This window comes from Rhineura floridana, chromosome 2 (genome assembly GCF_030035675.1).
Source record: "Rhineura floridana isolate rRhiFlo1 chromosome 2, rRhiFlo1.hap2, whole genome shotgun sequence".
NCBI lineage: Eukaryota > Metazoa > Chordata > Lepidosauria > Squamata > Rhineuridae > Rhineura > Rhineura floridana.
The window spans coordinates 89,354,739-89,426,827 of NC_084481.1; the positions used below are offsets into that span (position 1 = coordinate 89,354,739).

The 72,089-nt window shown below is 43.3% G+C and overlaps 1 protein-coding gene across 8 annotated transcripts; it reads left to right on the forward strand.

Moving 5' to 3' along the window:
- The first annotated feature begins 10,730 nt into the window (after positions 1–10,730).
- Positions 10,731–54,028, forward strand: LOC133376667 (uncharacterized). Of its 8 annotated transcripts, none has more exons than XM_061609236.1 (4): positions 10,731–10,786; positions 33,079–33,293; positions 37,618–37,795; positions 50,876–54,028. In XM_061609236.1, exons 2-4 carry the CDS (start codon positions 33,193–33,195, stop codon positions 51,305–51,307), a joined length of 711 nt encoding a protein of 236 aa, XP_061465220.1. In that variant the 5' UTR covers positions 10,731–10,786; positions 33,079–33,192; the 3' UTR covers positions 51,308–54,028. The 8 variants fall into 8 exon arrangements, 5 of the variants coding, with proteins under 5 accessions (XP_061465220.1, XP_061465222.1, XP_061465219.1 ...); XR_009760548.1 differs by lacking the exons at positions 10,731–10,786; positions 33,079–33,293 and adding exons at positions 10,853–10,988; positions 19,194–19,391 and having other exon boundaries at positions 37,618–37,883; XM_061609238.1 differs by lacking the exons at positions 10,731–10,786; positions 33,079–33,293 and adding exons at positions 10,853–10,988; positions 19,194–19,391.
- The last annotated feature ends 18,061 nt before the right edge of the window (positions 54,029–72,089 follow it).

The window sequence follows — 72,089 nt, forward strand, 5'->3', positions numbered from 1 at the left end:
TTGTTTACATTGAATTTCATTTGCCACTCTTCCACCAGTTCACTCAGTTTGGAGAGGTCCTTTTGGAGCTCTTCGCAATCCCTTTTTGTTTTAACAACCCTGAACAATTTAGTATCATCAGCAAACTTGGCCACTTCACTGCTCACCCCTAACTCTAGATCATTTATGAACAAGTTAAAAGGCACAGGTCCCAATACCAATCTTTGGGGCACTCCACTTTCTACAGCCCTCCATTAGGAGAACTGTCCATTTACTCCTACTCTCTACTTCACGCTACTTAACCTATTCCCTGATCCACAAGAGGACCTCTCCTCATATTCCATGACTGCTAAGCTTACTCAGTAGTCTTTGGTGAGGTATTTTGTTGAAAGCTTTTTGAAAGTCTAAGTACACTATATCCACTGGATCACTTCTATCTATATGCTTGTTGACACTCTCAGAGAATTCTAATAAGTTAGTGAGACAGGACTTATCCTTGCAGAACCCATGCTGGCTCTGCTTCGGCAGGGCTTGTTCTTCTATATACTTGGTTAATTTGTCTTTAATAACATTTTCTACCATTTTTCCCAGGACAGACATTAAGCTAACCGGCCTGTGACTTCTAGAATTCCCCCTGGATCCCTTTTTAAAGATTGGCATTACACTGGCTGCTTTCCAGTCCTCAGGTATGGAGGTACATCTGAGGGACAAGTTACATATTTCTGTTAGAAGATCAGCAATTTCACATTTCTTTCAGAACCTCGGGTGGATGTCATCTGGACCCGGTGATTTGTCAGTTTTTATTTTGTCTATTAAGCCTAGAACTTCATCTCACATCACAACTATTTGCCTCACTTCCTCAAACTCCCTTCCTGCAAAAGTTAGTTTAGGTAAAGGAATCTGCCCTTTATCCTCTACTGTGAAGACAGATGCAAAAAATTCATTTAGCTTCTCTGCAATCTCCTTATCTTGCTTTAGCACACTTTTGACTCTGTTATCCAAGGGTCCAATTGCCTCTCTAGACAGTCTCCTGCTTTGAATGTATTTAAATTTTTGTTGTTGTTGGTTTTTATGTTCTTAGCAGTGTGCTTCTCAAATTCTTTTTTAGCTTTCCTTATTGTCTTCTGGTGATCAGCTTCACGTACTTAGTTGTTGAAGTCACATACATATTGAAGCTGTGTAGGATCACACCTTGAGGAAATGCCTTCCACTGAGCAGTGAGTATGATTGAAGGGGCTTTTGGTTTCTTTAAAATGGGAGTCAAGAAATCAGTGGAGGACAGCTCCACCTGCACAACTAGGAACTATGATAGCCAAAAAAGGATCCCCCACCATGTATAGGAAACAGCATACTTCTGAGTACCAGATGATTTGAACAAACAAGATGGACTGGTTCATCACCACCTTCATGCCCTGATCGAGAGCTTCCAGAGGCATCTGGCTTGCTACTGTGGAAAGCTAATTGCTGAACTAGATGAGCTTTTGCAATAAGCCAACATTTCTTAGGACAGGGGTGGGGAAACCTGTGAACCTCTGGACATTACGGGATTACAACTCCCATTATCCCTTCCCATTGGCCATACTGGCTGAGTCTGATGGGAGCTGGAAGGTCACTGGCTTTCCCGTCCCTGTCTTATGTTGGTGTGCTAGTCCCTCTCTAGAGACCCTAACACCCCAATTTGAAACACATTGTATTGTAGGAAAAACCCCTCTTCTCAGTGGAACTAAAATGATAATGCGTTTTCCAAACCTACTGTTAGGTGACCCAGGTACGTGACTGTTTTGCAGCCAAGCCAGAAAGAAACAAGGGTGTGGAGGAAAAAGAAAGAGTAATGTTTGTTCAATAGAAAACAATGCAAAAAACCCAGAGGAGGTGGAATATAAATATAGCTGACTGGATATCATAGCACTGACATCATGGCATTCCTTTGTTCAGATGCTTTGCTCCCAAACGGATAAATTAATTAAAATGACTTTAATTTTTCTCCCTCAGCCTTATTATTTAATTAAAATGGGGTTGTTGCTGTTTTTCGGAAAGGCTTCAGCTGAATGTTAGGAAAGGGCTCTAAATGTCTGTGCACAATGGAAAGAGTATGTGAGTGCTGTAGCAGTCACGTTTTTGCAGGCAGGGAAAGTAGAGAGAGAGGACGGGATGAAGTGTCAGTTTCTTTTTGCAGGGAGTTTGCGGGTCATTTCTGGCTAATACTGAAAAGCCAGCCAGCCAGAATGTTGTCAACACATGGGTCATCTGAGTGTGTGAGTAGCTGATGCATAACTCAGCCAAATTGAATATTCTGGTTTGTTTGGGGCTAGATGCTTCTCCACCTTTTTTTCCTTTTTCCCTTCCTGATTGTGGTATAGAGGTTTTGATTTTCTCCTTTTCTTTGCTGTCTGTGGCATCTGTCTTTGTAATAAATTAGGTGCCCAGCCTCCTTTGATGAACCCCAGGGGAAGGAACTGGAAGGTTATTGTATGATGACATGCCCTTTTGACAACAGCTATGTGCATAACAGGCACTCATTAAAATCTATTAGTTTTTATGGTGGAAACTGATCCATGACTCTCAGCCAGGACTTTTTTTTGTGTGCTTTGTTTTGTTTTAAACAAGCATTTGCCTTTTCCACACAGACACACACAAAATAAAATTTAAAAGGGTGGGGAAAATCACCAATCCTGACTCTACAGGAGCATTTAAAAAAAATCAATATTTTTATATCACCTTTCAAGACCAAAACAGCCATCTCGGAAGGCAGCTTCCAGTATAAAATAGGGATGTGCACAGACCCTGTGATCCACCTCGTGGCTCCAATCAGGGGTGTGTGTGAATCAAGTCCCTCACCCCGGGTCAACCCAGGACCACCTGCCCTGGCTCAGAGCTGGTCTCAAATAAATTTGGGGGTGGGGCTAATGTTTAATTAGGGTTTAACAAATCCTAATGAAGGGGAAAGGAGATGTTGCATCCCCCCCCAACTGAGAGTGTTGCCAGTTCTGTGTGGGATTGTTGCCTCTGCTCATCAGCTGTTGAGCCAGGGAAGCAATCTTGTGCAATATTGGTTTGCAAGGGGCTTTCCTGCAATAAAGCTCTTTGTAAAACACCCCCCACAGCCCCCAGGATTCTTCCCTTGGCTCAACAGCTGATGAGCAGAGGAAGCAATCCTGTGGGCAGCAGTCAGGCAGGAAGGAGAGCCATGGCTGCCTCTTCTTCCTGCCTGATGACCTGCCCCTTGACAGTCCTGGGTCACTCTGATAATCTGATCTGACCTGTAGTGATCCGCAGCTGTCTGAACCAGCCAAGGCCCAAAAAGGTCTGAATGGACTCAATTTGGCTCAGACCTCAGCCAAAAATGATGCACACTCCTGATTTAAAATCATAAACCAGGTTAAAAGTCAAATACAAAATCTACAATAATAACTATGTAAAAACAATTCTTTCCAAAATCATCAGTAAAATAGCAGCAACAGTTAAAATTGAAATTTAGGAGCATCAAACTGCATCATTATCAGTTAAAAGTGGATATAAAGAACCAGGTCTTTGGAACCTGTTTAGAGCCAGTCACCAAGGGAGCTAAAGATATTTCCCATGGGAAGGAGTTTCATAATGATGGGGCTGCCACTGAGAAGGCCCTTTCTTTTGTGCCCCTTAGCCTGATGGGCCTTACTGGTGGGCTCATGACAGGATCTCCACGCCCAATCTGAATATATTTACTTAGTGGTAGGAATGCTTATGAAATTCAAAACATTTCTCAAATGCCTTACCATAGTCATCTCTGTTTTGGACAGTCAGTTATAAATGATAGCACAGAGATCTATGTTGGTTAGGTTTGATCTCAGTCATGCTAGAGATGGAATAGAAATTCAGTTCATTTCATCATATCTATCAAATTTGCACAATATGAGAACTGAAACACAGCCATCCTTCAAAATTAGCACATCTCCGAATTTTGCGATGGAGTTCTCCAACCAAACAATGTTTACAAAAATGCATATATTAAAGGAAAGTATGCATAAAATGAACAAATTTGTGAAAACAACATACAAAATCACAGACTCATAGAATCATAGAATAGTAGAGTTGGAAGGGGCCTGGTAAAACATACCCAGCAGTTGGCTGTCCAGTTGCCTCATGAATGCTTCCAGTGTTGGAGAACCCACCACCTCCCTAGGTAATTGGCTCCATTGTTTTACTGCTCTAACATTGAGGACTTCTTTCCTGAAGTTCAGCCAAAATCAGGCTTCCTGTAACTTGATCCCATTATTCCGTGTCCTGTAGTCTGGGATGATTGAGAAGATACTGGCCTTCCTCTGTGTGACAACCATTCAGGTGAAAGAGGCGGTAGTGAGACCACTCCTGAAGAGACCCTCCTTGGACTCAAAAAAGCTTAATAACTATAGGCCGGTAGCAAATATTCCATTCCTGGGCAAGGTCCTTAAACGAGTGGTTGCGGGCCAGCTCCAGACACTCTTGGATGAGACGGATTATCTGGATCCATTTCAGTCGGGTTTCAGGCCTGGTTTTGGCATGGAAACAGCCTTGGTCGCCCTGTATGATGACCTTTGTCGGGAGAGAGACAGGGGAAGTGTGACTCTGTTGATTCTTCTTGATCTCTCAGCGGCTTTTGATACCATCGACCATGGTATCCTTCTGGGGAGACTGGCTGAGTTGGGAGTGGGAGGGACTGCATGGCGGTGGTTCCGCTCCAGAAGGTGGTGCTTGGGGAACATTGCTTGGCTCCCTGGATTCTCCAGGATGGGGTTCCACAGGGGTCAGTTCTATCCCCCATGCTGTTCAACATCTACATGAAACCGTTGGGTTCGGTCATCCGGAGCTTTGGAGTGCATTGCCATCAGTACACTGATGACACGCAGCTCTATTTCTCCTTTTCATCTTCTTCAGGTGAGGCTGTCAATGTGCTGAACCGGTGCCTGGCTGTGACAATGGACTGGATGAGAGCTAATAAACTGAGGCTCAATCCAGACAAGACTGAGATGCTGCTAGTGGGTGGTTCTTCTGACCAGATGGTGGATGTCCAACCTGTCCTGGATGGGGTTGCACTCCCCCTGAAGGAGCAGGTTCGTAGCTTGGGGGTTCTACTAGAACCGTCTCTGTCACTTGAGGCTCAGGTAACTTCAGTGGCTCGGAGTGCCTTCTACCAACTACGGTTGGTGGACAGGGATAACCTGGCTTCAGTTGTCCATGCTCTGGTAACCTCCAAGTTAGATTACTGCAATGCATTCTATGTGGGGCTGCCTTTGAAGATAGTTTGGAAGCTGCAGCTTGTGCAAAATGCAGCGGCCAGATTGGTAACAGGGACCAGATGGTCTCAACATATAAAACCAATTCTGGCCCGCTTGCATTGGCTGCATGTATGTTTCCGAGCTCAATTCAAGATGCTGGTTTAACCTATAAAGCCTTACACGGCTTGGGACCACAAGACCTGATGGAACGCCTCTCCCGATATGAACCCACCCGTACACTATGCTGAACATCTAAGACCCTCCTCCGGGTGCCTACTCGGAGGGAAGCTCAGAGGGTGGCAACAAGGGAGAGGGCCTTCTCACTGGTGGCCCCCAAATTATGGAATGATGTTTTTGACAAGGTGCACCTGGCGCCATCACTGTTATCTTTTCGGCACCAGGTCAAGACTATCCTCTTCTCCCAGGCATTTTAGCATGTGTTTTTAAATTGTTTTAAATTTTTTAAATTGTGTTTTAATTTGTTTTTAAAAGATGTGTTTTAAATTTGTATATTTGTTTTTAATGTTTTTAGTTGCTGTAAACCACCCAGAGAGCTTTGGCTATGGGGCGGTATACAAATACAATAAATGAATGAATGAATGAATGAATGAATGAATGAAGTACTTGTTGCTAAGCCAAGTATCCCTCATCTTCTAACTGTGCATTTGGTACCTTTTTTCTAGGTGTAGAACTTTGCACTTATCCCTGTTAAATTTGATTTTGTTGTTTTCAGCCCAATGCTCCAGCCTATCAAGATCACTTTGAATTTTGTTTCTGTCCTCCAGGGTATTAGCTATCCCTCCCAATTTTGTATCAACTGCCAATTTGATAAGCATTCCCTGTAACTCCTCATCCAAGTCATTAATAAAAATGTTGAAGAGCACTGGGCCCAGGACCAAGCCCTGTGGTACCCCACTTGTTACTTCCCCCCAGTTTGAGAAAGAACCACTGATAAGCACTCTTTGAGAACGATTCTGCAGCCAATCCATCCATCAGCCCACATTTAGCTGGCTTGCTAATCAAAATTTAATGGGGCAGTTTGTCAAAAGCTTTGCTGAAGTCAAGATATATTATGTCCACAGCATTCCTATAGTCTACAAGGGAGGTTACCCAATCAAACAATGATTTACAATTAGTCTGGCAGGATTTGTTGTTGATAAATCCATGTTGGCTTCTAGTAATCACTGCATTGTTTTCAAAGTTGTACAGGTTGACCACTTTATAATCTGCTCCAGAATTTTCCCAGGGATTGATGTCAGACTGACTGGTCTGTTGTTCCCAGATTCTTCCTTTTTGCCCTTTTTGTAGGTAGGGACAACATTACCCCTCCTCTAGTCATCCAGCACTTGACCCAAATCCCATGATTTCACAAAGATAATAGCCAGTGCTTCTAAGAGTTCTTCAGCCAATTTCTTCATTACTCTAGGATGCAGATTTGAACTTGTTCAAAGTAATTAAGTATTCCTTGACCATTTCTCTATGAATCTCAAGCTGCAATCCTGCTTCTTCAACTTATACTTCATAGGAGGGTCATAGACCCTCTTTGGGGAAAAGACCAAGCCAAAGTAAGAAATGAGGACTTCTGCCTTTGCTTTGTCATCTGTTACCATTTTGCTATCTTATTTATTTTCTCTGTCTTTTACTTTGCATATGCCTAAAAAAAGCTTTTTTGTTGTTTTCACCATCTCTCACTAACCTCAGCTCATTCTCAGCTTTAGCCTTCCTGACGCCATCCCTGCAATTCCGTGATACCTGTCTGTACTCTTCCTTTGTGGCCTAGCCTTCCTTCTACTTCCTCTATGTATCCTTTTTTGTTTTCAGGTAATGTCTAAGCTTTTTGTGAAGCCACATTGGCTTCTGTTGCCTTTCCCCCTTTTTCCTTGTTGGAATTATTTGCAATTGTTCCTTTGGAATTTCCTTTTTTAGAAACGCCCACCCATCTTGGACTCCTTTTCTCATCAGGGTTGTTTGCCATGGGACCTTACTTACCATTGTTCTGAGTTTAATAAAATTGGGCTTCCTGAAGTCCACGGTATGCATATGGCTACTCATAGCTTTCGCTTCCTTTAAAATCAATTATATTAGGAGAAAGTGTTTGCAAAAATCTGTACATTAGTCAAAACTGCATGCAAAAATGTGTTTAATAGGAGAAAATCACACTAAAATGCTGAAGAATTTTCATGAAGATTCTTTAAAAAATCACAAATGCTGCAGAAATGTGGAAAACTGAATTTAAGATTGGAAAAATTAGCACCAAAACTGACAGATCCTTCCATCCCTGGTCACCATATAGGTGTGAGATGAGGATGTTTCTGTAATGAAAACTGGAAGTTGTCTTATACTGAGTCATGCCATTGGTCCATCTAGCTTAGTACTGTCTACAGCAGCCTTTCCTAACCAGTGTGCCTCCAGATGTTGTTGGACCACAACTCCCATCAGCCTCAGCCAGCATTGCCAATAGTCAGGAAAGATGGGAATTGTGGTCCAACAACATCTGGAGGCACACTGGTTGGGAAAGGCTGGTCTACAGTAACTGACAACAGCTTTCCAGGTTTTCAAACATGGGTCTCTTCCAGCCCTACCTGGAGAGGGAACCTGAGACCTTCTAGGTTCAAAGTAGATACTCTTCCACTGAGCTACAGCCTTCTTCATTTTGAGGTATCATCACTTCCACCCTGCTTATTACATTTCTGCAACCGAAAGTCACAATTCAGCTCCTATTTCTGAAAAAGGTGAAATTTTCAAGAGTTTTGTGCTGGGAAGTAGCAAAGAAGGATTTGGAACTCATGAACAAAGTGACAGAAGAAATGTCTTGGATCAGTCTCAACAGCTTTGCAATGGAAATAAGAGCTGCAAGTACAAAACTTTTTATTCTGAAAAAGCCACATGTCATCTGCTTCCATTAATTGTGTAATTGTGAGGACTGTGTGGCTCATGAAAATACTGCTTGAAAAGACAAAAATGGTTGGAAATAAAGGAATTTTTCTTTGTAATCTTTCTCTTTTTACTTTTAAGTCATCATCAGGGTGGTTTAAACTTTGCACTTGCTTCCCCGTTGTTCTCCAGTGTTTGCTTGAACTCTGTGAACCTCATCACGTGTGCTGGTGTTTATATTTACACAGGCTGCTCTGCAAGTTCTCTGTTTGCCTTGCCACCACATCTATATGGCTTGGCAGGAGCCCTGCAGCTTGGTTTCGACTGCATATAAATCAGCTGCCCCCCCCGCACCCATCAGTGTTTCCATTAGCTGATCTTTCCTGATTTTAATTTTTCTTTTCTATGGTACACCAATGCCAATCTGCTATTGAATGTTTGCTTCCTACGGTGCCATAGGCTCCATGCCAATCTCACAAATTAGTCATGTTTTACAATGCAGTCCTAACCATGCTTGTGCAAAAGTAAGTCTCACAGAGATCCGTGAAGCTTACTCCCAAGTAAGTACACATAGGACTCTATCCTAACCGAACAATCAGATGTATGTCCAGAGAAGTATGTATAGGGAAGGGATGGGTAAGATATTTGATTCAGTTCTCATTTCAAGCCAAATCTATCCAATTTGCATTTTCCAAAACAATATGAGAACCAACACACAGCCATCCTTCAAAAATGACATATTTGAATTTTGTGATGCAGTTTTGCAAACCAAACAATGTTTATAAAAAAGTATACAATGTCATCAATATGCTGATGACACTCAGCTCTATCTCTCCCTACCACCTGATTGCAGGGAGGGAGTGCTCATCCTAAACCGGTGCCTGGAGGCTGTGAAGGGCTGGATGTGGGCTAACAAACTGAAACTTAATCCAGACAAGACAGAAGTACTGCTGGTCAAGGAAAAACTGCACCAGGGACGGGGTTGCAACGTATTCTGTATGGGGTTGCACTCCCCTTGAAGGAGCAGGTCCGCAGTTTGGGCTGCGGTAGCCAGGAGTGCTTTTGGCCAACTCAAACTGGTCTACCAGCTGCGTCCATTCCTGGAGGCAGTTGACTTGGCCACAGTGACACATGCATTGGTGACATCGAGGCTTGATTACTGTAATGCACTCTATGTGGGGCTGCTTTGGAAAACGGTTTGGAAATTACAGTTGGTTCAAAATGCAGCAGCCAGAATGTTAACTGGAGCACGGCGCAGGGAGCATATCACCCCTGTGCTTTATCGACTCCACTGGCTCCCAATTTGCTTCCGGGCCCAATTCAAAGTGCTGGTTCTGACCTTTAAAGCTCTAAACGGCCTTGGACCAATGTACCTGAGGGACCTCTTATGCCCATATGTACTTGCCCAGGATTTAAGATCATCTGCCTCTGGTCTCCTCTGTGTACCTGGAGTGAAAGATGTTAGACTGACAGGCATGTGGGAGAGAGCTTTTCAGCTGTGGCCCCCAAGCTTTGGAACATCCTACCCCAAGAAGTCCGCTCTGCTCCCTCCCTGATGGCTTTCTGGAGACTTCTGAAAATGATGTTGTTCCAGAGAGCCTTTGAGAAGGACTGAAGGTAGAGCCTGACACTGATTTTATGGTTTTATGCTTTCTATGTTAAATTTTACCCTTGTAGTCCCCTTTAGTACCACTCCCTATATATATATATAGTGTTTTATGTATTTTAATTGTATTTATGTATTTTAATTTATTTTAATGTTTTTGTGATTTTACTGTTTACAATTTTATTATGTACGTGTTTGATTTTATTTTTGTAAGCCGCCCTGAGTGCCCTATTATAGGGTAGAAGGGCGGGATAGAAATATTTTAAATAATAAATAAATAAATAAAATACTTTAGGGAAAAGTGTGCATAACAATGAATATATGAATGAAAATAACATACAAAAATCCATTATATGACAAGAAATTGCTTGCAAAAATGTGTAATTAGTGAAAACTGCCTACAAATGTGTTCATTAGGAGAAATTTGCACTAAAATGCTGAAGAATTTTCATTAGGATTTTTTTAAAAAAAATCCCACAAATTACTGCAGAAATGTACAGAATTGAATTTAAGACTGGAAAACTGAGAAACGGAGAACCAAAACGGACAGATTTTTAATCCCTATTTATTATGCCTTTCAACATGCATACGATCTAGTTCCATCCATAGAATAGGGTTGCAGCCTAAAGGTGCTTCCAGACTGAGGGTTTTTGTCACAAATGGGTCATTCAGGTAAGGATGTTCAAGGGACCTCTTGAAAGCAGACAATCAAGTGAATTTCCTTCTGTCTGCCTGTTTGACCCCCATCAAAGCACAGACTCCTACTATTTTGCGATTTGCCTTAGTTCTCTATAACGAAAGCTTTTTGAAAAAACAAACACGCATAATACATGAATAGATACGTAAACTGATTTGCAAGTTACTTTATTTACATATTTACTGATGTATAATTTCTGCTGTCCTAAGAGGGGTCTCATTGTTTTTCTTTTTTCTGAAGTGTGGTTTGTTGATTTTGTGGACGATGGGTTGTATTCAACATAGCACTAAAGAGATAATTCCGTTAGCGCAAGCATTTCTGTTTGCCCATCAGAACAATCTCCTCTTTCCTTCCCCAGCGCAGTGTTCTGGGGGCTGTCCTAACCCTCCAAAGCAGGTATTTTGGGGGGGGGGTAAGCAGGGGGAAGAGAGGGAGGGAAATTTGCGTTGTGCTAGTGGGAATCCTTGTACTGGCTTCTGCTAGCACACTGAGTTAGTTGAATAAGACCCGATAAATTGTTTGTTGCCAGAGGCAGCGTAATCCCAACCATTTCTTCTCAGTAGTAAGTCTCACTGAATTCAATGGCGCTTACTCCCAGGTAAGTGGGATTATGATTGCAGCCTTAATCTGTTTCCTATTGTGAATTTTAAAAACTAATGGAATGCATCATTCATTCTTGTTCTTTTCACATGGAAAGTGATCCTTTTTGTTGCCTGCTTACTTTATCTGTGCTCCTCAGTTAAAATCTGAGGATTTCAAGCTATCAAAAACAAAATAGCGTTTACTACAAACATTTAAAGCATAAATTAACATGCTATGTTTTAGCAGTTGCATGCACATGACATTTTCTGTATAAGATACGCATTTATGAAATATGTTGCATAGCAAAAAATGCAGGTGGAAGTGGCATTACTCTGAATGAAAGAGAGTGTCTATAAAATGTTTCATATACCCATAGGAATTCATACCGTTCAGGACAAAAAGATCAAAATGTCAACAGGGTGCTAAACTGTCCTTCTGTGACACCTAAATGAGGGATATGAGACAGGATTAACTTTATACTAAACCATAAAATTAAGATAACAAGTCTGCAGTCCGAAACCCTTCTTAACCTGGGAGTAATCCCAATTTAATTCAGTGCAGTTTACTTCTGAGTAGACATGGTTAGGTTTGCAGCTACAGAGGGCCATTAGCCACTTCATTAACCTCTTCTTTAAGGTGCCACAAAATCTTTTGTTGTTTTTGCTGCAAAAACTAACAGGGTTACTCCTCTGGAAAGTCATTAATTTTGAAAAGGAACACAGGGAAGGTAATTGATTTGTAAATATCTGTTGATAGCTGAGATATGCATGCCTATCATGCAGTATGAAATACATTAAAAATCACACATATTTTCACATCAGTGGACAACAAAATAGAAGTAGGACTTGTGCAAAACAAACTAATTGCAACAGAATGGAAAATTCTAGATGAATGTGCAAATGAATGTTGAAACTAATTGAGACAAAAGAACATAAGAACATAAGAAGAGCCTGCTGGATCAGGCCAGTGGCCCATCTAGTCTAGTATCCCAATCTCACAGTGGCCAACCAGGTCCCTGGGGGAAGCCTGCAAGCAAGCAGGACCTGAGTGCAAGAACACTCTCCCCTCCTGAGGCTTCCGGCAACTGGTTTTCAGAAGCATGCTGCCTCTGACTAGGGTGGCAGAGCACAGCCATCATGGCTAGTAGCCATTGATAGCCCCATCCTCCATGAATTTGTCTAATCTTCTTTTAAAGCCATCCAAGCTGGTGGCCATTACTGCATCTTGTGGGAGCAAATTCCATAGTTTAACTATGCGCTGAGTAAAGAAGTACTTCCTTTTGTCTGTCCTGAATCTTCCAACATTCAGCTTCTTTGAATGTCCACCAGTTCTAGTATTATGAGAGAGGGAGAAGAACTTTTCTCTATCCACTTTCTCAATGCCATGCATAATTTTATACACTTCTATCATGTTTCCTCTGACCCGCCTTTTCTCTAAACTAAAAAGCCCCCAATACTGCAGCCTTTCCTCATAAGGGAGTCACTCCATCCCCTTGATCATTCTGGTTGCCTTCTTCTGAACCTTTTCCAACTCTATAATATCCTTTCTGAGATGAGGCGACCAGAACTGTTCACAGTATTCCAAATGCGGCCGCGCCATAGATTTATACAACGTTATTATGATATTGGCTGTTTTATTTTCAATACCTTTCCTAATTATCCCTAGCATAGAATTTGCCTTTTTCACAGCTGCCGCACACTGGGTCGACATTTTCATCATGCTGTCAACTACAACCCTGGGGTCTCTCTCCTGGTCGGTCACCGCCAGTTCAGACCCCATGAGCGTATATGTGAAATTAAGATTTTTTGCTCCAATATGCATAATTTTACACTTGTTTATATTGAATTTCATTTGCCATTTTCCCGCCCATTCACTCAGTTTGGAGAGGTCTTTTTGGAGCTCTTCGCAATCCCTTTTTGTTTTAACAACCCCGAACAATTTAGTATCGTCAGCAAACTTGGCCACTTCACTGCTCACTCCTAACTCTAGGTCATTAATGAACAAGTTAAAAAGTACAGGTCCCAATACCGATCCTTGAGGGACTCCACTTTCTACAGCCCTCCATTGGGAGAACTGTCCGTTTATTCCTACTCTCTGCTTTCTGCTTCTTAAACAATTCCTTATCCACAAGAGGACCTCTCCTCTTATTCCATGACTGCTAAGCTTCCTCAGAAGTCTTTGGTGAGACATATTTATACATCTCTGCATTCAGATCTGATTTTATAGTGTGCATGATTGCACGCAATGTCCACACACACTGTTTTTTTGTCTTGGATTTTTCATAGATATCCCACTGTTTTCCATCCACAATAGACAGAATGTGAATAGAATACATCTGTGCTTTGTTTTCTGTCCCCTCCCCTCAGTCATTCCTTCCCTGACTTACATTACTTTTTTTTCCTCTGGGCATGCATGCAAATATTTCTGTGCCTGTGCATGCACACCTTTAAACTTTCCCTGCCCCCTAGGACATGTGCAGTCTTGCAAACTTACCAGCGCTTAGTTATGTTTTACAAAAGGAAAAATTGAGGCATCTGCTTTTGGGGATGGGGAGGACACATCCATTTCTATTAGGTGCAGATACCTCGTGCAAGATTGATATTTAGCTATACTAAAATTCTGATAAAGAGGCCTTGTGCAAGATCTTTTCTTTATTATTATTGCTACTAGGAGCTGCTGCCATCCCCACCTACTATCACCAAAGCCACCCCCAATGGGTTGCCAAAACTTCCCCTTCCCCCCACATGAGTTGCCAAAAGTCCCCCTCCCCCTCCACTCATTGCCAAATCTTACCCTGCTCCCCATAGGTCACCAAAGCTCCCCTGCCCCACCCATGGGTCACCAAAGCCCTCTCCCTTCCCTCCCCCATGAGTTGCCAAAGCCCTCCTCCCATAAGTCACCAGAGTGTCCCTCCTCCCATGGGTTACCAGAGCTCCCCTCAACCCACAGGGAGGCCAGGCCTGGCAACCAAGAGGTCTTCTGTATCTTTAAAAGTTGTGCAGGGGGAAGGTAGAATTCCATCTTGTGGTTTTTCCCATTACAGAGTTGCAGGAACACCTGCACTTGGCTGATTTTCTCTTCTAAAGATACAGGATCAGTCTCATGCCCTGAGCCTGGCAACCCTAAACCTGTCAGCTGATATGCAGGCTTTCTTCCCTTCCCTCCCCATTACACACAATGGGAAGAATTCTTTCTCCACTTTGCCTCCTGCCCCTTGTCAACCTTGTGATGTCACAATGATGTCATGTGATTGACAGGTGAACAGCCCCACCCACCTGTCAAATTTGGCCCACGAGGCTGATCCTGATAAAAGGTTCCCTACCCCTTCTCAGTGGTGGCCCCCAAAATTATGGAATGATCTTCCTGATGAGGTGTGCCTGGCGCCAACCCTGTTATCTTTCAGCATCAGATCAAGACTTTCCTCTTCTCCCAGGCATTTTATTTTAGCATGTGTTTTTAAATGGTCTTTAAAAAAGTTAAATTGTGTTTTTAAATTGTTTTTTGTATTTTAAAATTTGTATATTTGTTTTTATTGATTTAATTGCTGTAAACCGCCCAGAGAGCTTCAGTTATGGGGCCGTATATAAATGTAATAAATAAATACATAATACCCCTGAGCTGCTCAACACATTTGAGTGAAGCAAATTACTGATTGATAGATAGTGGCATTGATGTGCTTAGCACTTGATAGAATGACATGAGGGGGAGAATACTGGTCTCTGTGTTTTGTTTTTGTCCCCCCCCCCCCGAAAGTTTATAATCTGAAATTCGGCAGCCGGAAAGACAATAGAAGGAAAGATGGAAAAGGAAACAGGGAATGAAATATGAGCAAATGCAATTACTGTACTTAAGATTTCATTTCAGTTGGGGATGTGGTGACAGAGTCTCCTCCCCTGCCTTTACCCTACTAACTACTATTTGAGCTGTCACCTGCATCTGGATTCTGATTGACATTTGTCCCTATGTTACCTTCCCCTTCCTCTTGTCTTCCCAAATGCATCTTTTTACAGGTTGGTGTATGAGGAAGTAGGGCGGTCAAAAGGCCTACTTTACAGAGGACAGTCCTAGGTGGAGGCCCATTAGAAGGGGGTCCTACTCCTTGAAGGAGTCCTCTGTTTGAAGGGTTGTTCAGTCCAAGTTCAGCTTAAAGATGAATGAACACTAAGTAGGAACAGCAGAGAGGAACCTTCAAGTTGCCCATCAACAGTGAGCACCTGAACAGCAGACTGAGAAGGTACAGAGGTCACGTGGTCACACTCTTCTCCACTACGGTGATATGGATTTCTATTCAAATTATAGTTATTATTTTTAAAACTACATACAAATTAGTATGTGCAAATTCTACGCAAATCTACTACCTCTGTTGTCCTCTCTGCATTTCCTATTTTTTTGTCAATCTTTAAGTGAACATTCTAGAAAGGAATGATAAAGAAACATGCATGAATCTTTCAGTACTGACTAGCACAATGGAGAAGAGATACGGAATGTGAAGTCAGGAAGAACTCTGTGTGCGACATCAAAGAGAAACAGGCTGAATGTCTTGGAGCATGGCAGAGCACTCTTTAGATTACAGCTTTTTTATCTGCCTGTTTTATTCTAAATAAAGAATGTATTTCCAGGGTGGCTTACATCATTTCAATAAAACAATAAAAATACAAAATAAAAGGCATCAAACTAAAAACAATGGAAGATTCAGCAGCATAAAACATGTCAACAGTTTTCAGCAGCATAAAATAACTTAAATTCTAAAAACAAAACTAAAAAGCTTGGGAATATAAAGAAATCTTTGCCTTAAATCAAAAGGGCATCAGAGTAGGTGCCAGTCATGCCTCCCTGGGGACAGAATTCCAGAGATGGGGTGCCATAATGAAGAAGGCCCTCTCTCTCCCCATGACAGCAAGAGCACTCAGAGGAGAGCCTCCATAAATGACTTAAGTGTAAGCACATACATCACATACACACCAGGGAAAACATACACACCTCACATACATGCCATGGAACAAACGTGAGCACCAAGCATACAGATTCCCCCCCCCCGGAGTGTGGCAAGGCAATTTTCAGTGGATGGACAGAGATAAAAATGGGGGGCAGAAGGGTTGGGGCATTGGTCACTATAAAAGAGGTTTCTGGGGGGGGGAAGTTTTCATAATGACAAAAATAAACCCCAATTTATGCATTTTAGTTAGAAACTATGACTTGTGAAGTTTACAAAAAAGCAAATCAATTAAAATACAATATTTTCCACATGCAAAACATCTCTGTGAACTAAATAACAGTGACTAGGAAATAAATGTATACTGTATTGTGCAAGTCATCCTACCATAGTGATCTGAACTGTTAAGAAAGTTGTGATTTTTCTGCAAACTTGCAGAGGACCTGTTCACTTGAAATTCCTGCAAATATGTTACTTTCAAAAGCCAAGATTACTAAGTTTGCTTTTCTCTGATGAATCTTTGGACACTTGTATGGTTTCAACACATATATCAAAGTTGAGAACGAATTTTCACACACAACTACAGATGCACCAAAGGTGAGTCCTGCAGCATGCAAAGTGTACATGTGTGGAAAGGCTTCCTTGTACAGGTACAACATTTTAGTAAGCTCGTAAACTGTGAGTTCAGTTCTGCTGAGGCAGCTGCTTCCTGGAACTAACTACCCTGGTCTCTTATGCCATGCCAGGAAAGCAATGAAGAGAAGTTCCACTTTAAAAATTAAATTAATATCTATAAACATAACTTTTCATAAGGAAATTATTGACTGTCAAAGTGCCTTGCAAAAGTAATCAGACCCCTGACCAGCGCTCTCATATTACTGAATTACAAATGGTACATTGTAATTTCGTTCTGTATATTTGATTTTGAAACACTGAAACTCAAAATCAATTATTGTAAGGTGACATTGGTTTTATGTTGCAAAATCTTTGTAACAAACATAAAAAACTGAAACATATTGCTCACATAAGTATTCAACCCCCATACATTGATTTTTCGTATTGCCACCTTTCACTGCAATAATAGCTTTAAGTCTTTTGGGGTAGGTATGTACCAGCTTTGCACATAGTGCCGGAGGGATTTTGTCCCATTCTTCTTGGCAGATTTGCTCCAGGTTGTTTAGGTTAGTTGGATGTTGCTTGCGGACTACAATTTTCAAAGAGTGCCACAGATTCTTAATGGGATTGAGATCAGGACTCTGACTGGGCCACTGTAGGACATTCACCTTTCTGTTCTTGATCCACTCCAATGCTGATTTGGCCTTGTGCTTGGGATCATTGTCCTGCTGAAAAGTGAATTTCCTCCTAAGCTTCAGGTTTTTAGTGGACTGAAGCAGGTTCTCTTGTAGTATTTCCCTGTATTTTGCTCCATCCATTCATTCTTCAGTTTGAACAAGGTGCCCAGTCCCTGATGATGAGAAGCATCCCCACAGCGTGCTGCTGCCACCACCATACTTCACTGTAGGGATGGTTTGTCTTGAAGCATGGGCAGTGTTAGGTTTGCGTCACACATAGCGCTTTGAGTTTTGGCCAAAAAGCTCTATCTTGGTCCCATCTGACCACAAAATCTTTTTCCACATTGCAGCTGGGGCACTCTCATGCTTTCTGGTAAACTCCAGATGTGCTTTCAGATGGTACTTTTTGAGATACGGCTTCTTTCTGGCCACCCTCCCATACAGGCCAGTGCTATGCAGAGCTCTTGATATGGTTGACTGGTGCACCATTACTCCACTCTCAGTCACTGAACTCTGTAGCTCCTTCAAAGTGTTGGCCCCACTGTGGCTTCTCTCATAAGTCTCCTTCTTGTTTGACTGCTGAGTTTTGAGGGATAGCCTTTTCTTGGCAGTTCCTGGGTGAAGTGATGCAGCTTCCACTTCCTGATTATTGATCCAACTGTGCTCACTGGGATATCCAACACTTGGATATTAATTTGTACCCTTTTCCTAATCTATGCCTTTGTATTACGTTATCTCTCACTTCTGTAGAATGCTCTGTGGTCTTCATTTTCCTTCAGATCCACAGCCTCATCAATGATGCTTCAACAGTGGGTTTTTTATCCTGACAATGTGATAACAACTTTAATGGTTCACAGGTGGTGGCCAACGGTAAGGTAATTGTGTCCTTGGGCAATTTGTTTCATCTGTGTAAAACTGGGAGCTTCCATAGCACAGGGGTTGAATACTTATGCAAGCAACATGTTTCAGTTTTTTATGTTTCTTACAAACATTTCCCAACGTAAAACCAATGTCACCTTACAATACTTGATTTTGAGTTTCAGTGTTTCAAAATAAAATATCATACAGAACAAAATTACAATGTACCATTTGTAATTCAGTAATATGATAGCATTGATCAGAGGTCTGATTATTTTTGCAAGGCACTGTATATGTCTCTCTGAACTGTAGGTGCTACAATCAACTGTACAAGCACACAGTCTCTTTTCTACGGCCCTTGGCCAGCCAGCTAACATTGCTTCTCATGGCCCCACCAGCAAATCTACACACCCTATTTTGGTGGTAAAAAAGTTTGCATGAGAAAAGTTAAATAAGGTGAATTATTTATGATGATTTGCACAGTTGGGTGAAGGTTTAAAACTGTTGCAACTAAGGCTCTAGCCACGGTATACTCTTCAAAACCATTCTGAAATGGAACCAGCTTGAAAGGATTAAAAGAATATCTTTTTCAACTTTTTAAACAAAGTAGGGAAGAAATCCCCCCCAATATTCTAGCTCCCCATTGCCTGGGCTAAGTTAGTAAGGTCATTAGAAGCCAATGAAGCTCTTTAAGTTTAAGTAATGGTGAAAGGTGCTCAAAAATACCGTCCCAGCTCATCGGTAGTCCTGCAACTGTATTCTGCACCAAGTGTAATTCCCAGGACAGCAGAATCCCTGCACTACCCCACTCCTTCAGGTTCTTGAGCAGTTAATATATATGCTTCCCAGTCTAGAGCCATATGGGTACTCTGAGGAATAAGATAGATGATGCTTCTCCAAATGCAGATGATGATGATGATGATCATTCTCTTCCTTAGCAGGAATCAATAGGCATGTGTAAGGGAGTGTGTATGGTTCCACTTTTATGAAAATAAAATGGGGCAATACCTGCTAGAGCTTCATGTACTACATTTAAGCTCCCAAGTGCCGCCCTGGGCTCCTCCTGGAAGGAAGGGCGGGGTACAGGAGGAGAGCCTTCTATCTCTATTTATGTAACCATTTTACTCTGTTCCCCAAGAGACAACTGGATTTTATGCTGATTGCATCCATGCAGAATTCAAGGTGTCGGCTTTGGGCAGCAGCATCAAGGAGTGTGCAGCCTTGCCTCCTGCAATCTTGGGACATTTGGATCCAGTATTCGGATCAGAGGTGTTTCCATAACAGGAATCAGAATGCTCTCTTCTGATCCTTCCAAGCTTGGACCAGGTGTTTTTATGTGTGTCATCATTCATGTTCTTAAATTGAAAGAAAGAAAGAAAGAAAGAAAGAAAGAAAGAAAGAAAGAAAGAAAGAAAGAAAGAAAGAAAGAAAGAAAGAATTCACTAATAGGCAAAAAAACCCCTTGCAGTTTAAGAACGTACCTCTAGCCAACAGATATTTCTATCAAACTTTAAAAAGCAGGGAAATTGGGCTGCTATAGTGAATGCACCAGGGAGCAGGAGACCTGACCTCCTCTCTAAGATATTGTACTGCCCTACAAATTTATCAAAATGCAAACACAATTTGGGTTGGTCTTTCATAGTCCAACCACTTCCTGTGTAGCGTGGGTAGGGGAGGAGGAAAAAGGGAGAGGAGAGGGGAAGAAGGGAAGCGGGAAGGACAGGAGGGAAGGGGGAGGGAAAAGGCAGGTCTGATCATTTGCATGCTCTTTGAGTTCAGTGAGATTTACTCCTGTACAATCATGCTTAGGATAGGTGAAACTGACTTGGGGGAGGGGCAGGGAAGGGGATAAGGGGGAAGGGGAAGAGAAGAGAAGAGGAGGAAGGGTAGGAGTAGGAAGGAGGAGAGGGAAAGGGAGGAGATTGGGTGGGTAGGCACTGGGCAGAGAGAAAGCCCCCTTCCTTTCTAGAAGGAAACCATTGTGAACAGTATCATTGCATTCAGGGTTTCCCCCACCTTTTTATTCTACAGCAGGCACATGTAGTCTCCAACCTAATTTAAATGAAAGCTTTCCCTGGCCATATCCACACCAGACCTTTATTTCACTTTAGACAGTCATGGCTTCCCCCAAAGAACCCTGGGAAGTGTAGTTTGTGAAGGGTACTGAGAGTTGCTAGGAAAGGCCATATTCAACTCACAGGGCTACAATTCTCAGAAGAGGGGCTGACTGTTAAATCACTCTGGCTCCTGGAGCTCTGTCAGGGGAATAGGAGTCTCCTAACAACTCTCAGTACCATTCACAAATTACACTTCCCAGGATTCTTTGGGGGAAGCCATGACTATCTAAAGTGAAACAAAGGTCTGGGGTGGGTGTGGCCACATGATCAGCCATGTCAAATAGATGTGAGTCTGGCTTTTAGAACACTGACAATTGATTATTACTGAGCATGCCCAACATTATAATAGACTTCAATGTTAAATTTCTTCATAGAATCAGAATCATAGAATAGTAGAGTTGGAAGGGGCCTACAAGGCCATCGAGTCCAACCTCCTGCTCAATGCAGGAATCCAAATCAAAGCATTCCCGACAGATGGCTGTCCAGCTGCCTCTTGAATGCCTCCAGTGTCGGAGAGCCCACTACCTCTCTAGGTAATTGGTTCCATTGTTGTATGGCTTTAACAGTTAGGAAGTTTTTCCTGATGCCCAGTCGAAATCTGGCTTCCTGCAACTTGAGCCCATTATTCCGTGTCCTGCACTCTGGAACGATCCAGAAGAGATCCCAGCCCTCCTCTATGTGACAACCTTTCATGTACTTGAAGAGTGCCATGATATCTCCCCTCAGTCTTCTCTTCTCCAGGCTAAACATGCCCAGTTCTTTCAGTCTCTCCTCATAGGGCTTTATTTCCAGTCCCCTGATCATCTTTGTTGCCCTCCTCTGAACCCGTTCCAGTTTGTCTGCATCCTTCTTGAAGTGCAGAGACCAGAACTAGATGCAGTACTCAAGATGAGGCCTAACCAGTGCTGAATAGAGGGGAATTAGTACTTCACGCTATTTGGAAACTGTACTTCTGTTAATGCACACTAAGATAGCATTTGCGTTTTTTGCAGCCACATCACACTGTTCGCTCATATTCAGCTTGTGGTCAACGACAATTCCAAGATCCTTCTCACATGTCGTGCTGCCGAGCCAAGTATCCCCCATCTTATAACCGTGCATTTGGTTTCTTTTTCCTAAGTGTAGAACTTTGCATTTATCCCTGTTGAATTTCATTCTGTTGTTTTCAGCCCAATGCTCCAGCCTATCAAGGTCCCTTTGAATTTTGTTTCTGTCATCCACGGTATTAGCTATGCCCCCCAATTTTGTATCATCTGCAAATTTGATAAGCATGCTTTGTACCTCCTTATCCAAGTCATTAATAAAAATGTTAAAGAGCACTGGGCCCAGGACCAAGCCCTGTGGTACCTGCTCGTTACTTCCACCCAGTTTGAGAAGGGACCTTTTATATTAATTAAAAATCAGCCATGCATTTTTTTTAACTTTTAAGCTGCAGAAGATGAAGGTCAGAATTCGGGGCAAGGTCAGTAATAGGATTACAGATACTCTGTCAACATGGCTGATTTTTAATTCATTTCAACAAATTATGAGACCACTGACAGAAAAAAGTCCAACAGGGGTTTGAATTTTTTTCTCTTGTTTTACACTTTGAACTCTCGATTCTTTCTGACAATTTTGTGTATCACCATGAACACTTAGAAGGTTGTTAGCAATCATTTCTGAGTTCAAGACTATAAGTTTTGTAAGGTTTTGTTTTGAAATGAGCTTATGGGAAGCATCAGAATGGCATGGCGGGTATTTTCAATTTAAACTTGTGGAATGCGAAAAATCCATGCTGGCCATAGTATAATCTCCTGGCTATATAATTACTGGATGTAGTGAGAATTTTAGCTGACCACAGAATGGAGAGGGTGAAATTGAGCATCTAGACAAACCTTTCCCTGAGGCAGAACATCCTAATGTCCGAGGGTTTATCCACACAGGAGCATTGCTTTGTACTAAATACACTGTTTTTACCTCCATTTTCTATTTGCATCATCTGCAGTGAGTGATCAATACGGTAGCTGCCAATACGGTCTTTTCAATTTACACCAGCAATCCTTCGTCTATGAAGGATCAATCATGCAGTTTCCTAATGACCAGGCCCTCTAATTTTACATTTCCACCGCCTCTGGTTGCTAAGGAACTGAACATGCTCAGTTTATTTTACTGGCCTCAGTAGATTCCTTTATTTAAAAAAAAGGGGGGAAAAACAACAACCCAAAAAATGTTGGGCAAAAGGAGGTTAGAGAAAGAACACACGTCCCTCCATTTATACCCCATGGGCACAGCACCCAAAATTAGTGTAAACTTTCTAGATCAGGTGTTCTGAAAGTTTGCTTCCTACTGTACCTCATTTGAATTGTCAGTGGTCTTTGTGGGCAAATGAATTTATTTTATTTTTATTTTAGCAATTGTAATATGCTGTGCTAGATGATCTATGACTTTTACATTTATTTGTATTGCTGCTATTATTTGTGCTTTGAGTCCTTATATATTGATACTTTTTCAACTTTCATCTACATAAAAGCTTCTTAAGTGCCCCAGCAAGCTGAGATTGAAGGGCTAGTCTCCTAACGCATCACCAGATAGCTACCTGCCTTTAGATATGTTAAATCGGGTATCCAGCATTGCAATTACAAAGAAAGTAGCTGGACACGTTTATTTTGAGTTGATACAGCTGAAAGTACAAACCTTTGTTTGAGCTGTATTATACCTTTGCATACAAGTTAGGGGGAAAAAGAAAAAGAAAACCTTCCTCACTCTTTTCAGGTATCTGCAAATAAGGGAGAAATAGATGATGCCACCTATGTGAGTAGCAGCAAACACACTAAACCACCATGCTACTAACATGATGTTAGTACTAACCCAATCTGCTGATTATTTTTTATTTTGAGTTGATACAGCTGAAAGTATAAACTTTGAGCAGTATTACATTTTGCGCACAACTGTGTGTGTGGGAAATAAAGGCACATTCATATGCCAAGAAGTGGGGCTGCTTATTGAAGTAAATAGCTGTAGAACACTGTCAGTAATCTGCCTCCTGTAGCTGTTTGCAGCAACATAAAAAAGGCCAGCACAACTGAAGAGAGCAACCAGAAGTTTCTTGTCAACCCACAGGAAACAAAATAAAAGAAGGGAGGATATAGTGGGTGTAGAAAGAGTGTATGAAAAAGTAACAATTGACACACCCACCTAAAACATTGAAGCAAAGCATCTGCAAACGCGAGTGGAGTGGAGCGGAGACGTATTTTTCTCCACTTTTAGTATTATCAGCAGATTGGGTTAGTACGTATTTACAGGAGGGAAACTGTGTGATAGCTTCTGTTTTCCAGTAATGTATGTGGACAATGTGAATTAAGAGGAGATGTGAGTAGCAGCAAACACACAGTAAACCACGGTGTAGATAAGCCCTGACTGTAAAAGCCTCTTTCTGTTGAATTCCTAGGAAGTACCAGAGACCTCTTTTTGACTTATTTTAAACCTGCTGTCTTGCTGCTGCCTTCCACCTTCATCCATATAGGCTTCTGGGGTTTTCAACCATCATTCAGCTTTTCTCATAATGGAGCCAGAGCTGCCAGTGAAACCACTGGCTAACTTCACAGAAGCCACCCCTTAAAGGTCAAACAAATCATGAAGATGCTGGATAAGATTTGGCTTACTTTTTTGAAGCTATATCTGGAGGGAAATATGATATACTTACATGAAGGCACATCTATTAAATGTCTGGGAACTGACTGCAGTGCATTGGCACTTAAATAAAAACTAGGGGAGGAGACAAATACCAGTATCGGAAAGGCCAGGCAAGCTCACAATTCAGCATTTTAGGAAAAGGAATTTTACAGAGCTGATACAGGAAATTTCTGTTTAACAATTTTCTACGTTGAGCCTGTTCATTCTTTATTTATTACATTTTTATCCCATCTTTCCTCTAACAAGCTCAGTGTAGTGCACACCTCTCCCCTCACAACAACCTTGTGAAGTAGGCTGGGCTTTGACCCAACTAGTGAGCTTCATGGCTGAGTCAGGATTTGAACCATACATTACACAGGCTTGCTGTGTTGTAATCCTGGGCTTGCAATGTGTAGAACAGAAGCCATGACCGTGTGAAGGAAGTTATTGTTTGAACCATGATATCTTTATGGATTGCCATGTATTCCATAATATTTATTATTTTTCCTAATAGGAATATCAGATTCACGAGATGAAATTAAGATGTAACAAGACTGGGATTTTTACACACACACACACACACACAAATCAGTCAGTCAGTGCTGGATTTAAGAACAAGCCAAGTAAGCCATATATTCCTTATAGCACACATATCCCCTTTGAGTGCATATCCACTGATATAAAGAGAACAAAAGCCAAAAGAGATTTACAATCCTGTGTGTGAAATGTGAAAATGACTTCATCATTATGTGCCAGGCTTTGGAGGCCACAGAACCAAAAAATGAGGCCTTCCCTGCCCTCTACCACCCCTGCCAGTGTCAAGTTTAGGAACAAGCCAAGTAAACCGTGGTTTAGGGCTTCCTCACATTATGAGGGGCCTCTAAATATGTTGGAGATAACTAAGAAGTTTTATTAAACTGGAAATTGCTTTGGCTTAAATAAACTTTCATATGAAATCCACCACCAAAATGTGGAATCCTGACCTCCCTTTCCCAATCCACACCTAATCCCATCAATTTCCCTTCCAAGGCTGCTGGGCTACTTGCATCATCCACAGGTTGCCCAAACTCACCTCAGACCTCAAGGGGAAACAATGGGAGCTAGCCTACCAACACGTTCTAAAGTCCCATTCCACACCAAGCACCATTTCCGTTAATCCCCTCCTTGCCACTTTCCCAAAACCTTTTTCTCTTTCTTTTTTATGGTATGAGGCCTCTGAATCTTGTCTTCACTTAGGGCCTCAGCATGTCTTAATCCAGCCCTGCACAATGCACAATGCAATGGGCCATAGCTCAGCAGTAAAGCATCTGCTCTGCATGCAGAAGGTTCCTGGTTCAATTCCTGGCATCTCCAGGTAGGGCCGGGAGACACTGCTGTCTGAAACCTTGCAGAACTGCTGCCAGCCAGTGCAGACAATGCTGAGCTAGATGGACTAATGGTATGACTTGGTATAAGGCAGCTTCCCATGTTCTTAAGTCCATTGAACTCAGTGGATTTCCAAGTAGCCATGCAAAGAATAGGCTAGGAGAGGCGTATTCAGGAGAGAGACACCATCCCCAAATATTAAACTGTTGGAAGATGGGACTTTGTAATCAACAGAGCTTGGAGTTCTCTGTTAGCTCTTTCCTCCCCACACCCTCCAGTTCTTGGATGCGCTGCTCACTCTCACTGATGTCTCCATAGTTCACAGGCCCAAATGGCAGAAATAAAAGCAGAGTAAGGGACACCATCCTGTAAGCGGGGTATCTATTCCTGGTATTGCTTCCTGTCTTTCCTGTTGTGTGCTCAGGTAGTGAACTGGGCTTATATGGACATGCCCTTGTATTTTTTTAACTTTGACCCGCTAGAACAAGAAGCTAGTAGGGACAGAGCGGTGAATTAGATGGACTTAGTTAGATGGACCCATTAGAATTAGATGGACCCATTAAAGCTATGTATCCCAGGTCCCTGTTCAAACTGGAGGGTGCTATCTTTCCCAAAGCGAGCCTCCTGTTTTAGGGTTACTGTGTCAAGAAGGAATGTAATGCTTTGCAAAATGGCAGAATGGTTTGTCACCCACTTGCTCACATCCCAGGGCTTCTACCCACATGTGGAAACCTCTTCAAGCATTCACTGGGGTGCAGGGCTATTCATCTCAACCCTAACAGCTGGAAACATGTTTATGGCTTTCTGGTGTTCCTGTTTGTGCATTTTATACAGCTCTACCATATTTTATTAGAGCAATTTAACAAGGCCTGTGGGGTTTAGACAAAAATAAAAATAAAATCCAGCTGAATGCGTGAGAGAGAAAGAGGCGATGCCTGTCTTGTCTACCTGTTCCTCCTATTTGTAATGTGTTTTTAGTTTCGAGACTCTCTGGGATAAGAATTCTCTCCTTTTTTATTTTACATTTGTTTAGCAGCTGGAGCATCTATGTTTCCAAAGAGATAATGTGTTGTGTTGTATATAGATTGGAGAGAGCTCATCCATAATGGGAATGAGTATAACCTTGAACAGCTGTCTGTGCAGATCTTATTAAGCTAATTAAATGCAGTAGGTGACATAGAACCTGTTGCAGTCTTATAGTGATGGTTCTCTATCGAGGAACTGGGACAATAGTGAGCTATGTTAGGAGTACCCATATACATCATAATTCATATACCAAGGGTGTGCATCAGCCATAAGATTTGAAATATATTTGTATCTGTAGCTTTGGGAAGTAGCCTGATCTGTTTCAGAGCCACTCTGTGTCTTCCCGATTTGACTCACTATTGAGGATCAAATTAGATCTGTTCAAAACAAAGTCTGTTTTATCCTGATTTGCTGTAATGGGGAATCTAAAAACGTGTATATATAAGCATATATTAAAATCTGATTTTTTTAAACAAAGTAACTTTTTCCATTTTTTTCTTGCCAGAAGCCTGCCAAATTTCAGAATGATAGCTACATTGGTTCTCCCATAAGAGTAGAGTTGACTATTGTGGGATAGGTACAACAGGAATCATGGGTGATGGTGGTGGAAAAAAGGGCATGGGCCCCCAGGAAAGACTGGTGTGGGGAAAATGTCTTCCCCCAGCAAGGTTCCAAGGGGCACTGGTGGAGGGTTCCTCTCCCACAGATTTTTGGCGATACAGTATCTTCTCCCTGGGAAAGAGATCTCTCTTCTATACCGACCATGGATTTTTGGTGATACAGCCTCTTTTCCCTGAGAGAGAGAGATCTGTCCATTCACTTGCATAGGGAAAGGCACAGATGTACAACCAAGCACAGGCTGCATACGCTACACACCATGCATTTAAAGCACATTGAAAACATGCCCCCCCAAATGTTAAAGATGCTGGGAATTTAAGCTCTGTAAACTACAGTTCCCAGGATTCTTGGGGGGGAAATGTGCTTTAATTGGTTGGTGTGTACCACCCCAAAATCATTGTGATAGGAAGAGCACCCTGGGGAAATAATTCACTGTGGTTAAAAATGAGACCTATCCATCAAAATAAAAGATCTCCCACCTCTCCACCCCTTCCCTCTTGAGCTCTGGAAGTTTCCCCAGTCAGCTTGGTTTTGTTTCCCGGGATGGGGGTGGGAGAGTCATGCATTTTTTTGGACAGCCAAAGCTACAGAGTGGCCGGTCCACTTCAAGACACCTATTTAATGGTGTGATCCCACTCATGAATGTGAGGACCTTCCCCCAAACACCCTGATTTACCTTGTAAGTCAGGGTACAGCAGATGCACTTCCCTAGTATATACCACTTCAGAGTGTTCAAAGTGTTTAGCATGCATTGTGCTCAAAGGTAGGTCACTTTGATTATTCATATACTGCAGATGTTGGAGGTGGGGCTGGAAGATAGTGGCTACTCACTTAGCTCATAGCAAAGACAAGATCTGAACTGTGAATTTCCTACATCACCTAGGATTGCAGATCACCAATCTGGAGAACCACATCCTTTTTAAAGCTGCTAATGTAACCAGAGAGGCAATCTGCAGGAACTCACTACATAGAACATGAAGTTGGGAAGCAGGGGATGCGAGTTTCACAAGAAGGAATGGGGGACAATGGTTCCATTTATTATTATTGGAAGGGCTGTAGATCAGGGGCATAGTACGTGTTTTGCATGAGAATGGTCCCATGTTTAATCCCAGTTGAAAGATTGTGCTAAGAGAAATGAGGATACAATAGCCCTTCAATGTCGTCCACATTTAATACTGCAGGCCAGAGGTCGGATGGAGGGTGGTTTGGATTTCCATTCCCAAATCCCCCATGCAAACTACTCCTCAGGTGACTGCAAGATCAATCTGCTCAAATAGACCCCTCAGACTACCTCCCAAGCCAAATCCAGAATTCAAATACAAGCAGAAGCCTTGTGCTCCATTGGCATTTGGTCCTGGCTGTGGAAGAGGTACTGTAAATGTTTGCAGCTTGCCTAAGAAAGGAGAGGCTTGAGAAAAATCTCTTTGAGGGAGAGATGCAAAAATTAAGATAAGTATGACAAACAAGAGACAGTGGGAGCAACAAGGGAGAGAGTTTCCAAATTGCATGAAATACTATTTGACACTGGTTAGGCCTCATCTTGAGTACTGTGTCCAGTTCTGGACACCACACTTTAAGAAGGATGCAGACAAACTGGAACGGGTTCAGAGGAGGGCAACACGGATGATCAGAAGACTGGAACCAAAGCCATATGAGGAGAGACTGAAAGAAATGGGCATGTTTAGTCTTGAGAAGAAAAGACTGAGGGGAGATAGCACTCTTCAAGTACTTGAAAGGTTGCCACACAGAGGAGGGCCAAGATCTCTTCTCAATTGTCCCAGAGTGCAGGACATGGAATAATGGGCTCAAGTTGCAGAAAGCCAGATTTTGGCTAAACATCAGGAAAAACTTCCTAACTGAGAGCGATATGACAATGGAACCAATTACCTAGAGAGGTAGTGGGCTCTCTGACACTGGAGACCTTCAAGAAGCAGCTGGACAGCCACCTGTCGGGTATGCTTTAAGATTGATTCCTTCATTGAGCAAGGGTTGGACTCGATGGCCTTATGGATCCCTTCCAACTCTACGATTCTATGATTCTGTGAGTCAGTGTGGGGGAAAAATGGGGTCTGGAGCTGGGGGGCGGCGGAGCCAGGACTTATCAAGAGAGAGACAGAAAGTTCACCTAGCCAGCCGCTGACAGCTAGAAAGAGACAAAACTTGATAAAATGCAGCAATGTGATATTCTCTCTTGGACAATTTGAAGTGATTGTTGAGAGCAAGGAGGGAACAAAAACATAGAATGAATGGGGAAAGAAAGGGCAGTCTGAAAATCCTGCTGGTCAGCTCATATTTAGAAATAGCTGTCTGAGAGCAAACTTAACCACTGATCTGTGCTGCTGAAGAGAGGTTAGGATTTGGCAGAGGTATCCCTCTACCAGGCTTCACCAGGCTTTACTTCTGGGGTGGCCTCTTCTGCCATGCAAGCCCCTGCAACATCCCCTAAAGGCACCGGCTGTTTTGGAGTTACAGCCGGTGGTGTTCCTGCTTGTGGTAGCCAATGCAAGACCCCAGAACAGAGCATCTGAGGGGCAGGGATGGGCCAACCAAGTATCTGCTGGATCCTGAGCCAGCCCATTTCCTGGGCAGGGGACCAATCTGGGTCCCTCTGCTGTGCCAGTCTGGTATGGCCAAAAAGAAAAGAACGCCTTCCACACTGACCAATAGGAGCCAGCAGGAGCACCAGCAGGGTGGAACTAGAATTGCATTGCAAAGGGTTTAACTGTGTGAGATTGCTGTTGAAAACGTCCATCTACTGCTGGGTGGCCAAGACTGTGCAGAGCCAGATACAGTCCAAACAGTAGAAGAGCTGCACCATGAACTTCTAATTTGCTCCTTCGGAGGCATTGCCTTTGTAGCACAGTGCTTCTTTTGTTTGACAGTGTGATCAGGCCATCTGTGATCATAGATCAGAGCAGTAATAAAAGAGAAACTTAAAAACCTAGTGGTAAATGGAGACACCAGGGAGGGGATACAACAAAGTGTTTGTCGAATCCCCCACCCCCTCCTCCTTATTTTCTTGTACTTCGACTTAAATGGGAAGATGCACAGGAGCCTTGTAGGGCTTTGCAAGCCCATATCCTATCCAGAGCTTGGAAGTAATTAGTTACGAAAAATGAATTACTTGTAATTCATTACTTTTTTGAGGAATGAGTGGGTAATTCCTTTACATTTTGATTGTAATAGGAGTATTTTTATTACTTTTGAGAAGTAATTGTAATATTTCCAGCATTACTTTTGGGCGTTACTTGGGGGCGGGATCAGGGGAAGTCTTCTGCTCCTCTGATTTGTGGATGAAAATCATGTGACTCAAACTGGACTTCTGAGCAGCGTTCCTCTTCCCTTATGCTCTGTGGGTGCGTAGGAGGTGACGAGGAAGGAGATGGAGAGCGAGACGGGGTGGAGAAAACAATTGTTTAAAAAAATATATGGTGGTGGTGAAGAATCAAGAGGAGGGAGAGAGGAGCCAGAGGGCAAGAACATGAATAAAGGAGGAGAAGGAGGCAGCAGCAGAATGGAGATAAAGAACTGTGGAGGTGAAAGATGACAATGTGTGTGTGTTTGTGTGTGTGTGTGTGTGTGAATACTGTGTTTGCATCTGGCAAACAAAGTGGCCTCTGCCACCCTCCTTGGCTCCTTTGCTGCATTTGCAGTGTTTTAACTTTTTTGCATCTCAAGGGAAAATGTTTGCTTAGGTGGGTGCCCCTTAGTTTTTGGCAGGGCAGGGTCTGGGAGGTGGTTAAATGAGAGAGATTATGCTTGCTGGCTAAGATTGTGTGTGTGTGTGGGGGGTTGCACTTGGTTTGATGTGCAAAGATCTGAGTAGTGGCCTCTGCCTCCCTCCCCACCTCCCTTACCGGCTGAGAGACCACCACTGCTATCTTATGGATAAAAAGAAATATTTTACTACTCCCTGTGTGTGTGTTTATTTCTAATGTTGTCTTAGATGACTGCCAGCACCTTGTAGGCACTCTAGTTTTTTTTAAGTAACAAGTGTAATTGTGTGATTACTTTTGAGCAGAGCTTGGAAGTAATTAGTTTCAAGTAATGAATTACTTGTAATTCATTACTTTTTTGAGGAACAAGTGGGTAATTCCTTTACATTTTGATTGTAATAGAACTAGAAGTAATTTTATTACTTTTGTGGACTAATTGTAATGTTACCAGCATTACTTTGGGGCGTTACTTGGGGGGGGAAGCAGGGGAAATCTTCTGCTCCTCTGATTTGTGGATGAAAATCATGTGCCTCAAACTGGGCTTCTGTGCAGCGTCGCTCTTCCCTCATGCTCTGCGGGTGGGTAGGAGGCGACGAGGGAGGAGGTAGAGAGTGAGACGGGTGGAGTGGAGAAAACAGTTGTTTAAAAAAATGGATGGTGGTGGTGAAGAATGGAGTGAAGGGAAAAAGCAACAGGAGGGCAAGAACATGGATAAAGGAGGAGGAAGAGGCAGCAACAGAAAGGAGATGAACTGTGGAGGTGAAAGACGATAATTGTTATTATTATTATTTGTTTATACCCCACCTTTCGGCCCAAGGCCCTCAAGGCAGCTTACGGAAATACAATATACAATATAAGAATACATCAATAAAACAATAAAGCAATACAATTTACAAAACACAATATACAAGAGTTAAACAATAACCATCACAATCTACATTTCCAACTTAACACTTGCAGCACTAAAATTGGCCCCAAGGTAAGCACATAAGTCCATGAGTCCACTACCTAGCTGGAACTAAGCAGGTCTGGGTATGTCAGGCCTGGATAGATATCTGCAGAGAAACCTCACATACGCTGCCTTGAGTTCCATGATGGAAGGAGGCTTGGTGCCTACGGTAGGCCCTTCCCGGTAGCTAACTCGCTCCTTGAAGCGGTTCAGGAAGGCAAAAGTTAGATTAGTCCTAAAGGAACATGCAGGCAAGGCTCCTGAAGAAACAGACCTGCTGCTGTTGCTGTCGCCTCCTGCTCCTTCACCGAGTTGGTGTGGCTGCCTCTGCTGCCACTGGCCTGCCTGCATGCTTGAGGCCAAGCCAAGGCCGCTGCGGGACCGGCATGAGGAAGGGGTGTGCTGTGTGGGGAAGAGTCTCGGCGGGCCTGCTGGTGTTGGTGGTGCTACTGGTGGCACTGGCGGTGGGGCTCTTGCTGCTGCTAAAAACGTTACTGCTGGGCCCCGGCTCCCGCTCCCGCTGCGCTCTCTCCCTCACTCTCCAACGGCTGCTGCACCTCAGCTCCAGCTTCACAAGCTCGGGTGGAGACAGGAAAGAGAGGGAGGCGGGGCCAGTGGTCCAAAGAGCACAGCCGCGGCGGGGCTCCCCGGCTGTAAATTTCCTCAGGAACTCTGGGGTCTTGTTGGTCTGCCCAAAGCAAAACTGTGGTGGAGTGGAGAAGATCTTAATCTCTGCACTGGTGTACTGGGCGGCAATGAGGGCTTTGAATCGGGGTAGGTATAAGGAGCCCTGGCCACCGTCATCCTCCTCCCACTGGCATGTGGCCCTCAAAAATGTCTGCCAAGGAGGGAATGCAGACTTCCAGCTCTAAAAAGTGATACAGCAATACCTCAGTTTGTGTGTGTGTGAATACTGTGTTTGCACTTGGCACACAAAGTGGCTTCCACCACCCTCTCTGGCTACTGTGCTGCATTTGCAATATTTTAACTTTTTTGTATCTCAGGGGAAAATGTTTGCTGCAGTGAGTGTCCCTTAGTTGGTGGCAGGGCAGGGTTTGGGAGGTGGTTAAGTGAGAGAGATTATGCTTGCTGGCTAAGATTGTGTGTGTGTGTGTGGGGGGGGTTGCACTTGGTTTGATGTGCAAAGATCTGAGTCGTGGCCTCTGCCTCCCTCCCCGCCTCCCTTACCAGCGGAGAGACCACCATTGCTATCTTATGGATAAAAAGAATTATTCTACTACCTCTGTATGTGTATGCTTATTTTTAATGTTGTTTTAGGCTACTTAGATGTGCAGCAGCCATCTAAAACACTTGTGTTTGTTTTGTCTAAAATGTAATTGTAGTGATTACTATTGAGAAAAAGCAATCAGTTACTTTCAGAGCAATTGCAATTGTAATGGTAATTACTACTTTTGTGGGCTATGTAATTGTAACTGTAATTTATTACTTTTAAAAAGTAATCTTCCAAGCTCTGCTTTTGAGTAATGCTAACGTAATCAATTCCTTTCAGAACAATTGTAATGGTAATTTATTCCTTTTTGGGGCCATGTAACAGTAATTGCAATTTATTCCTTTTTAAAGGTAATCTTCCAAGCTCTGGTCCTATCTGATCCTATCTATTAGACCAGAGAAAGCCAGCATTGTGCCCTGCAGATGTTACTGGACTACAGTCCCCATAATCCTTGACTAGTGACCATGCTAGCAGGGGCTGATGGGAACCCGTTAGACCAGCCTTCCTCAGCATGGTGCCCTACTACATTTGGACTACAATCCCATCAACCCAAATCACTGGGAAGGCAAGAAGCATATTTATTTATTTGTTTATTTATTTATTTGTTTATTTATTAGATTTGTTAGACGCCCATCTGGCAGAGGTTAATCTGCCACTCTGGGCGACGTACAACAAAATACAATACAATCCATGTAAAAACAATTCAAAAAGCAAACAATATAACATTTAAAACTGAATAAACCCCCATGGAACTACCCTCTGGCACCCTAACCCCCTTCCCAAGCCTGGTTGAAGAGCCAGGTTTTCAAGGCCTGACGAAAGCATAACAAGGAAGGGGCCTGACGGAGGTCAGTTGGCAAAGAATTCCAAAGTGAGGGAGCCACTACTGAAAAAGCTCTGGACCGTGACCTCCCCAATCTCGCTGCTTTTGTTGGGGGAATAAGAAGCGAACCGTTCAAGGACGATCTTGTAAGCTGGCGCCCCTGGTGCAAGTGGAGGTGACTCTTTAGGTAAAGTGGGTCAGCCTCGTGGAGTGCCTTGACAGTTAAAGCCAGGATCTTAAATTTGGCCCTAGCAGCCACCGGTAGCCAGTGCAGTTCCTTAAGTACTGGGGTAATATGATCACAGCGGCGGCACCCCTTAATCAGGTGAGCCGCCGCATTCTGCACTAGCTGCAGCTTACGGACCATTCTCCAGGGAAGACCCACATATAACACATTACAATAGTCCAGCCGGGACAGAACCAGAGCATGTACCTCATTAGAGAGCAGGTGGCTCAGGAGGTAAGGGCGCATCCTACGAATGAGGTGAAGTTGGTAAAGCGCCGCCCAACTAACAGCTGCTACCTGTGCCTCCATGAATAGCTGGGAGTCAAGAATGACCCCCAAACTCTGGACGTGGTCTCTTAGGGGCAGTTGTATCCCATTAAGCACCAAATCCATAATCCCCAGCTGCTCTTTCTCACCCACCAACATAACCTCAGTTTTATTGGGATTCAGTCTAAAATTACTCCTGCTCATCCAATCCCTCACAGCCTCCAGACAATTTGATAGCCTTTCTATCGCCACTGGTTTGTCATTCCCTTTACCTAGGAACCAGGCCCTGCAAACTGACATTCTGAGGGGAACAGGCAGCTTGGGTATCTCACAGAATATGCATTAACAGGCAAAAAAACCTTGCGGTTTAAGAATGTATCTATAGCCAACAGATATTTCTATCAAATTTTAAAAAGTGGGGAAATTGGGCAGCTATAGTGAATGTACCAGGGAAGCAGGAGACCTGACCTCCTCTCTGAGATATTGTACTGCCCTGCAAATGTGTAAAAATGCAAATACAGTTTGGGCTGGTCTTTCAAAGTCCAATCCACTTCCTGTGTAGCTTGGAAGAATTTAGTAACATGTGCCTCTGAGCATATGGTGAGTAATGGCAACATCTGCAATCAGCCCAAATAACAGAAACAAGACATGACTGTTAAACCACTCTGGCTACTGGAGCTCTGTCAGGAGAAAAGGAGTCTCCTAACAGCTCTCAGCACCCCTCACAAACTACACTTCCCAGAATTCTTTGGGGAAGCCATGACTGTCTAAAGTGAAATAAATGTCTGGCGTAGGTGTGGCCACCTGATTAGACAAGTCAAACAGCTGTGAGTCTGGCTTTTAGAGCACTGACAGTTGGTTCTTACTGAGCATGCCCAACATTATAATAGATTTCAATGATAAATTTCTTAAATTAACTAAAAATCAGCCAGACATTTTTTTTAACTTTTAAACTGCAGCAGATGAAGGTCAGAGTATGGGGCAAGGTCAGTAATAGGATTACAGGTACTCTGTGAACATGGCTGATTTTTAATTAATTTCAACAGATTATGAGACTACTGACAAAGACCAACAGGGGTCTGGATTTTTTTTCTTTTGTTTTAGACTTTGAATTCTCAATTCTCTCTGTTTTGTGTATCGCCATGAAGATTTAGAGGGTTGTTAAACAAGCGTTTCTGAGTTCAGGACTATAAGATTCGTAAGGTTTTGTTTTGTAATGAGCTTATGGGAAGCAGCAGAATGGCATGGGGGGTATTTTCAATTTAACATTGTGGAATGCAAAAAATCCATGCTGCCTATAATATATAGCCACCCTTGTGGCTGGATAATTCTCAGCATCAGTAGGTTCCAGGATTTGGGTGTGTGTACTTATTGAGTGGGAAGCCATGACCGTTAAGCTAATATAACTGTAAAAATATGTAAGTTCAGGCGCTATAAAGATGAACAGATTTAGTGTGGCACCTTATGGACTAACATTGCTACTCCTTTGGCAATTATTCAATTGTCCTATTGATCAGGCCACAGTAGTTTGAAAAAATTATCTCTTCCACTGGTCATAAAGGGAAGGGTCTCCTAGATATTGTAGTACATTCAGCGGTGGCTGATGCCCATTGGGACTGGTGGGGTGGAAGGCAGGGAGCCTAAACAGTAACTGGAGCCAGGCAGAGCCAACTAATTTTAGTTCTGTCCCCAGCTTCCTCCTTCTACAAAGGCAACACTGAGACTGGGGAGGAGGAAGAAGCTGACAAGAATGTTATCCCCTAGACAGGTTGTAATAAAGAAGGCAAGCAGGTGGGAGCTGACTGAAGGCAGACTGAGCTTGGTGGGGCAGCATCCTCTGAGTACATTACCCCACCCCATTCTGAGGCAGAGATCTTCTCTTGTTAAACTTACGGAATTTGCTACCACAAGGTATAGTGATGGCTATCAAGGCCACAATCACCCCATACATTTATTCCACTAATATTCCACTTTAAACAGTCGTGGCTTCCACCAAAGAATCCTGGAAAGTGTAGTTTGTGAAGGGTGCCAAGAGTTGTCAGGAGACTGCTCCTCACAGAGCTACAATTGGCAGAGTGGTTTTAACAGTCAGTCCCTCTTCCCAGAGAACTTTGTGAATTGTAGCTCTGTGAGGGAAACTTGGGTCTCCTAACGACTCCCAGCATCCTTCACAAACACTTCCCAGGACCCTTTGGGGGAAGTCATGACTGTTTCAAGTGGAATAATCGGGGAATAAATGTTTGGGGTGAATGTGGACCAATTTATAGGACTTTAAAAATCTATTAGAAAATTGCTGGACAATGAGGCTATCAGTGACTCCTAGTCATGATGGTCGTGTACTGCTTCCTGTATCAGGGACAGCATGCCTTTGAATCCCAGTCACTGAGGAACAACAGTGGGAGAGGACGACTGCTCTTATGCCCTGTTTGTGGGCTTCCCACCAACATCTGGTTGGACACTGTGAGAAACAGGATGCTGGCCTAGATAGGTCTTTGGTCTGATCCAGCAGGCCTTATGTGCTTAACAGCTTTCAAGTCTCAAATGCACCGATGCTTTTTCTCTGCCTCCTCTTAAACTCCTCATATAAAGAAGTGCACTGGGGGAAGGTAATGAGCAAGGTACCACGGTGCTCTTCAACATTTTTATTAATTACTTGGATTAGAAGGTGCAGGGAATACTTATCAAATTTACAGATGATACAAAATTGAGAGGGACAGCTAACACCTTGGAAGATAGAAACAAAATTCAAAGAGACCTTGATAGGCTGGGCATTGGGTTGAAAACAACAGAATGAAATTTCATTCATTCTGAATGAAAAATGAATTTATCCCTGTTAGCTAAGTGTGAAGTTCTACACCTAGGAAAAAGAAACCAAATGCACAGTTATAAGCTGGAGGATACTTGGCTGAGCAATACTACATGCAAGAAGGATCTTGGAATTGTTGTTGATCACAAGCTGCATATGAGCTAACAATGTGATTTGGCTGCAAAAAAGGCAAATGCTATTTTAGGCTGCATTAACAGACGTATAGTTTCCAAATCACTTGGAGTATTGGTTCCCCTCTATTCAGCACTGGTTAGGCCTTATCTTGAGTACTGTGTCCAGTTCTGGACACCACACATTAAGAAGGATGAAGACTAACTGGAACAGGTTCAGAGGTGGGCAACGAGGTTGATCAGAGGACTGGAAACAAAGCCCTGTGAGGAGAGACTGAAAAAACTGAGCATGTTTAGCCTTGAGAAGAGAAGACTGAGGGGAGATTTGATTTTTGTTGTTATGTGCCTTCAAGTCGATTACGACTTATGGCGACCCTATGAATCAGTGACCTCCAACAGCATCTGTCATGAACCACCCTGTTCAGATCTTGTAAGTTCAGGTCTGTGGCTTCCTTTATGGAATCAATCCATCTCTTGTTTGGCCTTCCTCTTTTTCTACTCCCTTCTGTTTTTCCCAGCATTATTGTCTTCTCATTATGTGTCCAAAGTATGATAACCTCAGTTTCATCATTTTAGCTTCTAGTGACAGTTCTGGTTTAATTTGTTCTAACACCCAATTATTTGTCTTCTTCGCAGTCCATGGTATGCGCAAAACTCAATAGCATTCTTCAAATGCTTGAAAGGTTGTCACACTGAGGAAGGCCAGGATCTCTTCTCGATCGTTCCAGAGTGCAAGACACAGAATAATGGGCTCAAGTTACAGGAAGCTAGATTTCAACTGAACATCAAGAAAAACATCTTAACTGTTAGAGCGGTACGACAATGAAACCAGTTACCTAGGGAGGTGGTGGGCTCTCCAACACTGCAGATCTTCAAGAAGCTGCTGGACAGGCACCTGTCGGGTATGCTTTAATTTGGATTCCTGCATTGAGCAGGGGGTTGGACTCAGTAGCCTTATAGGCCCCCTTCCAACCCTATGATTCTATGATTCTGTTCTATGATTCTACAACATACAGTTTGTTGGTCCCCTCCCCCTGGGATATTGTGGTACTTTTGGACCCCCCTGTAAACTCACAAGGGATGGTGGGGGCAGAAGCTGAGCAAATGCATGTGATGCCATTTGTCTGAAAATTTCACCTCAACTGATGAAACATGGTGGTCAAGGCTTTTTTGGCACAGAGGAAGCATGGATGTTTTGTCACTCATTGCTGTTGAAGACGCTGTACATTTAAGACCGGCAGTGGAGACAGCATTGCAACAAAGGAAAGGTCTGATGCTTGAAATCAGAGGTTGTGTAGTCTGTCAAGGTTAGGAACCAACCAGATTCCAGATGTTCTGTACTCTCAGATTCAGTGTATGACCTTCAGAGTGTCATTTGACCTAGTCAGCAGCACAGATGTAAATTTCAGTAAAAATTAGCCCGGGGAGGGAACAAGAGAAGACTCTGCACTCAGATTGAACTTTCCCCCTAATATTTAGTAAAGTTTGAATTTAAAGATGCATACAATAAAATGAAAGGAAAAACCATTGTGGGTTCAATCGAGTTGGGTAAGTAAACCCTGAAACTGAAGTGAAGAGTTTTGCAAAACACTTGGGCTCAGTAAAAGCTACATTTTGTTATGTTTTACTGACCGCCACATATTATTGCTATAGCACTTTCAATGCTCATGGCAAGTTTTATACAACTGGAGGCTCTCTAGCATAATATTTATGTGACATGTAAATCCTTCTTTGCACGTCACTCCAAGTGTCATAGAAGTATCCATATCATAAGAACATAAGAATAGTCTGCTGAATCAGGCCAATAGCCCATCTAGTCCAGCATCCTGTTCACACCAGTTGGCTACCAATGGCCAGCAAGCAGCACCTAAATGCAAAGAGCACTCTCCCCTCCTGTGGTTTCTAGCAACTGGTATTTGGAAGCATACTACCTTGGCTTATGGAGGCAGAGCATAGCCATCATAGCTAGTAGCCTTTTCCTCCATGAATTTGTCTAATCCTCTTTTCAAGCCATCCAAGTTGGTGGCCATAGATATCTCTTACAGGAGGAAATTTCATAGTTTAACTATGTGCTGTGTGAAGAAGTACTTTCGTTTGTCTGTCCTGAATCTTCCAGCATTCAGCTTCATTGGATGTCCACGAGTTCTAGTGGCATGAGAGAGGGAGAAAAACTTTTCTCTATCCACTTTCTCCATGTCATACATACTTTTATAAACTTCCATCATGCACCTCTTACTCATCTCTTGTCAAAACTCAAAAACTCTCAATGCTGCAATGTTTCCTCATAGGGGAGTCGTTCTATCCCCTTGATCATTTTGGTTGCTCTTTTCAGAACCTTTGCCAGCTCTGCTATATCCTTTTAGAGGTGAGACAAGCAGAACTGTACACAGTATTGCAAATGCAGCCACACCATAAATTTATATAACGGCATCATAATATCGGCAGTTTTATTTTCAATACCATTCCTAATGATCTCTAGAATGGAACATGCCTTTTTCACAGCTGCTGCACACTGGGTTGACAACTTCATCAAACTATCCACTATGACCCCAAGCTGTCCTTCCTGGTCAGTGCAGGAACTGTCAGTTCAGACCCTATGGTGTATATATGAAATTAAGATTTTTTTCTCCAATACGCATAACTTCACACTTGTTTGAATCATATTTGACATTTTACTGCCCATTTGCTTAGTTTGGAGATGTCCTTTTGGAGCTCTTCACAATCACTTTTTGTTTTAAATATATATATATATCTGCACAAAAATACAGGAGGATGAGCTCAGTAGTCCCACCGAGAGTATCTGGATTAAAAGAAATGGAATAAAAGGAACATGGTGGTTGGAGTCTGCTACCAACCATCCAATCAAGGAGAAGACGAGGATGAAACTTTTGAAAAGCAAATTGCCAATGTTTTGAGGAGGCATGAGGTAAGTAATGGGGGACTTCAATTACTGCGATATCTGTTGGGAGACAAATTCAGCTAAACACAGCCCCTGATGTATTCCTGATGTGGAGATAACTTTCTCCTACAGAAAGTGGAAGAAGCAACTAGGCAATCAGCTATCCTTGACTTGATTCTAAACAATAGAGATGACTTGATGGATGAAGTGGCAGTTATGGGAACTCTGGGGGAAAGTGACCACACTATACTAGAGTTCTGATTTTAAAGGAAGCAAAAGCTGAGAGTTGCCATTGTACACTGGACTTCAGGAAAGTCGATTTAATAAACTCAGAACAATGGTAAGTTAGGTTCAATGACAAGCAACCCTAATGAGAAAAGGAGTCCAAGATGCGTGGGAGTTTCTAAAAAGGTATATTGCAAAGGCAAAATTGCAAACAATTTCAACAAGGAAAAGGGGGAAGTCAGCAGAAGAAGCCAGTTCACAACTTCACAAAAAGTTTGGAGATTACATGCTGAAAACAAAAAGGACTCATACAGGAAGTGGAAGGAAGGCCAGGCTACAAAGAAAGAGTACAGACAGGTATCACGGAATTGCAGGGATGGCGTCAGGAAGGCTAAAGCTGAGAATGAGCTGAGGTTAACAAGAGATGCTAAAAGCAATAAAAAAGCTTACTTCAGGCATATGCAAAGTAAAAGACAGAGAAAAGAAATGGTGGTACAGCTACTCAGTGAAGATAGCAAAATGATAACAGATGACAAAGCAAAGACAGAAGTGCTCATTTCCTACTTTGGCTCGGTCTTTTCCCCAAAGACGGCCTATGACCCTCCTGGCAAACATGAAGTACAAGCTGAAGAGGCAGGATTGCAGCTTGAGATTCATAGAATACTTAAGGTCAAGGAATACTTAATTACTTTGAACGAGTTCAGATCTCCAGGGCCTGATGAACTGCATCCTAGGGTAACAAAGGAATTGGCTGAAGAACTCTTAGAAGCAGTATCTAGTATCTTTGTGAAATCATGGAAGATGGGTGAAGTGCTGGATGACTAGAGGAGGGCTAATGTTGTCCCTATCTTCAAAAAGGGCAAAAAGAAGAAACCTGGGAACTACAGACCAGTCAGCCTGACATCAATCTCTGGGAAAATTCTGGAGCTGATTATAAAGCGGTCATTCTATAAGCACCTTGAAAACAATGCAGTGATTAGTAGAAGCCAACATGGATTTATCAGGAACAAATCCTGCCAGACCAAACTTATCTCATTTTTTGATCAGGTAACCTCCCTACTAGACTGTGGGAATGCCGTGGACATAATATATCTCCACTTCAGCAAAGCTTTTAGCAAATTGTCCCATGATATTCTGATTAGCAAGCTGGTTAAATGTGGGCTGGATGGAACAACTATCAGGTGGATCCAGAGTTGGCTACCGAATCGTACTCAAAGGGTGCTTATCAATGCTTCCTTCTCAAACTGGGGGGAGGTAACAAGTGGGATACCACAGGGCTTGGTCCTGGGCCTTATGCTCTTCAATATTTTTATTCATGACTTGGATGAGAAGGTGCAGGGAATGCTTATCAATTTGGTAGATGATACAAAATTGGGAGGGACAGCTAATACCCTGGAAAACAGAAACAAAATTCAAAGTGATCTTGATAGGCTGGAGCATTGGGCTGAAAACAACAGAAGAAATTTAACAGGGATAAGTGCAAAGTTCTACACCTAGAAAAAAGGAATCAAATGCAGTTATAAGATGGAGGATACTTCGCTCAGCAATACTACATGTGAGAAGGATCTTGGAATTGTTGTTTACAAGCTGAATATGAGCCATCAGTGCGATGTGGCTGCAAAAAAGGTAAATGCTGTTTTAGGCTGCATTAACAGAAGTATAGTTTCCAAATCACATGATGTATTAGTTCCCCTCTATTCAGCACTGGTTAGGCCTCATCTTGAATACTGCATCCAGTTCTGGACACTGCACTTTAAGAAAGATGAAGACAAACTGGAACAGGTTCACAGGAGAGCAGCAAGGATGATGAGGGGACTAGAAACAAAGCCCTGTGAGGAGAGACTGAAAGAACTGGGCACATTTAGCCTTGAGAAGAGAAGACTGAGGGGAGATATGATAGCACTCTTCAAATGCTTGAAAGGTTGTCACACTGAGGAAGGCCAGGATCTCTTCTCAGTCGTTCCAGAGTGCAAAACACTGAATAAAGGGCTCAAGTTACAGGAAGTCAGATTTCGACTGAACATCAAGAAAAACTTCCTAACTGTTAGAGCGATACAACAATGGAACCAATTATCTAGGGAGGTGGTGAGCTCTCCAACACTGGAGGTCTTCAAGAGGCTGCTAGACAGCCACCTGTTGGGTATGCTCTAAGTTGGATTCCTTCATTGAGCAGGGGATTGGACTCAGTGGGCTTGTAGACCCCTTCCAACTCTACCGTTCTATGAACAACCCTGAACAGTATCATCAGCAAACTTGGTCACCTCACAGCTCACCCCTAACTCTAGATCATGTATGAACAAGTTAAAAAGCACAGATCCCAAAACTGACCCTTGGGGGACTCCACTTTCTGCTACTTAACCAATCCCTGATCTGCAAGAGGATCTCTCTTATTCCGTGACTGCTAAGCTTACTTTGGTGAGCTACCTTGTCAAAAGCTTTTTGAAAGCCCGGAGATAAGCAGACACATGTCAACACACCCTCTTCTTATTTTACTTTTGGCCCACTCGTTCTCATGGTGCTGATGCACTGCACTGCACTGCACTGCACTGTTGCATAAACAGCTTATGGTGCTACTGTTAATGTGACTGTGGCAGTGTATGCCAAGCAAAGGGGGAAAGTCTTCCAGCAGCACCTTGCCTGTCAAACATCTTACAATTGACAGAGAATGTTGACAGTGAATTAGGGCCACACTGATTGCCTTTGGATAGTGCACAAAGGCCACACTCAAGTCAAATAAAAGTTTTTAATCTAGTCATGTCTCTGATGTGCTAATATTCCATGTGCAGTGCTAGAATTTTTTTTCCAAGTAGGGGGATGCAAAGCATTCAAACATACTTGCATGCACACCTCACAGCTTAAGATAAGAAAATCCAGGAAAACCTCCACCATTTTTAAAATTTTGCTGATTATACAGCCACGAGAGTGGCTGTATACTATAGCTAGCATGGATTTTTTGCATTCTGCAAAGTTAAATTGAAAATACCCCCATGCCATTCTGATGCTTCCTATAAACTCATTTCAAAACAAAACCTTACAAAACTTATAGTCCTGAATTCAGAAATGCTTGCTTAACAACCCTCTCAATTTTCATGGTGATACACAAAAAAGTCAGAAAGAATCGAGAGTTCAGAGTGAAAAATAAGAGAAAAAAATCCAGACACCTGTTGGACTTTTTTCTCAGTGGTCTCATAATTTGTTGAAATTAATTAAAACTCAGCCATGTTCACAGAGTACCTGTAATCCTATTACTGTCCTTGCCCCAAAGTCTGACCTTTATTTTCTGCAGTTTAAAGGTTTAAAAAATGCATGGCTGATTTTTAATTAATTTAAGAAAATTAACATTGAAGTCTATTATTGTATCGGGCATGATCAGTAAGAAACGTCAGTGTTCTAAAAGCCAGAGTCACAAGGCTAATCACGTGGCCATGCCCAAGTCAGACATTTATTTCACTTTAGACAGTCATGGCTTCCCCCAAACAATCCTGGGAAGTGTAGTTTGTGAAGGATGCTGAGAGTTGTTAGGAGACAGACACAGAAACAGAAGCAAAAGAAAATGATTTCCCATAGGAAACTTCACTAAAATTGCAAAGTAAATCAAACATACTTAAAATGACTATCTGAACTATATCAAGTGTCTTAATATTTTGCTTACTCCCTGCTAAAACAAGATCAGCACAGCACATGTCTTGTTTCTGTTATTTGGGCTGATTGCAGGTGTTGCCACCACTAACCATATGCTGAGAGGCACATGTTACCAAATTCTTCCAAGCTGTACAGGAAGTTTATTGGAGTGTGAAACACCAACCCAAATTGTGTTTGCATTTTTACAAATTTGTTGGGCAGTATTCTTAAACAGCAAGGGTTTTTTTTGCCTATTAGTGAATTAGATAAAATGAGCATGAAGCCACACAGCTATTGAACACAAGTCTTGACTTGGGCAATGGTTCTGGTGACTTGGGTTGAACTTTCAGCTAGATCAGTCATCAGTGCATGATCTCGCCAAGCTTCTCTCTTGATTTCCCCCAAATATCTTTCTCCCCTTGGATCCCTGTTCAGAATCTGGAATAAATTGTAAGCCAGGGATGTGCCCAGTTTATATGTAGTTATATCTGGCATTTTGGCCATCAGGGTTCTTATTATTGTTTTAGCAGACATTATGCCAAGCCATGGTGAAGGTCTTCACTTTCTCCTTGGAAATTATTATCTGGCCATTTCAAAGAATGGATTCTGTCTCCCCGCCCCCCGTACTTTTGTCTGCAGAACCAATTCCCAGACAGTAAAGCATTTTCATTGCATAGCACAGCTTGGGATTCTGGACTCAGCTATGTGCTTGGGAGACAATGTAGACGTAAATGAAAGTGTATCAAAGTCATGCCAGATTGGATTCACCTCTCAAGCTGCCAAACAGCTGCCAACCCTGCTGTGGTCTGGGGATATAGCCAGGCTCCTCAGGGTGGGGTGGCATTGGTGGTGGTGGGGTAAGCATGCAGAGATATCACAAGGAATGGGCTTGAATTCCATAGCTGTCTTTCCTGGCCAGAATTTTATAGCTGTCCTACTGTGTTCTCCCTGCAGCCGTATCAATCTGGCTGTCCAGTTAGTGGGGCCTTAAAAGAGTTGACCCATACTGGGAGTGCAATGCAAGCGGCGCTAACAATTAGCAGCTGTTGCATCAGGATGCAGACTAAAGCTATTAGCAAACAGTGGATGTTAAGAAATTGCAGTGACGCAGGGTGACAAAATGTTTCTGGGAATCTGTAATGGGATATGAAGCTTTTCAATGCAGCTCAGTAATGGATATTTAGCGCGAGCCAGCCATAATAAGTGAAACCTATCCCAGCATTTGCATCCTTAAGGGACCAACCATCCAGTTCTCAATACATGATATGGAGGTAAGGGCTGCTTCAGACATTATTATTACACAGTTCCGACCTGGATAACATGGGACTGATGTAGCACATAGTGCAGGCGTCAGTGAAGGGTGGTCCATTAGGACAAGTGGGGCACTGTCCCACCAAGCTCAGTCTTCCCCCACTATTCTGTCTTCTTACAACCAGTCTGGAGGGTGGCTCTGACTGTCATTGGTTCTCGCTTCCCTTAGTTGGCCTTCCTACCTTCTGTCCTACCAGTTCCAGTTGGCATCAGCCACCACTGACAGTGGTCGGGAACCTCAGGCCCAGGGGCCAATTGCAGCCCCCCCGGCCTCTTTATCTGGTCCTTGGGGCTCATCTCAGGCCATGCCCATCTCCAGGCTACATCTCTCACTGGCCCTGCTCTGCACTCTCCTCATGCTTTGTGTCTGGCTTGAAAGTGTCCTTGAACCCTGATAATGCCTCTTGATGGATGGAGATATGTGTGGTGTGTATGTGTAGAAGCCACTGAATTTGTGAGGCTGGAATGTAGTCTACTGAGACGCTTTCAGTTACATTCATTGCTCCACCCACTTGTTGCCTCTGGCCCCATCTACCACAGGCATGTGGACCCAGGAAGGTTGCCCACCAGCTGAAATACATTCCCCTCCTCTGGCATACTGGTTCAGGGCATTGCATGAGGCCTAAAGCAGTTGCCCCCCCCCAACACTGCTTCATGATTCAGAAGTAAAATGTGCACTGGCTACAAGATTCATTTGCATTACACATACCTGCTCTTCCATGTCAAAAGCATCCATTAACATACATGAGAGTCTCAAGAGCAAGTTAAACCTCAAAGAAGAAAATGCTCTACAAGTGTGAGTTGTGAGCCAGGGACATATCCAGTTTATTTATATCTGGCTATTTCTCGCAGATAATTAGCACTGGATATCTCTCCAATGTCCAATTCATGAATTAACCATAAATTCATCAGGAGGCCTTAGGCAAGCCATTATTCTCTAGGCCTCAGCATTCCCACCCTAAATCTCCATTATGGATAGGACAACATACATCTCCCTTGACAGGGTGTTTGTAAGGATACCTAAGATAATGTATGTGAAAGTGTACAAATTTGAACGGGGAAAAATTTTTTTTTCCACAAAAATACAATGTAGGATGGTGTTCAGGGCTACCCCTATTCACCTTAGATCCACTGAAATTAATAGACATGACTACTCTAGGTTCATTAATTTCAACAGGCCTCTACTCTGAGTAGGACTTAGTTGAATGCAAACCACAGTTGCTAAGGAATGGGATAACCCTGGCATCCAGAGAGCAGACGTTGCACAGCTTCCTAATGCTGTTTACCACTAATATTAGGTAGAGTAGTGCTGGGAAGCACAGTCACAACATCTTGGCCATACTGTGTAGTACTAGCAAAACTGTGGAGACCTAAGAGCTCCGCCCTCTTTGTGTGTTAGGTCACAGGTCAGGGACATCCCTTTATTTGCTGGCGACCTCCCCCCCCCCGCAAAAAAAACCTTTTTCTTCTTCTTCTTCTATTATCATTATTATTATCATTACTCAGGATAAATTATCCTCCCAAGGAAGTTTACAAATAGTCAATAAACAATATAGTAAAATTACAAAAGATTTATTGAATAAAATAAAAACCTTAAAATAACAATATCAAACAGTCAGATAAAAATAGCAGTTAAAGTACTAACATTAAAAATAGCAGGGGTAGATAAAACAATTATATTAAAGCACAGCACTACGAACACCTTAAATTCATCCAAATTTCCAACTAGACAAACAAAAAAAGTTTTTAGGGCTCTCCTAAAGACCGAAACAAGGAGGGGACCTTGTAGGGTAGCTAGTTATGCATCACACACACAAAAAAAAGGCCAAAAGAGGACACCAATTTGCATACAGTAATGTGTATGAATGGAAGTAAATAATTTAAATAGAAGTACAACACATCTCATTACAGTGGGGAAGATACCTGGTGACTTGTCTGCCTGCTTTGTTTGCTGAACAGGTGCTGCTAATTGTTGATGGGCAACTTCAAGGCTCCTGCTCACTCTCTCTTTTTATGGCTCCTTGTTTTTAAACCAGACTTGGACTGGGCAGCCCTCAAACAGAGGATGCCTTCAAACAGAAGACTGCCCTCTGTAAGCCTTCAAAATAGACAGCTATCCTTTGAAAAGTAGGACAGGTGGCCACCCTAGGACCACGTTGCAATGGCCAGGCAAAGGGCAGTTTGGGCAACTCCCTTATGAGGAGCACGTCAGCCTGCGACATATTCAGGGCCAATCCTCTGCCAGCATAGGCAACTCAGATTATCTTCAAGAAATAGAGCATGGGCTTGTTTGCCATGAAAGTGAAACAGAAACACAGCCAAAAGGATCAGGAAGCAAGTGGCGGGAAGGGGTCCTGCTGGAGAGCTGCTGCCACTCAGTACTTGGCTAGATGGGCAAATAGATTGACCTGGTTTATGATAGCTTCCTAGGTTCATCATTCTAAAATAGCTCTTGGCAAAGTCTTCTATTCAGATGCTTCCCGGAAGCCATTCCCTGAACCCCTAATGAATCAGTTGCCTCAAAGAAGTGGCTAACAATAACCTTCCCAGCAGTTGTTGATACTGGGTATATGCTTTAAATAACTATTGGGGTTCTCTGCTGCTCTTCCTGGTTTGGCACAGGAGAGGAAAATTGGCTTTTGTGCTTGTGAGTAGCAAAGAGATACAATTCTCCACTTGCACTATGTCCTAGTTTCAGGTTTCCAGCAAACAGCATCTGATCCATCACATGTTAATGTAGATGAATTAGCCAAACAACAGGAAATCAACAGGGGCAAGCCTGCTGTTTTATTTAATGGGTTCAAACTGAGGGGTGGGGAGGAAGGAGGTTGAAAAGAAAGGAGGGAGGATTGACTGGTGATTTTTTTTTTGTTGGTTCTGCCTATCTGTGTTCCAAGTATTCTTGGGACCCCATGGAGAGAACACAGCACTGATTTTGAGTTTGCACACTGGGAATCCTTCACAGATTATTGTTTTGCTCCAGTCATCTACAATTACCCTCTCTCCTTCAATTCTTGGTACAATTTATTATGAACGAGATGGTGGCAATGATCAGGTTCTTTCTTATCACAAATGCATTGGAACTTGCCTTTTCCACTCATGGTTATTGCTTTGGCAACATCCCTGTCAGAGGAAAAATAAATCAAAATAAATCCACCCTCAACTCTATGGAATAAAAATCTTTGGCCCTCCAGATGTTGCTGGACTGCAACTTCCATCATCCCTGATCTTTGGCCATGGTGGCTAGGGCTGATGGGAACTGGAGTCTATATCAACTCTGTTGTAAAGAAAACCTACAGAGCTAAACTTGGATTCATCTCTCAAGTTCCTCCTGCCTATTAATGGGTTCTTGCTGAAAGGGCATGTTCATAGATGCAATGGTAGTGCCTGGGGCCACAATCCTAGAGGGCAACAGCAGGCAGGTGATTAGCACATATACAATCAATTTAAGTTTCTCATTTTTCCAATCTCAAGTTCAGTTCTCCACATTTTCACAGGTTTGTGATAAAATTGTAAAAGAAATCCTCATAAAAATCTCAGTGTTTGGGTGTGAATTTCACCTTATACATATTTTTGTTCAATTTTGCCTAATATACATATTTTTGCAAAGCAATCCCCACCAATACAATGCATTTTTGTATGTTAGTTTTCATTAATATGTGCATTTTTATGCACACTTTCCTTAGCATATGCATTTTTGTACATATGACTTGGGTGGAGAATTGCATTGCAAAATTGGAAGAAGCACAAATTTTGAAGGATAGCTGTGTTTCGGTTTGCATACTGTTTTAGAAACTGCGGATTAGGTAGGTTTATCCTTAAATGTCAAGTAAATTGAATTTCTCCCCCATCCTTCTGCCAGGACCAGTTCTATCACTAGACAGAGTAAGGCATCTGCCTCTGACAGATGGTGCTGAGGGATGTTTGTGTGGGTGAGTGGGTGGGTGGTAGTAGCCACAACTCCTCTGGCCAGTCTTCTTATCCAGGCATTCCCCTCTGTTGGAGGATAGCGCTGTGTGCGCCATGAAGCCTGCTCTAAACTAGTCTGCTCCCCTGAGGTGGAATGCAGGATTATGTCCTGTTGCCAGGGTTTGATTCAACTATCAGTGCAATGGTCTTCTGTGCATTGAAAAGTGTGTCCTGTCCTTTGCTTCAGGCAGCAAAATATCTTAGGCTGGTCCTCTTTGTGGTTTAAGAAAATAACCATGAGTTGTACTCAACTAAGTCTTACTTAGAGTACACCCATTGAAATCAATGAATCTAAGTTAGTCATGTCTTTTCACTTCAGTGGGTTCACTCTATCTAGGACTAGCATTGAATACCACTCCACTACTAAGCTGCAATTGTATTCACTCTTGCCAGGTTCTTACTATGCTCAGGTCCTGTATCCAATTACCATCATCCAATGCTATTTTAAAAGTTGTCAGATGAAATTGCAGGCTCAATAGGAAGGTATTTTAACAGACTAAGGCCACATCTGCACCTTACATTTAAAGCAGTATTATACCACTTTAACAATCATGGCTTCTCCCAAAGAATCGTTCAAACTGTCATTTGTTAAGGGTGCTGAGAGTTGTTAGGAGAACTCTATTCGCCTCACAGAGGTACAATTAGTGGTTTAGCAATCAATCCCTCTTCACAGGGAACTCTGGGAATTGTAGCTCTGTGAGGGGAGTAGGGGTCTCCTGACAACTCTTAGCATTCTTAACAAACTACAGTTAGAAGGATTCTTGGGGGGGCATCACTGTTTAAAAAGGTATAGTACTGAATTAAATGTAAAGTGCATATGTAGCCCAATTCACTATGGAAGGGGTTTACCTCAGTGCAGGAGGGCTGGCAATGATTTTTAGACATTCCAGCCCTTTTGGTTTTGTAATTTCATATGGACATTTTATCTCTCATGGTCATCTGAAACTTTCGTTTAGTTGAAAGAATCACATACTTCTTCCTTATGCTCCTTTGCAGTACTCTCAATCAACAGGGATGCTTTGGCTATAGTCCCTTAAACTCTGGTTTATTTCTTAGTAAGCATGTATAGGATTGCACTGTCAAGTGTCACACAGTGGCGTCACTAGGGTTGGTGTCACCCAGTGCAGTAACTCATGGTGTCACCCCCATGGACCTCCTCCCATACCAGACCAAGGGTGCCTAGGGGTGGGGCGGCTCTGGGTGACACCCCCCTCTCATGGTGTCACCTTGGTGCGGTCCGGACTCCCCGCACCCGGCTAGTGACGCTGCTGAGTAAACCCATTGAAGTTTAACAGGCACAACTACCTGTAGGCCATTAATTTCAGTGGGCCTACTCCAAACAGGGCTTCCCTGGAGACAACTCACAGGATTCAACTAAATCCTACTCACAGCAGACACTCTGAAGTTAATGCATCTAAGTTGGCCATGTCTACTAACTTCAGTAGGTCTACTCTGAATAGGCCTAGCATGGAATATAATCCATGGTGTGTACGCTGCCCCCTCCAGCCATTCTTGCCAGTACCTTTCAAGCACCTTCCCACCCCTTGATGCCACCCCAATCCCAACGTGGTGTAGCGGTTAGAGCGCCGGACTGGGACCTGGGCAACCAGGGTTCAAATCCCCACTGGCCCATGAAGCTCACCGGGTGACCTTGAGCCTGTCACTGGCTCTCAGGCTAACCTACCTCACAGGGTTGTCCTGAGAATAAAACGGAGAGGGAGGAGACCCGCGTAGGCTTCCTTGGAGTAAAGGTGGGATAGAAATGTAATAAAGAGATAAATAAAAAAACAAAGAAATATGTACCCTCTGCAAGGCCTCCTTGGTGGCGGCAAGCTGCCCCTTGAGCATTTTCCTACTTAACTCCTGCAGGTTCTCGAAATCCTCATCCTCCTCGTCCTGGTCATGGGTGAAGAGCGAGTCCAGCAGTGCTTTCCGGCCGCACACCTCCAAGGCCCAGCCCAGGTACCTCTCCAAGCGGTGGCACAGCACCTCCAGCTCCGCCTTGGCCAGCACCGGACTGCTAGGGAAGAGCAGCGCCCACAGGCCGCTGTAGCTGCCCAGGGCCGGGGGCAGGGCTGGGAAGCAAGGCTCCAGCAGTGGGTTCAAGGCCGCCAGCTGCTGGTGGATGCCCTGCAAGGCCTGTGGGGAGTACAAGCCAGCCCAGCTCATCTGCTGCGAGTTGCCACCACCACTGCTTGCTCCTCCTGCAAGGTCCGGTTGTGGCAGGTCGTCACCGCGAACTTGCTCTCGACGCCATTCGCGCCCTTCTCTCATGGCGCTCACGCCTCCCTCATGTGTTAGCGCAGCGTGCACGCCGCACAGACAGGGCAGCTCTCTGCCGTCCACCCGCCCCACTTCCTGGTGCCTAGGGGTGGGGTGGCTCTGGGTGATACCCCCCTCTCATGGTGTCACCCTGGTGCGGTCCGCACTCCCCGCACCCAGCTAGTGATGCCACTGGTGTCACATTTTGCATAAAATGATGGTGACAAATCAGGTTGAAAGTGAAGTACAACACTTATAAAAGTTTAATCCTGTTTTAATGCTGATTTTATATGTTTATATGCTTTATATTTTATAGGTTCTTAATGATATGTACTTATTTTTATCTGGAAGCCGCCTTGAGTTCCAGTTTGGAAAAAGGGCAGGGTATAAATAAAGATAATAAAATAATAAATAATAATCAGCTGTTACCACATCAAAAATGACTAGGGCTGCCATCCAATACATGTCTATTCAGAAGTAGGCTCCATTCAATTCAAATGGACTTGAAAAAAAATGGAAATGGACTGCCTTCAAGTCGATTCTGACTTATGGCGATCTATGAATAAGGTTTTTGTCAGCTCTACACTGCCTCAGCAGTGTCAGGGGGGGCTGGAAATTCCTGGGTCTTTGGCAGGGAAGGAAAGTCCTTAGCCAGCAGTCGGGTTGTAAATCTGCCAGGCCTATCCGAAGCATACTTGCCGAGTCAGAAGTCCAGAAGTGAGGTCAGTGGAGGTCCGGGATCAATTGCCAAGGAGGTCAGTCAAAGAGATGCTGCAGGGAAACTAGGTCTACACAAAGCCACGCCTGACGTTGCAGTCAGCAACAAGCTGCAGCCAAGGTGTGCCTTATAAAGAGCAGGATGGACAGCAGGTGTGAGCCCTCAGCGTTTGGGCCTTAAGGAGACAGGCCTGCCTCTCTTCTGCCTGACCTTCTGCTGTCTACGTTCTGCAGGTGAGGGGGGAGTATCCTGTTCACTGTCTGTGTCTGGCTGCAGGGCCTCTGCTGTCCCTGGGGTGCTCTGCAGCTGAGGGGCAGAAGGAGCTGGATTCTCAGGAGGCTCCTCCGTGTCTCCTGCTGCTCCTGGGTCTGCTGCTGTTACTCCCGAGTCATCCTCATCTGAGGAGTCCTCTGACGGGGCCATGACACTTTTCATGGTAAGCAGTATTCAGAGGTGGTTTACCATTGCCTTCCTCTGAGGCGGAGAGGCAGTGACTGGCCCAAGGTCACCCAGTGAGCTTCATGGCTATGTGGGGATTCAAACCCATAGTCCAACACTCTAACCACTATACCACACTGGCTCTCTCAAATGGACTTACTTCCAGGTAATTGCCTATTGGATTGCAGCCTAAGTCTCTGGCAAAAATTTCATTTAAGAAACAAAACAAAACAAAATACCCTTCTTGTAAAAGTGGCGTCATTACTTAGGGAGTCCAAAACTCTTAGTGAATTTGCCAAGCACATTTCAGCATATTTGAGTCTGAGTCTTGGGGAGTCTGAATGAACTCCAAGCACAGAAATTATAATAAAAGTAAAATTTTGTTAATTTGAGGAAATCAGAATTTACATGGCATTAAAGGCATAAAGAGTGCTCTTTGCACTCAGGACCTCCTTGCGGACTTCCCATCTGGTTGGCCACTGTGTGAACAGGATGCTGGACTAGATGGGCCACTGGCCTGACTCAGCAACCTCTTCTTATGTTCTTAACAGGTTCAAAACTGGTGTCAAAAACAGTTATAATGACCTATGATATTAATCTGACAAGGAGATTCTTGTGTCCTTGGTTACACAGACTAATTCTAAACAGTGGAGGCTGGTCCATTAGGGTGAATGGGGCACTGCCCTACCAGCTGCAGTCTGCCCTAAGCCATCCCCCACCTGCCTGCTTTCCTACTTACAACTGGTCCAGAGAGTGGCACTGCCTGTCGGTTTCCTCCTTCTTGGTCTCAGTGTTGCCCTTGTAGAACTCAGCAGGGAGGTATGGACAAAACTGGAATAAGCTAGCTCTGCCTGTCATTGGCTGTATTGGAAAATTGCAGAAGATCTTGAGGGGTTAGGTGGAATCCAACAACTTATCCTGTTAATGCCCTATCTGGAGCCAATATGAAGACCTGAAACTGCTTAATAATATGCTTTTATATATTGTAAGCATGTGTCATTGTAATAAGAAGAAGCCTTAAGTCTGTGCAGAGTCAGGATGGCAACTTGTAAGGAGAAGTCTGTGAGGAATAGGTAGGGTCACATAGACTGTCAGGAGAAGGGGGGCTACTGGGCAGTATAGGGGATGTGCCCAGGAAGCTTATATATAGAAATAAGCTGCCAGGCTGACTCATGGAGCAGTCAGATGACTAGACGTCTAAATGAGCACAAGGCTGGCACAAGTCTTGTGTTGATTGGCTGGGCAAACCCCTTTGAGTCAACCGGTAGGGGATGACGCCAGCCCTTAGGAAGTGAAGACAGCCTATGAGCTTACAACTAAGGGGAAGGACTTAGCTGTGTGACATGGCCCACTAGTATATAAATGATGGCAGCCAACTGCTCTAATGAGACTCTATGCACATATGTTAAGTTATGGGATAGGAGGAGGGGAGTACATGATTCAACCCCAGAGACATTCAACCCCTTCTGCTAAGCTCTAGAGATAGGAGTCTCTAGACAGGAGCTTAATCAGGTTGTATATTAGCATCTGCTCTGTTAATGCTAAGTAACTCTGTAGTGCTGAGTTGCTCTCTTATTCTGTTATCTCATGAATAAACTGTGTTAACTGGCACAGCTGGTGTTAAATTTAACTGCCTGCCTGGATCTGTTGAAAAGAACATCTGCCTGTGTGGCAGAACATTGGCTTTTACTTCACCGACTGTTATTCTCCTTGCCTTCAGTCCTACCAGTCCCAATGGGCACCAACTACCACTGATTCTAAAGATGTTGTCTTCAGGAAAAGGTCCAAAAAGGAGGACATCACCCTGTGATTTTCTCAGCACTCTAGGCCAGAGGGGGAAATGTTCTCTTGCTGGTACACAAAAAAGTTCTTTTAAAAATCTCCCAGCTCTACCTTTTTGAAAGAAACAAGCCCACCTGGAGAGGGAGAGTGGGCAAGCCGCTTTGGACATGAGACAGGTCTTGTCAGCCAAAGTTAAAGGCAGCAAGGTGTGTACCAGCTAATCAGAGACGACCATTCACAGGGGAAACTGTAAATTAGCTGTCCATTAAGATTATTCACACAGTATGGCTGTAAGACACTCCTTTAAACATTCACACATCATTTATACTGACATCATTTATTTACCAGGATATAAAGAAAGAAAAGGTTTGAGAGGGGTCTGGCTGGGAGAGATACTTGAACTCATAATGGGAATGACATGGGCACATGTACATGCACGCACGCAAGCAAACAGGTTATTCTCAAATGAGGCTTTGGGACTCAAACGTGGAGCTGGTCAAGCGAGTTGACCAAGCTTGAAAAATCCAGCTAATTTGTGTCACAATGACATATTTTCTATCAGTTGCCACTGAGGCTGCTTTCAGACATGGGGCTGATTGCATTAGTTTAATGGATTAAAATGATAGCACTTCTGTCCCAATTTCTAAAATTCCTTTCACACTGCAGTACCTGTTGCATTAAAGAATGATAGCTTTTTCAGCCGATATACTGGCATTTCACACGTCTTTCATACAGCTTCAATGAACAACATCTTGTTTTAGTCCCTCACCTGTTATACGCATGCACCCTGTAGTTCCCCACTGTGTAGGATGTCTAAGATCTCATCCCGTCGCTGTGCAACCCTTCTCCCTTTGGTATCTGACATATATATATATATATATATGTATATGTATATATATATTAGTTGTATAGACACAGGGGAGTGTGTGGGAAATGCTGTTGCTACCCATCCCTAAGCTGGAATACCAGTACCATTTTCCTCAGGCAAAAAAAAAAAAAAAGCACACCTAAAGAGCAGGAATGCACTGCACACTGGGATGCCTGTCACGTGAGTGGCTGCAGCTAGTGAAAAACTCCTGTGATTTTCCAGGTTCCCAAGCTTGCAAATGAATTATTTCTGGTATCATTTATTATGAAAATTTGTGCTAAACTTGCACTATATTCCACTAGAATTCCAGAACTGGCTTGTATATCATGTGAAAGATCAAATATAATGTGCAAATTACTAGGTAAGAAATCGTCAGAATAACGGAATAAAGTGCAGTGTGAAAGCAGCCTTGAGGCCATTATTTAGAAGTTGTTGGGCCAAAGAGGGAGAGGGGTTCAATTATGCACGCTTACGTGGGGGTAAGTCCCACTGAGTCCCACTCACTTCAGCATAAACATAGGATTAGGGACAATAGGACTGTGCTGTGTTGCTGGACAGAGATTCAGGCTGCAATCTTATACCTGGCAGTAAGCTACATTAAAATCAGTGGGGCTTACTTCTCAGTAGACATGTGTAGGATTGCACTGTCAGTCCCTGGTGGGAATTTTGCAGTTCCACACATCTCCACAGCCAGTGTGAGGTCCCCCACTGTCCTCACCTTTTGATACCCTTATGCTAGAAATGGCTTGCACATAGTATGTTGTCCAGAAATCACATGTTGTAAATGGGCAACAGAGGTTACCATCATGCAAAAACTATAGTAGGTTCTGTGGATTGCTGAGGGCTCCAAGTGACTGTGAAGGTATCATTTCAGGAGTCAGAGGGGTTATCCACATGGGAGCATTACTTTGTACTAAGCACGTTTTTACCTCTGTTTTCTATTTGCACTGTCCACAGTAAGGGCTCAATGCCAGCTGCAAACATGGTGTTTTCTATTCACACTGAGGGGAAGGATCAAACACAGCTTCCTAATGACCACGCCCTCTAATTTAACATTTCCACTCCCTCTGGTTGCTTGGCAACTGAGCATACTCAGTTTGTTCTACCAGCTGCAATAGCTTCAATTTTTTAAAAAAAAACAACCCAAAAGTGCAATGATTTGTATTTTCACTGGTATGATACAGCTGAAATACAAATCTTTGAGCAGTGTTATGCTTTTCGTGCACAAGTTAGGGGAAAAATAAAAACAGGGCACCGCTTGCAGCAACATAAAACAGGCCAGCATAATGGAGGAGAGCAGCCAGAAGTTGCTTGTCAGCTACAGAAAATGAAATGAAAGAAGGGGGGAAGAGATAGTGGGCGTGGAGAAGGGAACGACTGACACACCCACCTAAAAGCATCAGAGCAAAGGTCTGCAAACGCCAGAGATATGGAGTGAAGATTTTTTTTCTTTTTTGTATTATTAGTGGATTGGGTTAATATGGATTTAAATCCCTGGGGGAAACTGTGTGACAGCTTCTGTTTGCTGATAACGTCATGTGAACCATGCAAATTAATAGGAGATGTGAGTAGCATCAACACACAGTAAACCACCATGTAGATGAGTCCAGAGTTAACCTACTAGCAAATTAACTGGCATGGCAAGCTCAGATTGAAATAAATAAATAATGTTTCCAGTGAATGAAAGTGTATTGCCATCCTTCATTTGAGAGGCCTCTTTTCAGACCCAGGAGTGTTTCATGTTGCAGACTTGAAGGCTGCAGTATTTGTTCCTTGTTCTACAGATCAAGTCTCTTGAGCTTTTTGTAATATTTTCCAGCCTTTCTAAGGTGTCTGCCTTAATAAATAAGGAAATAAGAAGACAGACTAACTCCATGAGCCTGGAAGAGATTGGTTACCACTTACATCACTCAATTGATGAGGGCCCAGACAGAGTGTAGAGAAAGAAAGCAGGGATTAATCAAACCAGATTGCATTTGTAAACAAAGGTGGAGGGAGGGAGGGATCAGGTAACAATTTCCCAAGCATTGCCTATTGAGAGAGACATAAACAGGCAAGCAGGCAGTGAAAACAGCACACAATGCAACTCAAGATCCCCCATCCCCCATGGGTTTTCCTCCCTCCCTGTGTCTCTGACTGAAATGATTTGCCCATTGGGAACATAGGCCAGGAAGGGAAGACGTGGCATCCTCTGTTTCTCTTTTCACAACAAAGCTCAGGTACTTAACATATCAGCATGCCAAGATGCACCACATGTAGATTCTAGGCACAAGATGATGCTCGTTGATGCCTGTCTGGCCTTCAGCAGTGGGAAAACTAGAAATGATGTAAGATTTATGCATGGTTCAGAGGTGGGTTAATGATTTCTAGGAATCCAGGGCAAAACAGACCACTCTCCCATTGTGGGGTGCCACAGGGTACCACCTTGTCCCTAATGCTGTTTAACATCTATATGCAGCCCCTGGGAGCAGTCATCAGGAGATTTTGGGTGAGGTGTCAGCAGTATGCTGATGATACCCAGCTCTATTTCTTTATAACATCTGAATCAGGAGAGGCCTTGCAAGCCATGGACTGGTGCCTGGACTTCGGCTGGTAAGATGGCTGCAGCCATTTCTGGACTGGGATAGCCTGACCACTGTTGTCCATGCACTGGTAACCTTGAGGCTGGATTACTGTAATGCACTCTGTGTGGGGCTGCCCTTGAGGTTGGTCCGGAAGCTGCAGCTGGTGCAAAATGCAGTGGCGCAACTACTCACTGGAGCGAGGTATTGCCAACATGTCACCCCACTGCTAAAAGGATTGCACTGGCTGCCTGTTACCGAATGGGCTAAGTTCAAGGTTCTGGTTTTGGTGTATAAAGCCCTATACAGCTGGGGACCAGGATACCTGAAAGATTGTCTTTCCCCTTATATACCCAGTCAATCACTACGCTCTGCAGGTGAGGGCCTCCTGCAGATACCATCTTATCAGAAGGTCCACTCCACACAACGTAGGAAGCAAACCTTTAGTGCAGTCGTACCTACCCTTTGGAATTCCCTCCCCTTAAATATTAGACAGGTGCCATCCTCTTTCAACAAGCCTTTTAAGTATGAAGCCTTATCCCATTCTGTGTCTGTGTTGTAATTGCTTTTTAGGATGTTTTGAATTTGTTTTTTAAAGAAGTTTTTAAGATATTTTGTTTTAATATGTTTTAAAGTCTTTTGTTTTTCAAATGTTTTAAAATCCTTTTAGTGTTTTTGTTTGCCACCCTGGGCTCCTTCTGGGAGGAAGGGTGGGATATAAATTCAATAAATAAATAAATGAACTTTTGACTACACATTTTGCATAGCAGTTTCCTCCAATATAATGCAGTTTTGTATGTGATTTTCATTAATATATGCATTTTTATCCATAGTATCTTTGTATGGGGGTTGTCAACTCAGTGCCCATGGGTGGCACAGCAGTCATCATTGCACCAGTGACAGTATTCATTGGCACCCCCAAGCAAGGGCCCCAGACTGAGCTTTCATTGTTTTAAAAAGTAAATCTCTAGTAGGGTTGCCAGGTCGGAACCATCCAAAAACCTGAGAAAATGGGGGCGGGCCCTAGTGACGTCAGGGGGCGGGCCCTAGTGACATCAGGGGGCGGGCCCTAGTGATGGCAGGGGGCAGGCCCTAGTGATGGCAGGGGCGGGCCCTAGTGACATCAGGGGGCGGGCCCTAGTGATATCATTAAACATGATACATTGTATCAACCACAGTTGCTTGGAGCATACCATTCAAAAAAAATTCTCTGGAGATTAAAATAGAAATCTTATCTAAAATAGGGTGTTCCTAGGTCCATCTGAAGTGACAAGGTCATTCTTTCTCACAAGCTTAGGGTGATGCAAAATGGAAATGGACTGCCTTCAAGTTGATCCCAGATAGGGTCTTCATGGTAAGCAGTACTCAGATAGAGGTGGTTTACTATTGCCTTCCTCTGAGTCTGAGAGGCAGTGACTGGCCCAAGGTCACCCAGGGAGCTTCATGGCTGTGTGGGGATTCGAACCCTGGTCTGCCAGGTCACAGTTCAACGCCTTTAGGGAACATTTAATCTAGCTTACTTGCTTCTGGCAAGAAGGGTTTACGTGCCCTCAGGCCAGGCCATTATTGGAAGAAAGGAGCTTAGTGTTGCAGAGACATTAGATGGGAGCACAGATAGATGCCCCTAAAGGCAGCAACTGTAAACATGCTTATTAAGGAACTAAGCCCCATAGAACTCAATAGGACTTACTTCTGAGTAGATATGGTTGCAGCCATGTTAAGGACAAGGGAGGGCATTCTAGGCAAAACAGACAAATAATTGGGTGTCAGAACAAATTAAACCAGAACTATCACTAGAAGCTAAAATGATGAAACTGAGGTTATCATACTTTGGACACATCATGAGAAGACATGATTCACTAGAAAAGACAATAATGCTGCGAAAAACAGAAGGGAATAGAAAAAGAGGAAGGCCAAACAAGAGATGGATTAATTCCATAAAGGAAGCCACAGACCTGAATTTACAAGATGTGAACAGGGTGGTTCATGACAGATGCTCTTGGAGGTCACTGATTCATAGGGTCGCTATAAGTTATAATCAACTTGAAGGCACATAACAACAACAACAAACCTCCTTGATAGACTGTGGGAATGCTGTGGACACAATATATTTCAACTTTAGCAAAGCTTTTGACAAAATGCCACATGATATTCTGATTAGCATGCTAGCTGAATGTGGACTGGATGGAACAGCTATCGGGTGGATCCACAGTTGGCTACACAATCATATTCAGACTGCTAATCAATGGTTTCTTCTCAACCTGGGGGGGGGGTTAACTAGCGGGCTACTATAGGGCTTGGTCTTGGACCCAGTGCTCTTCAACATTTTTATTAATGACTTGGATGAGGAGGGGCAGGGAATGCTTATCAAACTTGTAGATGATGCAAAATTGGGAGGAATACTTAATTCCCTGGAAGACAGAAACAAAATTCAAAGGGATCTTAATAGGCTGGAGCATTGGGCTAAAAACAGCAGAATGAAATTTAACAGGGATAAGTGTAAAGTTCTACACCTAGGAAAAAGAAACCAAATGCAGTTATTAAGATGGGGGATACTTGGCTCAGCAATACTACATGCAAGAACGATCTTGGGATTGTTGTTGATCACAAACTGAATATGAGCCAACAGCGTGATGTGGCTGCAAAAAAGGCAAATGCTATTTGAAGCTGCATTAACATTTGGAGGCAATATGCCTCTGAAGGCCAGTTGCGCTTATTTATTTTATTTATCTATTAAACTGATATCCCGCCCTTACTCCCAGAAGGGTCCTGCTTGCAGGCTTCCTATTATGGTTGGGGTGAGGAATTAGATGTTCTTATGTCCTTAAGGGAACCTGAAAACTACCAAAAGGTACCAGGAGAACAGATGGGCCCAACTCCCGCTGTGCAGCTCCCAGCACAGGCAGATAAAGCAGGGTGGCCAAGGCAAACTAAGACTCCGAGCCCTGGCCTGAGGCAGGATTGGACCAGATGCGAGGATCCGCTTCATTTACCCAGGAATGTTGGATGCAGACCCATGGGTGCTCTCTAGCCCAGTGCTGTCTGCACTGGCAGCGGCTCTCAGGGCTTCAGGCAGGGGTGTCTCTCAGCCCTACCTGGAGATGCTGCTGAGGACTGAACCTGGGCCCTTCTGCATGTGCAACAGTTTCCCTAAAAATAAAGTAAGATTCTAGTCCTTATGGTTCTGAATGAAGGGTGATTTAAACAGGGAGCTGCTTTATACTGAGTTAGGCCATTGGTCCATCTGGTTCAGCATCAGCACTGTCTACAGCGACTGGCAGCGACTGTCCATGTTCTCTACCACTGAGTTACGGCCATCTTCCCTTGATTTAAAAGGGGGGGACGGGCTCTGGCCTGCAGGTCCCCCAATATCACCTGCTCCACAGGCTCTTCTCAGGCGGGAGGGTGTTCAGCACTGGGCAATCTCTGCTTGAGGAGAATTTTGAAAGTGCACATTGGGCAGGCTGGCAGCTGACCCAAGGCATCTTCTCCTCAGGCCACTGACCCACAGACAAAGCCAGCTGGGGCCTCAGGTTGATTTGGCTGCTGCTGGTCAATGGCTCTTGACAGACAAAAAGAGGCTTCCTACTCTGCTGCGGGGGGGTTTGCACGCACACTGAGAGGTTTAACTTCCAGAGTCTTGAGTGGAGGCAACTCAATGCTGAAAAAAGACTAGAAACTTGTTAGCAGAGTTAGGTTTGTGATCAAGAGCAGACCCAGCGCTGATGTGTGTGTGTGTGTGTGTGTGTGAGAGAGAGAGAGAGAGAGAGAGAGACTTTCCCTGTGAAGTAGCAGACTTTTACGCTGCAGCAATAACTGAGGATTCAGACTTAGTAAAATAAGGAACAGCTTGCTTCATGGAAGGAAATACACAATAGATAGGAAAGGGATTCTAGTTCTAGTAAACTACCTGCATTGGAGGTTCATGGACCTGACAAGGCCTTTGCCCTCATGCTGCAGGTGAGAGAGACAAAGCAAAGACATCTCTTCTCTTCAAGAGACAGAGAAGAAGCAGGAAGGAGAGAGTTGGAAGGTGTGGTCGGCATTCCTAAGAGATATCAGTTTTCAGGAAGGAAGATGAGCATATGACCAAAGGAAAGGCACAGCCTAGCAACCTGGAGGTCTCCTCTCTGTCTCCCTCCAGACGTGGAAACACCCAAATCGAGTTGCATTTCCACAATTCCAACACAAGTGATGCTTAAAATGGAAACTGATTTATCAGGGACAGGGATTAGGAAACAGACATTGTTCCTGGGGAACCTGGCCTGGTTTTCCCTGCCTTCCGTCTGCAAGATTCTTTCTTTATTTTAAGACCCACTCTGCACCCACCTGTTCCCTGGGCTGCCAGCTTTCTTTGGGTGGCAGCCAGAAATTCAAGACGTAGAACTTTCATTGTCACAGAGATGAGGGGATGGGCCTGTTCACCTGCTGAAGTTCCATACACACACAAACCCAGCTGGAAAAATCACATGGCAACCTCATCCTGCTATACATTTTGCTTATTTAAACATTTGGTTTTCAACAATCCAAGGAGCAGTGGCAGGCATGGAACCACCAGCTTTCCACAATCAGAAAAGGAAGAGGGGGGGGCAGGGTGTGAGAGTGTGTGTGTGTGTGATGGAATTTCCTCCCCCAAGGTGTGGTGATGGCCAGAGACTGCTGAGCCCCATCTCTCAGGCCTCTCTCTCTCTCTCAGGCTTCTCTCTCTCTCTCTCTCTGGCCTCTCTCTCTCTCTGAGGCCTCTCTCTCTCTCTGGCCTCTCACTCTCTCAGGCCTCTCTCTCTCTCTCAGGCCTCTCTCTCTCTCTCTCTGTCTGGCCTCTCAGGCCTCTCTCTCTGTCTGGCCTCTCAGGCCTCTCTCTTTCTCTGGCCTCTCTCTCTCTCTCAGGCCTCTTAGGCCTCTCTCTCTCAGGCCTCTCTCTCTGCAATCAGCCACAGTCCAACCTGCTCCTGCCACCCAGCAGCCTTCTGCTTCCAAATGAGATTCCAAACTGCTCTATCAGCCGCGATGCAAACCGCAGCCAGAAACGCTCATCGCGGCCGCTCCTCCCACTCAGCAGCCATGCGTGTCAATCACGCATGCGTGCCTGAGGGGGACGTCCAAAAGCCGGAGATCAGCCTCTTCACACCAAATATGGCCGGAGGCCGGAGACGGCCCACTTTTGCTGGAGACTCCGGCAGAAAACCGGAGACCTGGCAACCCTAATCTCTAGCCCTTCTAGAAAGAAAGTTATGGAGGAAAATGTACAGGTTCCCTTGTTGGGCATTTCTATGAAATGACCCAGACTCGCTGCTCCTGCCTGTGAATGTTTTTAGCCAATGAGTAAAATCATTGATAAGTGATTAATAAATGAATTGTTTGGACACCAGGCAGTAAGTTTCTCTTTTTCCCTTTCTTTTAGCACACCTTTCCCAATTCTCTCTTATTTTCTAATAGTCCTTGGATCTCTGTAAGTTTGTGTTTCCTTTTGTCCTTAGCAACCATGAGGCATCTTTCCTGTGGTGGGTTTGTCTGAGATTAGGCACTCCCTAGGAGTTATTTTCTGCAAATACTGCTACTCAGTAAGTACAGGTGGAAATGGCAAATGCAAAATGTGAAAACTGTGCAAAGAAGCTTAGGCATGTCTCCTGCTGTGCAGGAGCTGATGTCCAGACACTCTCTATGAATTTACTGTATGGTTAACTTACAGTACAATGGCATACACGTCTGATGCAGAAGTAAGTCTCTGTGTTTAATGGGGCTTACTCCCAGCTTCGTGGGTACAAGATGGCAACCCAGGCTTTGGCTTACAGTTGGCACTGGAGAATATAGAGCTCTTGTGCCTTTAACAGCTGTTTTTTCACAATCAGGACCAGCAGGACATAGCTGACTTCCCATGGTAAATTGTCGGGGGGGGGGAGAATCAGCAATTACTGTACTTTCTCTAATTTTGTGTTAAGCCATGCCTCTCGTGTCAGCCATTATGTGAGTGGTGCCCACACCACTCTTTCAAAATTTGAAATGTGTCCACTGGTCCAAAATGGCTGGTGACCCCTGCCCTAGAAGATGTGGGTTTTTTAATCCATGACTTGGCTGGAGCACTGCATTGCAACATTCAGTGAAGTGTGAATGTCAAATGATGGGTGCATCTCAGTTTGCATTTTGTTTCAGAATGTGCAAATTAGGTAGTTTTGCTTTTAAATGTGAACTGAATCAATTTCTCCCCCTTCCCCAGCGTGAGGTGGCCTTTTCCCATAGCTCCAGATCAAATTATTTTAACAATTCAATAAGCTAAATTCTGTCAGCATTTTTAAGGATGAGAGAACCAATACAATGTTGCCATTTAAAAGTAATCTGCTTATGCTCATCTTACCAAAACAGCAAAATGCAGTGGAGGTTTGATTGTGGATGGACCAAAGCCTTCCTAGGGCCATGGAACATGATCCAGAAGTGAGCATTCACATCCCATAATATTTACAAACTGTGTCTTTTCAGTCCTAATGGGATCCCTTTTGAATTTAAAATTAATATTTCACTGTCCCCACCAGGGCCGGCTCCAGGCATGTGGATGTAAATATCATCTACTTTGTCTAAAAAACAGCTAGATTAATTGAGAACTAAGAGTACTGAAGCAGAAAATAAGGCTGGACTTGAGTAATGAATGATGCCTGGTTAATGATACTGAAGACCATTAGAGCACGAGGGAGACTGTTTCCTCCAGACAAGATGATTGGCAAGGGCATGGGACTTCACAAGTGGTGAGAGCAACTACTGATAGGGACTGTTGTGTTAGTCAGTAGATGAACACAAAATGAAAATTTGTGAAGAAAGAAAACATTTTTAAAAGCTAGGATGGAGGATGGCGTTTTTGGAAGTCACGAAGATCAGGTCCTGAAAAAGCTGAAGAAGAGCCAATTTGTGTCCTTTCAAATTGAGACTGTCTTACCTCCGGAGCAGAGCATATCTAGTATAAAAAACCTGGCTGTATGAAGTTCTCTGATCATGACTCATTTAAATGTTTTTTTCCTTTTCTTTTAATAATGTTATTTATTTAATTTTGAGAATTGCATTATTTTATTGATGTATGTATTGCTATATTGTATTATTGTATTTATATATTTTGATTGCTTTATTGTATGTTCACTGCCCAGAAAGCCCTTGGGCTTAGGGCGGTATATAAATAAAATAAATAAATAAATAAATAAATGTGGGGGCCTTTGGGCATCAGCTTGCCCTGGGCCCCCGGTGGGTGGGTGGGTGTGCGCGTGCGTGCGCGTACACACACGTACCCCCCTGCACCCCCATGTGGCCCCCCTACCTCTCTACAGTAGTCTTTACCATTGCCCTTAATTAAGATGGTGGCCGCAGTTTCCCTAAGGGGAATGAAGCCTCAGCCACCATCTTTGTAGATGGCACACGTGCGTGCCACACACACACATATATATCTTTGCCATCAACTAAGATGGTGGCAGCGGCTTCAGTACCTTAGGGAAACTGCGGCCGCCATCTTAATTAAGGGCAATGGTAAAGACTACTGTAGACAGGTAGGGGGGCCGCACGGGGGGGTGCGGATCACGGAAGGGGAGCGGAGGGCCCCTCAGGGGCTCCTGTAGCTCCGGGGCCCTCGGGCCAGTGCCCAACCTGGCCGCCCTTTAAAACCGGCCCTGGTCCCCACCTTTAAAGCACTTCCAGGGTAGGGATGGGTAAATCTGTCAGTTTCGGTTTCGCTCAGCTTCTTATTTTTCTAATCTTAAATTTAATTCTCCACATTTCCATATCAGTTTACTCTTTTTTTTTTTAAAGTCCTAATAAAAATCACCAGCATTTTAGGGTGAATTTCTCATAAAGATTTTTGCATGCAATTTTGCCCAATATACACATTTGCAAAACAGTTTCCTCCATTATAATGCAATTTTGAATATATGCATTTCCATGCACACTTTACCCAAGTATATGCAGTTTTGTACACATTACTTGGCTAAAATACCACATTGCAAAATTCAGAGAAGAGCCCTGCAGTTCTCCAGCCAAATGTATTTCAGTTTGTGTATTGTTTCAGAAAGTGTGAATTAGGTAGTTTTGCTTTTAAATGTGAACTGAATTTCTCCCCCAACTCTATTCCTGTACTTACTGTTCTTTCTGGCTAGCCACAATGGTTATTACTCTTGCCACGCTGGGACAGAACATAGTAGGCTTCAAAACGTGGCCATGTATTAGGGTAGGATAGGATAGAGATATTCCCTCCCTTCTATAAGAATCTCCAGGAAAGAAATACAAACTGACTGGATGTTGTTTACATCGGAGGGAATGGGATCACCCATTATGTTTTTCTTCTTCTTCTTCATGGGTTGCGCTTTTGCCCTGTTCCCCTTCATTAATGTAAATATGATTAAATTTCAGATTCCTTTGCCAAAGCGGGTGAGTGAGAAAGCCACACACTGAGATAATTTCCATATAAATCCAACGTGGTCCCCAATCCCAAGCCACATTACCACCCCTGCCTGCCACTAGCACCACCCACTAGTCATACTCCAAAGAGAGAGAGAGGCAGAGAGAATTTCATGCGCTTGTGTGATCTGCTGGATGGAGCATGACCAATTATTCATAAGCAGCCAAAGTCCCGGAACAAGGAGACTTGGGTCTCCATCACGTACACCTCTGACAGCTGAACAATCAGGGATACTGTGAAGGCAATGGGGCTGGCACACATAGGAAAGCATTTAAAGTTGCATTAGCAAGATGAAGTGATTTCCTCCAGGGGTGTGTGTTGGTGGTTATCTGGCAGAGGACATGTAAGAAGTCCTCCCGCCCCGCCCCCACCCCAAAGAGACATTGGTTATCTAAGAAGCACATTCTTTTCTATAACAGCGAAGAAAGAAATCGATTGTCTTTTTAAAATGCGACTTGGAGGGCACAAAAGATGCATTGTTTCCAAATGAGTTGATGGGGGGGGAACTGGGTGGCTTAGAGGTAGGGGGATGAATTTATACCATCATTTTGTATAATTACTCCTGATGTTTTCACTGTTGTCTTGTGGGTTACTACAAAGGCAACTGCCAGCTTATGTCCCTGAAAGCAGACTAAACTGTTATGCTTACAAGGCCATGAGGTTTTGTTCTGTTTGGTCCCTCTTCTCTCTCTCCCCCCCTTCACCACCCACACGCCTTCTTTTGTGTCTTCCAAAGTACACACAGCAAATATAACCACAAAGGTCTCTAAGAGGCCCACAACTGACAATATGGCACCTCATCAGGCCCATCACTTCTGCGCATTGGAACATTCTAGAATCTTAGTGGACGTTCAGCAAAACTTTGGTAGGGATTCTTTAGTGGAAGTGTGATTTTGCAAAAATGACAAAACCTATCAAATGATCTGAAACCATTAAGTCTGAGGTGCAGAGTTCCACACACAAATTTCAACTTTTCTGAATGTAGGTCATATGGCGGTCAGGATATTCAATGGAATTCTCACAGCAGAATAAATTCACCCAGTAAAGCATGTACTCTGTGGTACATTGTTTCCATTTATGCTGAGATTTAAATACCAGCTATGGAGACACATACTTATTTCAGGAGTTATATGACACTTTCAACACATGTAGACTTATTTCTGAGAGGATGTTCCTGTCTGCTGTTGAGCCATCAAGATGGAATGCCTAGCCTGTTACTCAGTTTACTTGCAGGGAATCACTCCAGTTTGCAGAGTGAAGTGGCAAGCTGGAGCACAAGCTGTGGGTAAATCCACTTGTGAGTAAGCAATAGCCTGCCATTCATCTTTCATGTGTCTCATCCCTTCTTAATCTTGCATTGCTCTTTCTCTCTCCTGCAGATAGACAATTGAGAGACAAATGGAAAACAAAAATAACTTTTCTAAAAAAAGTTTATTTTGCCTTTAAAGTATTTGGATGGGTATTAACAAGCAAGACTAAATTCTGTGATAAGCACTTTCCTTGTTTGGTATTCATACTGCTCTCTATTTCATTGCTCCTTTAGAACAGCTATGCCACATGTAGAATTTTTCAGCACTAGATCTTCTGCTGCTTCCCCCTCCTCCTGCCCCCTGCACAGCCTCTGGGTCTTTAACAGCAGTATCATGAACAAACCTGTCATTCCCACAACACACTATATCTTCATGCTGGGCATAGCATTACTGGTTGCCTTTATGCCTGCCATGTGGCTGTTAAAAACAAAAAAGCCCTGTTGCCAGTGGGTTGGGTGGCAATCTTGTTTGTTTGTTTGTTTGTTTAAGACGGGTGGGAACTTTTGGCCCACCAGATGTGGCTGAACTACTAATCCTATCAGCCCCAGCAAAGATGGCCAATGGTCAGGGATAATGGGAGTTGTAGTTCCGCAACATCTGGAGGTCCCCATACATGGTTTAAGACAACACATATCCTGCCCTTCTGGGGATAAAGGAGTCAGTGGAATGACTGGTGGTATGTGAAGAATATTCCCAGAGAGTAGGGATGTAAGAAGGCATTGTTTTCTGTTCTCCCCTGTATTCATCACATGCAGCACTGTTTCTGGTCTGCTACAGTTTGTCTTCTGCCAAAGACTGCATTATTCATCTCACTGTACCCTGTGGTAAAATTATGTAATTAATTACATAAATTACATAATGGTTATGATTATTTCATTTGTTAGTCATCTAATATCAAAGGGTCTCGAGGTGACTTACGTCAGATTTAAAACGTACATGAATTTAAAACAAGAATCATAGATTAAAAACAAACACAATCAATAAAACTCATCAATACATTAAAAGCCATATAAATAAAAACTTAAAACCCATCAAATAACAAAAAGGACAGCACATATCAAGGACAAAAGGTCTAAATGAAATGGAAGGTCTTTGCCTGGTGCCTAAAGATGGATAGAGACGGTGCCAGGGGTGCCTCCTGGGGAGAGCATTCCACAGCCAGGAAGCCACCACTGAAAAGGCCCATTTTTGTGTTGCCATCTTCCAAGCCTCCCATGGAGGGGGGCACATGAAGAAGGGCGTCTTCATATTTGTATTCATTTCAATACAAAGAAAACGCCATGCATATGAGGGAAAACCATAATCAGTTATATAGTTTGTGGATTGAACTCAGCAAGAACAGCAAATACCAACTGTGTTTGCTGTATTGATTTCTGTTCCAGACATGGAATGAATTTGCTCCCTTTTCTCTTGGAATTCTCCAACATCCCTCCCTGTGACCAAATGCAAAGGGATGTCTGTGGACTGTGGGATTGGGGTGTATGAAAGTGCAAGAGCAGGTTCGCTGTTGTCAAAGAAGCATGGGTAGCCAACTTGTTGCCCTCTAGATCAGCCTTTCCCAACAAGGGTGCCTCCAGATGTTGTTGGACCACAACTTCCATCAGCCTCAGCCAGCATTGCCAATGGTCAGGAAAGATGGGAATTGTGGTCCAACAACATTTGGAGGCACACTAGTTGGGAAAGGCTGCTCTAGATGCTATGAAGTACAATTGACATCATCCCTAGCTGTTGGCCATACTGGTTGGGGCTGATGGGAATTAGAGTCCAACAACATCTGGAAGGCACCACATTGGTTAGCCTTGGTTTACCATTTCCCAGAAATGTGGCTCATCTAATACCTTTGAATATATGAAGCAACCTTAATCTAAATCAAAGCATTAGTCCATCTTGCCCAGTATTATCTACTCTGAACTGACAGCAGTGTTTCAGATATTGGTTTAAAGCATTGGCCTTCAACTTGTGGGTTGGGACCTACTACTGGATTGTGGCCAGATCTAAGGTGGGTCACAACAGCAACACCATCACCATATAAATACATGCTAAAAACTTTTTAAGAAATGATTCTCCAAATGCATGTTTGGCTTAAAGGGTCCTGAATTTGAAAAGGCTGAAGATGACTAGTCTAAGGCAAAAGCAGCTACCAGCTGTTCTGCTTGTGGCCCTTATAACTGGAGATGTTAGAGATGGAACCTGGGACCTTAAGCATGTATGCTTGAAAGCAAAGCATATGCTCAGTCGCTGAGCTACAGTTAGTGAGAAGGCAAATTGCTGAGGGCACTTCCAGGCTGCAGCATTATGGGGCAGCATTGCGGCTAAACACTGGAGCAGCATCCAATTGAATGCACTGAGAAGAAAAACAGATACCTTTTCATACCTGGGACACCAACTCATTTATGGTGAGAGTTGTACACTTCACGTATATCATATCCCTTCATTGGTAACTGCAGATGTGGAATGTGGGAGTCAAAATGCAGGGATAGAATACCAAATACCCTGAATTCCTGCTATCTGGATATGCTTAGAAGATGTGTGTATGTGTGTTATTAGTGCTCTTAGACAGCTCTCCCTATAATGTACAGTAGGGATGAAGGATCTGTCAATTTCAGTTCTTTCAGTCTCTCACTTTTCCAGTCTTAAATTCAATTCTCCCATATTTTGCAGCAATTTGCAGATTAAAAAAAAATCCTCATGAAAATTCAGTGCAAATTTATCTTACACAATTTTATATGATGTTTTGACCAATATACACAGTTTTGCCAGCTGTGTCACCTAATATAATACATTTTTGTTTTTTATTTTCACTGATATATTTATTTTTATGCATTCCCGAATATATGCATCTTTGTAACCATTGGTTGGTGGAGAACTGCATCACAACATTCGTATAAGTGCAAATTTCAAAGGATTCACATACTGTTTTGGAAAGTGCACATTTGATAGATTAGGTTTTAAATGCAAACTGAACAGAATTTTTCTCCCTTCCCTAATGTCCAGAGAAGCAAAGGTGTGTTTGTGTGTGTGTGTGTTTCATTTTTGGTTCTGAAACAATCTGATTCTGCATACATTTCAGTGCTATCAGTAGAACATTTGTCTCCGTTAGATCCTGATGCTGGAGAGAAAGGTTATTAATGGAAAGAGAACAGGTAAAGGCCTGACTTGCTCTCACTTTACATCTGCGCCTGTGTCAATAAACTCATTGGGAACTCACAGAAGTAATAGGGCCATTATCTTTTATGGACTCAGTAAGGCCATTAAAACCCCCCAAATTCTGAAAGCCAGAAACATTTCCTTCTCAGAGGTGTTGGCAGGTTTTACACAAAGCTGAGCCTGTACTGGGCAAGTGGAGTTATCCCGCTTATTACTGAGGTTTGCATTGATACAAGACAGGGCAAGGTATTTGTACAAGATGGTTGTACTGAGACGGAACTGCCTTCACTGTTGGAACCATAGACAGCTCAAGTGCAGCTGCAAAACTGGAACGTCTTCAGGTGCTTTCAGAAAGAATGGCTCCAAGCACCACTTTGCCTCTGCCACTTGAACACATACACACCATGTATTGTTTATGTGGCATACAAAACAGAAACTAACCATTTTAATTCAGACCATTGCCTCTAGAAACACAACTATTTAATAGGACGCCACTAAAATTTGGATATAACCAGTTTCTGGAAGAGATAAGGCATGTCCATAGAAGCACTGTTGAGTGCTGCAAGCAGTAATATTTGTCATTCCATATGAAAGAGAGTCTTCCTTATTTGAAGAACTAAGCAGTAGGGAGCATATGGCTAGGGGCTGATATTTCACATGGAATTTTAAAACAGATCTTGCCGATATTACAAATCTCACATACTTCTTGAAACATGGTGTGCTTGCTCTTTCTAGCTCCTGGATCCTAGTTGTCTGATTGCAATTTGAGCAATTGCTTTTCCATTGCACATTTGGTTGGCCAATTCAGTCTTGTCTTGCTTCTTTAGATAGCTGCTAGGTTCACATCTGCAACAAGCAGCATTGTCCCTGAACAGAATGAACATCCCCAGAAGCCTCTGGAACTAGCACTTGTGATAACAGGTTGCTGCTGTTGTTTCAGGATTTCTCTTTACCCATTGCATAAATATTTGTCTAACGATGGTGTAACCACTACTTAGGTGGGTCCCATGAGCAGTAGTGATTGGTGTGGAGAGGTGGTGGTACTTACCTGGCCTCCTGTCACCAGCACTGTTGCACCTTATTGGGAGTACTCCATTGACTCTGCTGGTATGTTTGTGCTGTGCCACCCTATCCATATGATGGGAGGTCGAGTAAGCACTGCCACCCCTCTGCTATTGTCTGTAAGGCTTAGTTGGAATAAAATTGGCAAAGATTTAAGGTGAGGTGGGCAGACTTCAGGCTTGTTGGATCTAGTTGTTGGTATTTATTATTATTATTATTATTATTATTATTATTATTATTATTATTATTATTATTATTATTATTATTATTAACTCCAAGGATCTATTAACCAGAGTGTGGTGCAAAAGACATATGGTTCAGTATGAGAACTACGGTAGGGAGAGAAATTTGGTTCACATTTACAGGTGAACTGACTTAATTGGCCTTGTCTGAAACAATAGCAAACTGCATCGCAGCCCTCCTTTCAAATTCACACTTCTCCAAATGTTGCAGTGCGGCTGTCCAGATAAGTAATGTGCACAAAAATGCACTTACTAACATACAATG

What these genes read in the sequence shown, in the direction of transcription:
- LOC133376667 (XM_061609236.1), top strand. Translation starts at nt 33,193, where the DNA reads ATGCTAGCAGGGGCTGATGGGAACCCGTTAGACCAGCCTTCCTCAGCA. An exon ending in CAACCCAAATCACTGGGAAG is followed by an intron (nt 33,294 to 37,617) that starts GCAAGAAGCATA and finishes TCTTCTTCGCAG; the next exon opens with TCCATGGTATGCGCAAAACT. An exon ending in ACATCTTAACTGTTAGAGCG is followed by an intron (nt 37,796 to 50,875) that starts GTACGACAATGA and finishes TAACTCCTGCAG; the next exon opens with GTTCTCGAAATCCTCATCCT.